The 64937-nt window shown below is 32.1% G+C and overlaps 5 protein-coding genes and 1 pseudogene across 8 annotated transcripts; 1 reads left to right on the top strand and 5 right to left on the bottom strand.

Annotated features, from left to right (window-relative positions):
• Positions 1–6891: 6891 nt before the first annotated feature.
• LOC149878030 (G protein-coupled receptor family C group 6 member A-like) lies at positions 6892–9822 on the bottom strand. The gene has a single exon (XM_090073097.1). The coding sequence runs from the start codon at positions 9788–9790 to the stop codon at positions 7040–7042; it is 2751 nt and encodes a 916-aa protein (XP_089929223.1). The 5' UTR covers positions 9791–9822; the 3' UTR covers positions 6892–7039.
• Positions 9823–21847: 12025 nt separating this feature from the next.
• LOC149878029 (uncharacterized) lies at positions 21848–22450 on the bottom strand. The gene has a single exon (XM_090073191.1). The coding sequence runs from the start codon at positions 22448–22450 to the stop codon at positions 21848–21850; it is 603 nt and encodes a 200-aa protein (XP_089929317.1).
• A 269-nt stretch (positions 22451–22719) lies between these two features.
• LOC149878028 (uncharacterized) lies at positions 22720–23700 on the bottom strand. The gene has a single exon (XM_090073190.1). It carries the CDS (start codon positions 23698–23700, stop codon positions 22720–22722), a length of 981 nt encoding a protein of 326 aa, XP_089929316.1.
• A 13345-nt stretch (positions 23701–37045) lies between these two features.
• Positions 37046–39480, top strand: LOC145188323 (E3 SUMO-protein ligase ZBED1-like; annotated as a pseudogene).
• A 6510-nt stretch (positions 39481–45990) lies between these two features.
• LOC149878027 (metabotropic glutamate receptor 1-like) lies at positions 45991–49182 on the bottom strand. 4 transcript variants are annotated; one of them, XM_090072862.1, is made up of 2 exons: positions 48581–49182; positions 45991–48420 (listed from the first exon to the last, which is right to left on the bottom strand). In XM_090072862.1, exon 2 carries the CDS (start codon positions 48299–48301, stop codon positions 46127–46129), a length of 2175 nt encoding a protein of 724 aa, XP_089928988.1. In that variant the 5' UTR covers positions 48302–48420; positions 48581–49182; the 3' UTR covers positions 45991–46126. The 4 variants fall into 4 exon arrangements, with proteins under 4 accessions (XP_089928988.1, XP_089928989.1, XP_089928990.1 ...); XM_090072863.1 differs by having other exon boundaries at positions 45991–48411; XM_090072864.1 differs by having other exon boundaries at positions 45991–48411; positions 48914–49182.
• Positions 49183–62915: 13733 nt separating this feature from the next.
• Positions 62916–64721, bottom strand: LOC149878026 (uncharacterized). Its single transcript, XM_090073188.1, has 2 exons — positions 64009–64721; positions 62916–63679 (listed from the first exon to the last, which is right to left on the bottom strand). Exons 1-2 carry the CDS (start codon positions 64685–64687, stop codon positions 62916–62918), a joined length of 1443 nt encoding a protein of 480 aa, XP_089929314.1. The 5' UTR covers positions 64688–64721.
• Positions 64722–64937: the final 216 nt, after the last annotated feature.

The following is a 64937-nucleotide window of genomic DNA, read 5'->3' as shown; positions in this document are numbered from 1 at the left end:
TTCACCCGTTTTTTCTGGAGTGTAGCCGAAGAGAGCCTGATGCAAAAAAGAAAAGTCAGCTCGAGGCTCTTGCATTCAGATCCTTTGGATCCGTGGAAAATCAACGATTTTTTAAGGAGGTGAGGTTCAAAGTTCCTGAAGTGTACAGCGATGAAAAAAGAGACGAGCTTTACGCAATGCTGTGGGAGAAAAAAGAGGATGATTTTTCGCAGATGGAGAAAAAAATCAAAGAGCGCAACAGAGAGTGGATCCATTTGAACAAGCAAGAAAAGCTGAGAGCGATCGACAAACGCGTTCTTGAAATGGACTGCGATTGGGAAGAAAAGAAAAAAATGTCAGCAAAAATGAAAATGGACACGATGCTCCAAAAATATGAATCTTTTCCTTTTGCTGAAAAAAAAATTGAATTCATGATGAACAATTTACGATGATTAAAAAAGATGGGTAATATAAATGGAAAATATGTGACAGGTCCCTCTGGTGAGCAACTTTGGGAGAGTCGATATGGATTTAGTCTTCCTTATGTTTTTGACTCTTTCGGAAAAAGGGTCTTGATTCAAACTGATGAGTATGGACATCAATATGTCGTTCGTGTTAATAACTTGGGTCATCAGTATGTGGAAATGCTCCATGACCATGTCAGCACTGTCACTTTTTTTGAAGAGTCTGGAGACGAGATTGAGTTTGACGAAAATGGTGAAAGGTACGTCTGCTTCAACGATGGACTTATTGAATATATGATGGATAAATATGGTCATCGCTATCATACATTTGAAACAAGACTTGTAGTTGAATACATACATGATATACCATATGCAATCGTCTTGAACGAATCAGGGGATCAAATTGTTATTAATGTTCACAGTTTAACTGGAGATTCAACACTTGGTGATGAGGAAATTAGTATTGAGTACAGAGATGGCAATCACTATCTAGCCAGTTTCACAGACCCAAATAGTCATGAACAGATTTTAAGCCAAAAACAGATGATGAAGTTTATGGAAGTGAAAAAAAAGACTTTGAAGACTAAGAGGTTGAAAAAAGGTCTCATTAAAGGCAAGCGCAAAGTGTGATCCATGAAAATTTGAAAAATTTTTAATTCTTTTTAAGAATTGAAAATTGAATTCGGGTTGATTTCTTAACATTTTTTTAAAAAAATGGAAGATTTGGTACCTCAAGACTTTGAGCAATGGGATTCAGATCGAGTGGTCGCTTTTTTAAACACTCAATTTCAACTTCTTCGATTCAATGGAACAATTGGTCAACAAATTGGTTACGCAAGACAACTCGGTCGTTGGTGTCGAATGCATCCCAATGTAAAAGCTCATAACGGTCATGTCATGTACTGCAATGAAAAATGCAAATGTCATTCTTTTTAGATCCATGGCGACAATTCCGCTGAAGAATCAAAAAATTGAATTCGAGATAAATAATTTACGACAAATAAAAAAGATGGAGGTTATTGACGAAACTATTGTATTTGATGAATTGGGTGACAAGTTAATCATGGAATATGTGGAAAATGGTGATACCAAAACGTCTAACAATAAAACACATGTGGAAATGTCGAGATTGCCTAAAATTAAAGGACATAAAAAAATCAGAAATACTCCTTCCACTTATAAAATAACCCATGTTGAAACTGGAAAAGTGACTGAATATTTTTCTCATTACCAATTAAGAAAAAGAACGGGTCACTACTGGAAATACTTTGACAATAAAAACGGTTATCAAATAAAAGTGATTGTACATCATATGTTCTTATAAATTTTAAAACCATTTTTTGATTCTTTTTGAAGAATTAAAAAAATGAATTAAGAAGAATAAAATCTTTCAGTAATAAAAATGCATTACACAAAAAAGGAATTGAGAGAGTTGCTGAGGGAAAATGGTGTTACCAAAACATCAAACAATTTGTTGGCTTTGACACTAATCGCGTATGAAAACAATTTGCTTGATAAAGACAAATTAATGGAAAAGGTGAAAGAAAGGAGACCTGTGGGAAGACCAAGAAAGCCTAAAAAAGAAAAAAAGCCTGTCGATCCTAAATGGGCAAAACTTGTTGAAATTAGAAAAAATCCTTTCGCTTACAAAATTATTCATGTAGAAACAGGTGAAGTGACTGAATACAAGGCTCATTACCAATTAAGAAAAGAAACGGGTCACTACTGGAAATACTTTGACAATAAACACGGTTATCAAATAATTAGGTCGTAAGAAATTTTAATTTGCTGAAAATTAAAATTCTTTTTGATCACGACAAAAATTGAAAGTGGGTTAAAGAATTTTTTCTCTCTATATAAAATGGAAATGTTTAACATGAAAAATCTGAGAGAGGTGGCCAAAGGCTTAGACCTCAAAGGCATCTCAAGGCTGAGAAAAGCTGAGCTCATTGCAGCTATAAAAATTCGAAGAATTTCCAATGATTCGAAGAATCTACAAAATCATAAATTTTCCAATGATTCAAAGCTCATTATTGGGTATGGTCCTGCTCGTAAACGCACGACTGAGGCGAGACCGCTTTCTGCTATGCGTCCTGCGATTGCACAAAGACCGGTTCCAGCTCCTAGATCGATCGCTCAAAGTCCGGTTCCTGCTCCTCGTCCTGTTTCCAATGACTTGATTTCGTTTGGTCCTTCTCGCTTGCAAAATCATGTAGCAAGAGCCAATATCGCATTCATCCTTGACACACCTGTTACCGATTCAACAAACGTCATTACACCCAAACCTGTTCCTGCTCCTAGACTTGGATGGCTTTCAAGAATTGCAACGACTGTCTCCAACGGTTTTAACCAAGTGCTCACTGCCATTGATCCCTACGTTCCCGAATCGGTGAAGAATGCAGTGAGCAATGTGGGGAACGAAGTGAAGAGAAAAGTGGACTCTCTCAAATCAATGGCTCTCAAAGCAATCGCGCGATCAGCAGTTTACAAGCCACAAATAAAGTTTGAGTTGATTAATCATGCGATAAAACACGTCACTGAACAATTTACTTACACCCCCTCAAAGTCAGGCTGCCATCAAAGTCATTAAAAAAAACACAAAAACGAACCTTGTTTTAATCTGCGAAATGACGCGTGTGAATATTGCTACTGGAGAAGAAAATCTTCGCACTGTGGTCTTCCCTTCTATATATGAAATTATTCTCGAATCAACAGACAAAGGAGAAAGCTTTAAAACATGGAAAGAAAGAATTCTTGAAAACATGTCCAACTACAACAAGGAAGGATCCAATTGGAGAGTCAATAAAATTTTAAGAGTAGAAGTTAACATGATTGATTGGATACCTTTCAGCGGTTCTTCCTACATAGAGCTGTCTTCTAGCTTAAAAAGTAAAAAGGCGATCATCAACATGGAAAACGATGATAATAAATGCTTTATGTGGAGTGTCACCAGGGCACTGAATCTGAAAAATAGAGACAACGAAAGAATTGACAATGATCTTATTAAAAAATCAGAAGAACTCAATTGGAATGGAATGGAATTTCCTGTTTCCCTTACTCAAGGTATCAACAAGTTTGAAGCTAACAATCCAGATATTAGCATCAACGTCTTTGGGTATGAAGAAAAAATAATCCATCCTTTACGAATATCCAAAATTTTAGATCGAAAGAATAATGTTGATTTGCTGCTCATTTCAAACAAAGACACTAACCATTATTGCCTCATTAAAAGCTTAGGAAAACTGGTTGGTTCTTCAGTAACTAAAGGAAAAAGAAACCAACACATTTGCAGAAATTGTATGCAAGCTTATGACCAAGAAGAAAAGCTTCAAAAACATCAAGAAGATTGCTATAAACACATCTCGGTTCGAATTGAACTTCCTAAAGAAGGAACAGCCGTTCAGTTTAAAAACTACAACATGTCCATTAGAGTTCCGTTTGTGGTCAATGCAGACTTTGAATGCTTCACCAAACCTGTCAACACTTGCACCCCTGACTCAAAACAGTCATACACCAAACAGTATCAAAAGCATGTTCCAAGCTCGTTCAGCTACTTCATCAAATGTTTCGATGAGACCATTTACAAGGGAAAGCCAGTCATATACACAGCAGAAAGCGAAGAGGATGACGTGGCTCAAAAGTTTATCACCAGGCTTCAAGCAGACCTTACAGAGATTTGGAATAAAAGCGATTTACTACAAAAACAATGGAAGGAAAAGAAACTCAAGACTGATGAGGATAAAAAGAAGTTTAAATATGCAACCGAATGTAACATTTGCAAAAAGGATCTTAACGGTGACAAAGTGTGGGTCCACTGTCATTTGACTGGAAAGTACCGTGGTGCTGCTCACAAACAATGCAACATTGAATATCAAATCCCAAGTTTCATACCCATTTTTTTACACAATTTATCCGGTTACGACAGTCATTTGTTTATCAAGAAATTAGCTGGCAAAGACGGAAAGCTAACTTGCATACCCAACAATGAAGAAAATTACATCAGCTTCTCGAAAAAAATCAAAGTGAGAGACTATATGGATGAGAAAGGTAAACCAAAAAAAGTATTGAAAGAAATGAGGTTTCTTGACAGCTACAGATTCTTACCCTTCGGTTTAGACAAACTAACTAAAAATCTAACCGATGAACAATGCATAAACGTTAGAGAATATTATCCTGAAGATAAACAGTTCAACTTGATAAGAAAAAAAGGCGTTTACCCTTATGATTGGGTAGACTCCATTGAAAAGTTTTCCGAAACGCAATTGCCACCCAAAGAAGCCTTTTATTCCAGACTAAACGATAAACACATCACTGATGAAGAATACGAGCATGCGCATAACGTTTGGAACGTATTTGGTTGCAAAACCTTTAAAGATTACCACGAGCTGTACAACATCTCAGACGTGCTCATTCAAACAGACGTTATTGAAAATTTTAGAAACGTGTGCATAGAAAGTTACGAACAAGATCCCGCCTGGTATTACACCTGCCCTGGACTCGGTATGCAAGCTTGTTACAAAAATACTAAAGCTAAAATTGAACTTTTAAGCGATCCTGATATGCTTCGCATGACTCAAAAAGGAATACGCGGCGGAATCAGCATGATCTCCAACCGTCTTGGAACTCCCAATAACAAATACATGCAAGACTATGATCCTTCACAACCATCGAAATTCCTCCAGTATTTAGACGCCAACAATCTTTATGGATGGGCCATGAGCAAACCTCTTCCCGTTGGAGGATTCAAATGGATAACTGATCTTGAAAATTGGCGCAGCATGCCGTGCATTCTCGAAGTCGATTTGAGCTATCCTGAAGAGCTTCACGATTTACACAATGACAACCCTTTGGCTCCTGAAAGATTAACCATTGGAAAAGTAGAAAAGCTGGTTCCCAATTTAAACAACAAAGTAAAATACGTCGTTCACCATGAAAACCTAAAACTCTATGAACGAATGGGATTAGTCATCACCAAAATTCATTGAGGTTTCACCTTTAGAGAAGAACCTTGGATGGAACCATACATCGGTTTCAATACCAAAAAAAGAACTGAAACATCCTTCGAATCTGATAAGGAATTTTTCAAACTCATGAACAACTCTGTCTTTGGAAAAACCATGGAAAACATCGAAAATCATGTTGACGTTAGACTTGTCACCACAAAAAAAGAAGCCTTAAAATTATCCAAAAAACCTCAATTCGAAAGCTTCACCATTTTTGATGAAAATTTAATTGCGGTTCACATGAAGAGAAAAAAGCTGGTTTACAACAAACCTGTTTACTTGGGAATGAGCATCCTAGACATCAGCAAAATTTTAATGTTTCAGCACCACTACGACTACATGAAACCTAAATACGGTGATTGCGCAAAATTACTCTTGACAGACACCGACTCGCTCTTTTATGAAATCGAAACGGATGATTTTTACAAAGATATTGCCGATGATGTACTTGAAAAATTTGACACGAGCGAATTTCCAAAAGACCATCCTGCCATTGAAAACGTTGGCTTCAAAGTGGGTGAAAATAAAAAGGTCATTGGCAAGTTCAAAGATGAGGCTGCTGGTAAACAAATTAAAGAGTTTGTTGGACTTCGACCCAAGCTCTACTCTTACTACATACCCAAAGAAAATGAAGAACACAAAAAATGCAAAGGCGTCAAAAAGAAAGTCGTCGAAAATCACATCAAACATCAACATTATAAAGACTGCTTAATGGATAAGAAAGATAAACTTGCAACCATGAATGTTATCCGCTCTCATCTTCATGAAAATTACACCGAAGAAATTAACAAAGTCGCACTCAGCGCTAACGACGACAAAAGGATCCTATTGAATGATGACACTCACAGAACCTTCGCCATTGGACACTACAAAACATGGTAAGAAAATTGAATTAACTTCTTAAAAAAAATTTAGGCATCTTAAAAGGTACACAAATAACATGATTATTTTTATACTTCTTTACACATCTTGGATAAAAAACACACACCATATATCAATGCGCTAGAACCAGATGGCTGTTTTGGTGATTTTGCTGTCATGCGCCAGAACCCGCATTTTACATCTACTTGAATTCATTGAAAAATCTAAACATTATCAAACCTACTAAAACTGCAACTTTGATGGTTGCGCTTTTAATGTCGTACAAAACTAGGAAAAAAACAAAAACAAAAAAAAAAATTATTTAAACATTTCAAATTTGCAATTTGAAGTACATGAAAAGATTAAAATAGACATCGCTAAGTCAACATGAGCGCCATCAAAAGTAAATAGCAACGCAACCAAAACATGCTTCTCATAAAAAAGGAAAAGATTTCTAAAGTTACTTAAGTTCTGAAATTTATTTCAAAAATTCGGAACATAGCAACTACAATCAAACTAAATATGTGTTTGAAATATAAAGACTGTAGAAAAATCTTTTCTACAGATTGCATGTGAGGGTGGTCGCTAATTTTTTAAATAATAAGTGATCTAAAACGCTTCCTAATTTATAAGAAGTCTTCATATATTTTAAAACATTTCTGTGAGAACACTTTATGACATTGTTTATATGCGGAATGAGGCTACCGATAAAAGTGCATTCAAAAAAACCTTTTAATAAAGCATATCCAGAGTGCTAAACCATAAAGGATGCTCATGATTTGTTTCCTTTGTTATTTTATCTGCATCAAGTCGAGATTCAATTGAAACAACATTTCTTAGATCAGATTTTGATATTTCATTACTGTTGTATTCATTTAAACTAAATGAAGAAACATCATTGCCAACGTTTGATTCGTTCATTTCTGAGTTGTTTTGAATTGGAAGAGTGGAACATTGAGAATCGTTTGAAAATATGCTTGTAAAACTTACTTTCCGAAACTCTGCGCGAGAGTTTTTTTTTGGGTTCAACCAAATGATCTTTATTTTGTTGATAAACAAAATGCTCATCAAAAGAAAGTTTGTTGCATTTATTAACATGCAAACAGCAAACTTCAAGTCGGACCAAGCTAAATTACTTTGGATGAGCCCAACCATTACACTCAAGGCTATGTTTGACAAAAACAAAGAGTACGCAATATAGCTTGTTTCGTTATATTTCCAAGGCAGGTTTCTTCCTTTGAATGTCTGAAAGCCGCATATAATTGACAAAATGAACGAGTAACATAAGTAAACCAATGAGAAACTGACTGAGTTGCAATGTTTGTGCACAGTGTACGATTCTATATTTTTCACATCTGTAGTCCACAATTTCTCATTTTTTACATCTATAGTCTGTACTTTGTACTTGCTATAATGCACAACAAAAATTATTGCTACATGAACACTGAGAAAGAATATCAGCAATATCACTACTCTGGACCTGATATACAGCATTTCTTTATTTGACAGCTTGCAAGTAATACCAAGATTAAAAATTGTGACGAGACGAGTAACTCTAACTAATACAATGGTAACTATAGTAATGTGCAAAAAGCTGCCGAAATATATCCTTACAAAACACTTCAAATCCGTCTCATCACCAAATGCTAGAAGTGGTAACATGAACCAAATAAGATGCATCGCCAATTGAGCTAAGGACAACTCGTAGTTTGAAGAGCGGACAATTGGGGTCATTTTTTTAATAATAAATGTAGCTATGAAAAGCACTGCAGTTAAACCACCAACACCAGAAGAAAATAAGACTAACACTTGGTACTTCAAATACTCGCTACTACCTAATTTCCAGTATGTGCGATTGAGCGTTATGCATTCACTCTGATCTATATTTGAATAACTATCAGCTTCAACAGCACACGCAGAACAATTCTCCGGCTTTAAAATGTCCGTTACTGAATTCCTTGGGCACTGCTCACATTCCCAGCAGCTTGAATTGTCTGTCCAATAGACTCTTTTTTGTCCTGGAGGGCAGGGTTTTGAACAACTCGAAATTATTTCGTAAAGTTTCATAGTTTCATTATTTTTAATTTCAAGTCTACTATTAGAAAGATTCGAGGAAGTCCACGACGCAGCCAATACAAAGTCAGATTTGTTAAGAGAATACAGTTCGAACGAGGCTGATGCCGCAAAATGATACTTGGAATGGAAGCTGAAGGTCTTTGTTTTATTTAGAAAAGAGAAACTAACTTCATTTATTTTCTTATTAAACCTGGTCCTGTTTTCAATGGTTTGGTAAGTATTTGGTGGTAATGTACTTGAATAACTATTCTGGTATTCGAAAAACGCTTTAACTAAAACTTCCACTGCGTTTTGAACAAATAGGACCCTGCTAAGGTCGAATGTTTTTGAAATATTTCCAACGTTAAAGTTTGGCGTACTTTCGTTTACTCCGTGTTTTTCAAATACTACTCTAAGCCACTGGCTTGAGTTTGTATAAGTGAGACTGTAAAAGTGTTGTTTGAAATCCTCGTCTATTCCCTCGGTCTGAACAACTAATAAAATTCTATTGTTAAACGTGATATTACTTTGAAGAAACTTGGAGTTTTTACCAACTGCTTCGCTCAGTATCCAAGTTCGATTGATTAACCTTTCTTTTGCTTTATCTAAAAGATTCTGCACCGGTAGAAACTGTGTCCAAACCACTGTTACGTTTGCTTTGCTGTTTTCTAAGCGCTCAACAATGTCAGAATACTGTTTCTCGTCATAAACCAGCGGGAGTATAATTTCTAAATCGATGCTATTGCTTGAGTTTTTTGTGAACTCTTCTTTGAACCGATCTATTCCTGCTCTTCCGTACGAGTTATCCAATGCTATTACAGAAATGTATGTCCAGTTGTATTTATTTAATAGATCTGCGATAAACTGCGCTTGAGATGCATCAGAAGGAACCGTTCGAAAGAAGTTTGGATATAAGTTTGTATCATTTAATTCCAAACTTGTTGCACCGTAACTTATGATTGGAATTTTTCCAAAAGACGATGCTAGTTCATGAACGTAAATAGAATTCGATGATTCTGTCGGACCTACAAAGCCTAAAAAGTTATTAGACGTATTGGAGCAAGAACACATCCTGTAGTTATTACTGGAAAGCAGGACTTTTGTAACAGCATCCGTTGTCATGTCAAAGTTAGAAGCGTCATGAGAATCGTATATCACGTAGCCAAATATATTCCTATTGTGCAATCTATTTACCTTATCAACTGTGTACTTCAAAGCTTCCATCCATCCAATGGTTCTGTTATCAATTCCACTGGCCTCAGTACAGTTCATCGGAAATATACCGGCTATTAAAAACTCGCCAGTAGTATTGCTCCGGACTTCTTTATCCATACATTTAATACATAGGGTGTCACTTAGACATAATAATATAACTGTAGTTGTAAATAGAGTTACATTTTGCATAATAAAGATTTTTTTGTTAAACATTTTTCTGAAAATTTAGACAAAATTCAGTTTTTTATTTTGCAAAAACGTGCAGTTTTAAAAAAGTGTGTTTTGTTTAAAACAATTCTGTTTTAAATAAATGGTTTCCTGCTTTAACAATGTGCCTTTATAAAAAAAATGTCTTTTTCTACAAAAAAAAACTCAATCCTTTTTAAATGTTTTTACCACTAAAGCATTTTGACTTTGATAAAAAAATTTATAGTACCAATACTAACAAATTAGGATTTTTTTTTTAATTCAATTATTTTTAATCCTTTGAAGCGCCTTTTTTATGTCATAATTAACACAATTAATCTTAACTTTAAGTTTAAATTGAATACTTCTCTGAGGGAGAGAATATTTTTGAAAATAACTTTAATAAACAATGAATGAAATTAAAATACGCACAAGGAATTCATTTAATAATTTAAACATCGACTTAATTTTGTCAATTGCATGTTGCTCTTTTGATGTCCTGCATGTAACATGTTTTGTAACATCTCTTGATGTCCTGCATAACAAACAAAACATGTAACGAGAAGAAACTAATTTTATCAACATTTGTTATTGCCAATTACTAATCAATGTAACAAGGCGCTCTATGAAATGAAATTTTTATTTTCCCTCAAAGTCAGTTTTACTCAAACATTTATTGGGTTTGCAGATAAATCAAGATCTTAATTTAACCAAGTATCCCCAAGAACTAGATTTGTTTGCCAAGACGCGTTCATTCAAAAAATGCGTCTAAGCACAAACTGCATCTAGTTCTTAACAGTTTTTTTAGTGATTTACAGTATTTGAAAACTGTTGAGCAGCGAAAGTAGCAGTAGGGCAAGGTAGCTTTGCATTTCAACTAGTTTCAGTAGGTTTAAAACCTCTTTAAGCTAAGTTTCCATCTAGTTGCGTTGTTGAGGAATTTGTTTAGTTTTCTACGTTATTTTTTTATCCTGGAAAATCGATTGTTCAATAACTTCCACTTATACTTTAATTATTTGAAATTCCAGATTTGTCGCTTTTAATTTGCGTTGATTGTTTTAAATTTAAGACGAAATTTTCACTGGGGACTTGGCTGCAAATACAAGCTCAGAAAAACTGTTTCTAATCTAGTAACTTAGCACCCGACTTTGTCAATGCCAATATAATCTGTTGAGTTTCTCTCTCATCTATGGTATAGTGAGGGCGGGGCATTTGTTGAATTTCTTTTATTTTATGTAATTAGCTAAGTGATGCAAGTAGCTAGACACAGATCAGTGTGATGGCTTGTAACAATGCATTAATACTCATAATAACGCATATTGAAAGTTACTCAAATGTTTCCTTACCAACTCTTCTCATAAGGTTCTCTTTAAATTCTCCATAGATTCTTTTCATTAAATTATCTTTAAATCTTCAAAAACCTTTTTCTCATAAAATCCTCTTTAATATATCTTAAAACTCTTTTCTCTTAAAATCCACTTTCAAAATCTCTTAAAACTCTTTTAAATTCTTTTCTCATATAGTCTCTTTAAAATCTCTTAAAACTTTATCTTTCTCTTAAAATCCTTTATAAAATCTCCTAAAACTTTTTTCTTTTGAACTTCTCTTTAAATCTCTTTAAAAATAAAAAACACTTCATCAAAATCTTTCCTAAAAAAAAATCTAAAAGATTTTCTCAACCGTTCCTTTTCTATCTTTTCGGCAGGTGTTATTTTGAATTATCGGCCAGACATTATATTTCTTTTTCTTCAAGTTCGTTCAGTACTTTTGTTTCAACTTTTGAATCATGGTGTTTTTTAAAACAAGTTTTACTAGTTTTCTTTTGATTAGTCTTTATATCAGAGTGGCTACAGAACTTTCTAGAACTTTACTAATTAAAATCATATAATTGTGTTTCAAGTCGTGTTTGGGAAAACAGTTTTAAACATTAATGGTGGGACTTATCCATTTTTCATGTCATTAGACATGTCCACCTGGTGTTTTTGGTTGACTCGCTCTTTTCTTCGTTCCAATGTTGTATGTTTGAGTCGGGTATAACCTAAAGATAATGTTTACAATTTTCTCATCTTCCCTCCTCACAGTATTGAAGCTTGTTTCATTTTCATTGAATATATCGTTCCAGTTTGCAAAGTGTTTAATTTCTTTTCTTTTGCATTGAACTTAGCTTTTGCATAGTTTCTTCTGTCTATTATGAGGGTAAAGATTTTTTTAAATGTTTTTAAGACAGTATTTATTTTGTTTATATTAGGGTGTTTAGGTGTTTATGTTGGCTTGTCCTCTGTGTTGTATGAGTATTTACGGTATTTGAATGGGTTCGAGTTCCTTGACTTTTAACATTTTAGACTTAACGTAAGGCTGAATAACAAAAATTAAATGATAACTAGATAACAATTCCTCAATAGAAGTATTTACAATACTTACTTGTCTTTTTTATTTTATCAAATATTCTCAAATAAGAATATTTGCAAATACAAATAATAAATGCAATCAAACGTCAATCATAAAATAATCTCTTATCACCTTTCGAAGACAAGGCCAAAGTGTCAACATGTTATTTCTATTCTCAACATAAAGTATCTTCCTCTTTCGTTTCGTTCTTTAAAACAGCATCAACAAGTTATCTCGTGATTAGCACTAAACCCTGATTAATTGCTTCTAAAGTTGACCAGCTGATGCATAAACACAAAGTCGTCTTGCCGAAGTATTTTCTGTGGTCAGCCGCGTAATAAACTTCTCAGTAGTATCTGCTTGTGTTTGGCTGATCTCAGTTCATACTTATTGCAATTGCTCAAGTGCTTTATTGAGCCGCATCACTTCTTCGGGGGACCCTCGATTACCGCCGAGGGCTTTTGCTGTAAGCTGAGATTTGCAATACTGAACTGAGAAATGCAATTTCTACTTAGCGTTCACGCTAGTCCAATAGCAAATGTATTACCAATTACATTTACAACTGCTGCTGCCATCTTGATAGAGTGCTAAAAACGTGTAACTATTTCAATTAATGGGTATTAAACAAGCAAGTATCCTGCTCATGTCAACCATGATATGCTGTATGCGCTCTCCAACAGCGAACACTAGTTGGATGAGTTATATCAACATGCGAATGTGTGTTAAGCATCACAATTATCAAACCATCCTGAAATGCAATGTGGTTTCGTGGAATCAACGTCTTATTATTTTTACCCATACTACGCTCCATGCGCGCTGTATAGTCAGCGAGCAAGGTATTGACTTCATAAAGAGTCAAACCCGACAACTCCAAATGTCCCAAAGCACGTCGAAGAAAACTTTTAGTGTTCCCAAATGAGAGCTTGATAATTGGTAAATGACAGCGGTTTTCGCAGTTCTAGTTATGACACTTTTGCGATCTTCAGCCTTATCTTCTAAATCTTCCTAAAAGAATTCATTAAGCCTTTTATTCAATATATACACAATTAGTTGGCGGTTTCAATTGATAGCAATTGATTAGTAGTCACCTGAATTAGACTATAACTTAAGCACACAAGAGTTTCGAACAACACTGCCATGGCATGGGTATCTTTTATATAGTTAAGTTTTTTCAATTTTGATATAATCTTTTACATAATTAAACTTTTTTAACAATCATTTGCCTCTGATTCTATCATCTGTCTCCACTTCTATCATTTGCCTTTGATTCCTATTGATTCTATTGTTTGGTGGAATAGTTGAAACGAACAACTTTTGATGTAAGATGCAGGATGCCAGGAGGGATGTTTCTTGGGCAGAAATATCAAACAATTTTCTTTTAACTAAATTCTGACCTTTTTCAAGTAAGGTTCTTCTCCTTCGTTTTATGGCTTGATTGATCTGCTTCGTTTATTAGGGTCAACATTTAACTTCGCAGCACGTGTCTCTGTAGAAGCGAAAGTCTGCTTAGTAGCGGGAGTTTTTTTAGTAGCAGGAGTTTTCTTAGTAGTGAGATTTTCTTAGTGATGTATCTTTATTTATCTCTAGGGCGGAAACTTTCTCCAGGTTTAATATTAAGCAGCTCCTTTCGTCCTTATTTGAGGCTTTTTCCTCTCTTGCTTAAGAAACATGATTAATGTATTGCTAACAGAGTTTTCTTGTTTCTTTACAATCTTGCCTAGTTACTTCTTAATAACTTCATTTCTGTTCAGAGAGTGAGTCTCAATGGCTCTGAAACCCACCATCAGATTCTGATTAGTCTTCTTCGGGCTTAAATTATCCATCGCATTCTCTACGAGCTCGAGGGGAAAAAAGATTTTGGATCAGCTCCACAGTGAGATTTTTTCAGCGTTTTCAAAACTGATCTCCATATTACCTTAAATGGGCGGAACTAAGCGACATTTTGCTGACGAAGGTGAGTCGAATTGGGAGGAAAAAGTAAAAATCTCCTATCAATACATTTGACTCGTGTGGTGGTAACGTTTTAAAATATCTCAAAGCAACTTTAAAAAAGCATATATCCACTACCAGAGCCACTTATCATCACGGCTGAGCTTGAATTGTATATTTCCATTAAACGGTCAGCATATTTATCACTTTTGGGTTCTAACTTTGTTGTTCCCTTAAATGAGAAGAATAAACTGAAAAGCTTGTTTCAGAGATTTTAAAAGAGATGATTATGACATATTGAAACTTACCTGGATCATCGGAACGTTGGTTCATCATAACTCACGTTGTTTGCAACCCGAATTCTTTCCATTGAGATTTCAATGTGATCGAGGTAGCTATCAACTGATTCAATCAAAGTTTTCCACGAGCACTTATAATATTATTGCTCATCCGCATTGAAAAATTACTTAAAAATCTCAGCATGAAGGATTTACTCCAATCTGGTCCGGGCAAGTTGTCTTGCAAAGTGGAAACTTGAATTTAAATTGATTTTTAAATAATGTTGGACAATAGACGAATTTAAAGGTTCTATGGGATAGCCCTAATTTCCAGCTAAATTGATTACTTCATAAACTTCCCTTTCTATCTCTTCTCTTAGAACTGTTTGGCCGCCAGGTATCGTCGTGTTTTGGTTGTTGGTATGATTTGCTTTTGCCTTAAATGGAATGTTACTTGACGCCAGCCTTTCAAATGCTTAGATTCTCGGCTTTTTTGTATTTTAAAGCTCCCTTAAGAGATGCTGATTTTGTAATTTTTTACCATTCTGACTAAACTACTGATGTTTTTCTGCATATGTAAAATGAAGTCAATGCTTGGATTAAATAATGAAATTAAATGAAAATATTTCTCGTTTAGCATTGATTATGCTTACTTTATGTCAAAAATCCTAAAAATAACCGATGCCTAAAATTTACCGACACTCAAAATTGACAGATAGAATAAAAATAAGATCAAGTGCTGCCTCCTGTTTCATAAAACTAAACTAGATTGTCTAGAATCACCCCGACTTTGTTAAACTTATAATTTATTGAATTTAATGTGTTTTAATTAGTTAATATATTATTATAGTATAATAATATATTATATTAACTTAGTTAATAGTGTGTAAATGAGTGTTAATACATTATGAGTATCGTGGTACAAAAATAATTAGTTTTGAAGTTTCGCTGCGATTAATTTAATGGAATTTTTAGCTAAACTTTTTCGGCAATACAAACCAAAGTTAAAAAGTGGCCATGGGCGCCGGCAGGCAAGGGCAAGGAGGGGCAGTTGCCCCCCCCCCCCCCCCTGGAAAAGCAAAGTAACAAATTTTGATACTCACAAAATTTCTTTTAACTGTTTATTTTGATATCTTATCAATTCAACTCATTTATAGTTTACTCACCGTAATGTAAATGACAACAGTTTAAATGAAATATTACTATCGAATGCAATGACTTCCACGATGGCGGAAGTTTTTTTATAAAGGCATATTTTATATTTAAAAAAAAAGATGTTTGAATAAAAGTTTAAAAAAAAATATGATAGAAATAGATCATAGAAAAATGAAAAAGGAATAAATAGAAAAAAGCAATAGATAAATTAGAAGTATAGAAAACAAAAAGAAAAGAGGAAGAAAAAAAACGAAAATAAAGGAAATAATAATAATAAAAAAGAAACCGAATTACAATAACAAAGTTCTTACGCAAACAAAATAAACTTCGAACTAACCAAGAAACAATTGGTTGCACTGATAAAATTTTTCAAATCATTTTTAAATGTGTCAGTTTCATTTACTTTTTTCTGCTGTTGTTTTTTTATTTGTTCGCAAAATGTTTCTTATTTGTATTTTATTGCTATTTATTTTTTTCCTATTGATTGTGTTATATTCATTTTAATAATACTATTACCTTGGTTTTTTGCTAGCTAAATGTTGATTATTACAATTATATATATTTAATTTGATTAACTTGAATTGACCTGCTGCATTTTAATTTTTTTTTTTTGTTTTTTGGAATATGTCTAATTTGTATTTAATAAATCAATGTTTTTTAACTAATCATTATATTATTACATAATTTAGCATTATTTGGTATAATTTAGCATTATTTGGTATAATTTAGCATTATTAGCATTATCAGCGTTTGTCTGGGCTTTGCATGCTGAGCGTGCATCGTGAAAAATACGCTCCAGAAAATCTGAGTTTGTGGAACTTATTGTAAATAAGTTTGGCAGTGAACGCAGACGACTACAATTTCTATTTACTGAATAACAATGATTTAATTCTTACGTTTTTTTTTTTTTAAATTTTCTTTAATTTTCTTTTGTCACTGGTTTAACAAAATGACTTGATTAATTAATGCATTTTTGTAGTTTTTGAAATATCACTTTTGAATTTTATTTTGTCCCCCCTTGAAAAAAATCCTGCCGGCGCCCAAGAAAGTGGCTTATATTAAATGTTTAGTAATATTTATTATACCTGTTTAAAACGTCTAATAATAAGAATAAATTATTTTTGGGAAACTTATTGATAAAGTTGAAAAAGAGAAAAAGTGTGTAAAGTTGCCCAGTTACACAGTAACACAATTCCTGAATTGTCATAAGCCTGTCTTTCTATATATCGCAAAATGTGCATTTAATTTATTTTTGTTTGTTTAACTATTACTGCTATCTCAAATCATTCATGAGCAGATATCTTGGCATTTGATTGATGAAAAAACTTCAGATGTCTTGAAATTGATTCTTTTTCGCATTTTAAAGTTATTTATTTTTTCAAATACTCTTTGAATGCAGTATGCGAACTAAATTGTTTTTGCATTACCTGCAAAAATATTTCATTAAAAAGTACAACAATAAGTAGCATAAGCCATTAACCAGATACCACGCTAGTCTCGGCGCGATATCGGCGCGACGTCCGCATTTAATCAGCTACAGATGTAATTTTGATGTATTTTTTATGGGCGGCTGCTCATCGGTAGGACGTAAACAACGTAAACAAACGTAAAAATGACATTGGCAATTTATCTTATTATGATCAATAAGCTGATGAATAGTCGATCAAGAGCATGCCCTGAAAAAATACAACTAAGCCATATATGACATGTATAAAATATATTCTATAGTAAGTTATACCAATTAAGGTATATTTGATATAGACTCAATCAAATAAGAAAACAAAAAGAGTATTATTATAACAAATAATTGTAACTATATCATAGGGGGGAGAGGGGCAGTTAAGGACAGGGGTAGTTTAGGACATTGCGAATAATCCAAAAAAAACTCCTCAACATGGTGCGCATTTATAAAAAAAAAATATGAAAGATTTATAAAGGAAAATTTAAAAACTGCAGTTAAACATGTTTTTGATAAAACAATAAAGTTAAGAGTAGCTGCAGGTGTATTTGGGTTCTCTAAAAGTACGTTAGCTTACGGAATAAAAATGCTCAGAAATAATAGAAAATCGAAAAGTGATAACTTTTCAACCAAATATTCTGTGAATCAAGTATTTACTAATGCAGAAGACGCTATGTTAGAAAATTATATGTTAAAACCATCAAAAATAAATTATGGTTGAGTCGTATTTTATGTACGTAAACTAAAACAGTAAAAAGCGCAACTTTTTCATTGCGTAATTAAAAGTAATTAAAAAGTTCTTTCGTTTTCGGATTATTTTTAAACAAAAGAGCTTGCATAATTAAGAATTTCAATAAATTTTAAGTTTTCTTTTAAAGAAAAGTTTTATATTGAAAATATTTGTAAAAGAGAAATAAGTGTTTTTTATTAAAAAACTGTAAAATGCCTAGACCTCAAGCATCTCGTTTTATTGTTCCAGATAATGAGTTAGGTTCATTTTCTTTATAAGATACAATCTTATCACATTAGATCGTCTTTTATCAGACCTAATGGCTAAGATCAAGTGTGGCTGGCCTAGACCGGTGTGCTTATATTAAACTAATGCTTTTCTTTTTTTTTCTCTCTCCCGCTATTCAAAAGGGAGGCAAACTTAGGGTCGACGTGCTTCTGGGTTTTCCCCTAGAGAGGAGTGAGCAGTTTGCAAGGCAGTTGCTGGAGGACTTAAAACACTACAATACCTCGTCTTTTGTTAAATGAAATTTCGGTCGCAAACAAGGCTTTAATTAATTAATGAAGTCCTTAAACTAGTCATATTAACTTATCTAGTTTGAATAAATTTAAAAAAAAAGAAAAAAAAAGAGATAAAATTTAAAAAAATGATTATAACGAACTTTTATCTTAGAAGTACTCAAAGAACGTGATTTAAAAGCATATTTTAGGTCTTTACAATTGTTGCATAATTATGCGCTTTTCCATTAAATACGCAAGTTTGCGCTTTTTACTTTTTTAGTTTACGTACATAAAATACGATTCAACCATAAATTATGGTTTAACTTATTGCCAAGCTAGAATTTTAGCATATGAATATAGTAATGCTTTCAAAAAATGTCCTGAGCTATGGAGCCAATATAAAATTGCTGGCATTGAATGGATGAAAGGATTTATGATAAGACACAAAAAGCTTTCTCTGTGCAAGCCAGAAAATACAATTCTATCAAGAGCAACAAGTTTTAACCAACAAAATGTGAATGGATTTCAACTCAACTTAGAAAGAGTACTCTGTAAGTCAAAATATTCTCCAGAACGCATATTTAACATAAACGAAACAAGTGTCATGGCTGTTGTGTAGGCACCAAATGTCATAGCTCAGCGTGGTCAAAAGCAAGTTGGTCAAAATGTCTCAGCTGAAAGAGGGCAGCTTGTAACTATGTGTGCTATTATTAATGCAGTTGGAAACTTTATACCACCAGTTTTTATTTATCCTAGAGCAAGATTTCCAGAGCATATGCTAACAGGAGGACCTAATAGTTGTGTTGGATTTGTTAAATCCCCCAGTAGTGGATGGATGACTTGAAAACTTTTTATGCGAGTGCTCAAACATTTAATGTTCCATTCAAAGTGCAGTAAAGAAAACAAGATTTTGTTATAACTAGATAACCAAAAAAGCCATTGTACTATTAATGCAATCAACTTTTGCAGAGGAAATGGAATTCCTTTACTTAAATTCCCACCACATTGTACACATAGACTTCAACCTCTTAATGTTTCAGTATTGGGTCCTTTTAAACAAAAACTTTCTGTTACTCAAAATGACTGGTTATTAAATCACCCAGGAAGAACTATAACAATTCATGATTTACCCAGTATAGTAAACCCTGCATATAATAGATCATTTATACCAAATAATATTACTGCAGGGTTCAAAAAATGTGGTATTTTTCTTTTTTCAAGAAACGCATTCACAGATGAAGATTTCGACTGTTTAGAGGTAACAAACCAAAGCCTTAACTGCATCTCTTATCAATCTAGTAATAATGATAATATTAAAAAAAGCTACATAGATTTTAAAATTTTAAATCTTAGAGATCATTCTATAGTAAAAACTTTTGAAGCTGCTGTGCCAAATAATGAGTCACTGAATGCATATAAAAACTCAACTGATGAGCCGTCACAGCCATCTGCTCCAGTTTTTTCTCCTGAAATGATTAAACAATACCCAAAAGCACCTAAAAGAAAGAAAACATCAAGAGGCAGAAAAAAAGGAAGATCAAGAATTTTAACAGACACACCAGAAAGACCACCAAAAACAGAATCTTTAACTTACACAAAACAGAAAATATTTAACAAGCATATCAACCCCCCAAAAAAATTAACTACTGCAACAGTCTCTAGCTCTACCTGTATGCACAATAAAAGTAATTCTTGTTTGCAAAATAAAATAAGTTTAAGTTTTAAAGACAAGCCTGTTGTATGCACAGAAAAATTGAAAACAGAAGCATTAAATCATGGAGATTTTTGTTTAGTCCAATGTGCTTCAATAGTTAGCAATTCAACGTTAGCTTTTGTTTGCAGAATTAAAGAAATAAATGGAATCATTTTGGTTGTTAATTTGTTGAATAAAAAAGTAGGATTTAATATATTTTACTTACCTGATATACAAAATAAGTGGTCGGTGCCAATTGCAGAAGTCTTCGCTTAACTTCCTATGCCAAACAATGCAGGAAGCATTTCAAGAGGTTCTGGTATAATATTCAAACTTGATTTTTCTACATTCAAACTTGGTTGAATGTTATGAATTCTCTTAATTCGAACAAAAAAAAAAAATTTTATGTTAATCTACAGTGTCCAACAAAAAAAAAGCTTAGGTAAACTCTCAAAAAATTACAACAAAAAAGATTGACAATCAAATATTCTTTACATTATGTATATTTTTTATACTATTTCAGGAAGAAATAATTCGTTTTAATAGTGTATCTTTAATATTCTAGAAATATCTTTGGGCAAACTACAACCACATGTTTACGTCATTTTATTACTTGTCAATAAGAGCTTGACGAATTCCGGACAATTTTTTGGCGAGTTGTGAAAAAAAAAATTTATTGTGAGCGAAAACGTAATCTGATCCGAAGGTGATCAAGATTAATACCGATTGCGTATTATATTATATTTTGAAGATCAACACCGCATTTGTTACTTTTTAATCAACATATAAAACATTATAATTTTACCCTATTCATACAATTTTAATCGGTTAAAAATAGATAAATTGGTTTTTTAATAATCATCATCAATGTGCTATATATGGCACACTCATGGTAATTTGTCACACAAAAGCACCCAGACACTACAACCACGCATAATTATAGGATCGGCATGTCCAAGTTACAAAAATAATTTTAACGTAAACTTTTTTTGATCATTCTCCCCCTCTTTCATAGACTCCAGTCTATCAAACCTTTTTAATTATCGAGCTCAAGAAGACACAAGCTTGTAATTGGTCGTATAAATTCTTTTCGCCAATTTTAACTTTTACAATTCTTACACGTTCATCTTTTACTTCAAATACTTCTGTAATTCTACCGAGTGGCCAATGTCCTCTAGCTGTATCCAGAGAAATGACTAATACAATAACATCCATTTTCATTTTTTGGCCTTCTTGATTCCATTTATACCGCTTTGATAAAGAGGGAAGCCATTCTCGCAACCATCTTTTTCAAAAGTGACGTAATAATTCTTACACTCAGCGCCAACGCGTTTTAGGATGATAACTTTTTGATTGACTTGAGTCAGGAGTGAATTGTCCTCCCACTTGTCCAGTTAAAAAATGATTAGGAGTCAATGGAACATCATCTTTTATATCCGCACTCTGATACGTTAATGGGCGGGAGTTCAGTAATCTCTTAGCACCTGTAAAGGCCGTATGGAGTTCTTCATCAGTAATATCGGCCTTTTCAAGTCTTCCAGATACTGCACGTTTTGCAGCCTAGATCATTATTTCGAACACACCACCAAGATGAGGTCCTAGTGGAGCGTTAAAGTACCACTTGATTCCTTTATCAGCTGTAGATTTGGTAATTTTATTCTTATCTAAGTAATTGACAAGTTCTTTTAGTTCACGAGATCCACCAACAAAATTTGTTCCATTGTCCGTCAAAACTTCCGGTGATAATCCTCTTCTATTCACCATTCGAAAAAAGGCATTAAGGAATGAATTAGTATCTAAATTATAAGCTATCTTGAGATGTACTGCTCGTGATAGCAAACAGGTAAATAAGCATAAGTATCTTTTTTGTCGTGTCCTCCCTCTACCTTGTATAGTTAGAAATGGCCCAGCAAAATCAATGCCAATTCTAATAAACGCACGTAGTGGTTCCTTTAAGCGAATTGCTGGCAGAGGGCCATCAGTTGTTGAGCATGTTTACATTTTCTTCTTCTACATTTGTTGCATTTTGCTTCTGCATCGCGGATTTCTTCTCGTCCTCGTATAATCCAATATCGTTCTGATAATTTTGTTAATAACTGATTTGTTCCCATAACATGATTTCCTTCTTCATGAAAATGTTTAACAATCAATTTTGTAACCGCATGACCTCTCGGCAAAATGATTGGATACTTAACATCGTAAGGCAAGTAGTAAGCATTTTGTAATCGACTACAAGAGCGTAATAAGCCATCTTCATCAATTTGTGGACTTAAAGATATAATTTTGCTTGATACTGATATTGTTTTTCTTTTTTTAAGGTTGTTGTATTCTTCTTTGAAGCTTTCCTGTTGAGCTTTAACAATATTTTCCTTTTCGCTTTCATGATATTTATCAGCCGTTATATCACGCAAATACGTACGCAAATCAATTTTACATCGACAGTTATTTATAAATCGATACATCCATCCGTTTACTCTGACAAGTCTTTTCCAACATGAGAATTGATTTATATCAAGCAATTGATTTACTACTTCGGAAGATAATGCAAAATTCATTAACACAGCGTTTTTCTTTACTTCAATTGAAGCTTCTTGTGTGATTTCAACGTGATTCTGAGGCCATTTTTCCTCTAAAGAATTCAGGAAACTTGGTCCATGCCACCATACATTATTGTTTTTTAACTCATTCACTGATGTTCCTCGAGATAATAAGTCGGCTATATTAGTTTTCGTACGTATGTACCTCCATTGTTTTAGCTCAGTCTTTGATTGAAAGAGTCCAATACGATTAGCAACAAATGGTTTCAACTTTCGACTGTGATTCCTTATCCAACATAAAACGTTTCTTTAATTTCAAGCTTCAAGGCCTTAACGATTTTCTCTGCAAGTCGTAAACCGAGAACAGCTTCAAGTAACTCAAATCTTGGTATACTGATAGATTGCAATGGACTTACTCGGGCCTTTGATATTATGACTACACAGGTCACTTCTCCTATGTCATACAAACATTGTTGATAAGCAACAGCACCGTATGCTTTACAAGACGCATCCGTAAAAACGTGTATGGATCGATTTATAACTGTTGAAGTCGCTTGTAAACATCTAGGAATGTTTATCATAGAAAGATCTTTTAGTTCTTGAAACAATTGATCAACATTTTTCAAAACCCTACCAAGAATTCGATCATACCACTCAATTGCGTCAATCCACAACTCTTGCATAATTATTTTTATTCGAATGATGTATGGTGATAAAAAACCGAATGGATCGAACAAAGTTGCCATTTTTTTTAACAAAAATCTTTTTGTATATACCGCATTTTCTTCGGTAGCGACGGAATGAAAAGTAAATAAATCAGGTTTTGCTTTCCAGACAACTCCAAGCGTTTTCATGGCAGGTAATTCTCCAGAATCTAAATTTATATGTTCTACACGATCATTTTCGGGTGTTACCTTAAGAACTTCAACCGAGTTTGAAAGCCATTTTCGTGCAAACATTCCTGCTGAGCTCCATACTAGCGTAAGTTCTTTGTATGATTGAATCCCTGTTTTTTCATCAACCACAGAAATTATTGTATCGTCCATGCAAGTTGCTTCAAGAACAGCTTCAGAAGCTAAAGGAAATGTTTGTACATACTTTCTTGCGTGTTCTTGTGTTACAAATTGAGCCATGAAAGGCGTTGAATTGAACCCAAAAACCAGTCGATTAAACTGAAACACATCAGGCTCAGCAGTTGGATCCAAATTTCTCCATAGAATTCGTTGGTACCTTCGATCATCTTTATGTATTCCAATTCTTAAATACATTTCTGCTATATCGCAAGCTAAAGCGACTGGATATTTTCGAAATCGAAGTAAAACTGTTACAAGATCTTGTTGAAGTTTTGGTCCTTGATAGATAAAGTCGTTAATGGATTTAACTTTTTTTTTTCAGATCCATCGAACACTATTCGAACTTTTGTGGTTGATTTCTCGGGACATAGAATTGGAAAATGTGGTAAGTACCAACCATCTCCTAGATTCCTTTTATTGATTCTCTCCAAGTATCCCTTTTCTAGATACTGCTTAATAATTTTGTTTTACTCATCTCCGAGACTTTGGTTTTTCATCAAACGTTTTTACGTGTTTTGCAGTCTGTTTAACGCCATTGTATAATTATCATCCAGCTGTCTATTTTCTTTCCATGGCAATTTTAGTTCATATCTTCCGTTTTCTGTTTTCAGCGAACTTTTTAAAATATTAAGGGCGGTAGTGTCTTCTGGGTTTGTTATTTTTTTAAGTTGCATCTCTTCCTCACCTTCAATTGCCCATAACTTTTTAATGGTGTTATTTGCATCTTCTATTTCCTTTGCACTAGGTATCATTTTCGTAAAGTGTATTTGAAGAGATCCTCCAGTACCCCCAATGCATGTCCATCCAAGCGGTGTTAGCCGGGCGACAGGTTCATTAAATTTTCCTCTCACTTCCTTAATTGCACAATGCAACTTAGCATAGTCCACACCAATTAGAATGTCAATTTTTGGTTTGGGCCCAATATTTGGGAATTCGATGTTTCTCAGATGTCTCTAATTGTTTGACATTTTTCTCCAATTAACTGCTTTTATGTTCCCAGTTACATTATTTACTGTAAAGGCTACCATTGTTAAATTGTTTGTCCATTCAATAATTCCAGCTGTAGTTCCATTGGTATTGTTTCGAATGAATTAACTTTTCCATTTATCATGTTTACAGTTACTTTTTCTGTTTTAGCCTGCAGTGACAACTCAGCCGCCACATAAGAATTCAGATACGTTTTCGTACATCCATCGTCAAGCAATACGTTAACTACAACTTTTTTATTTCCATTGCGAAGAATAACCGGCACCGTTCGAAGCGATATACAGTTCATCACGTGTTATGAATGTAGTTGGATGTTTGATGTATGAGAGTTTTCAATTAACATGTCTTTTTTCTTGGGTTCTTCAGAAATTCTCTCATTTGGACGTTTCTTTTTGTGAAGCAAACGATTGTGAGTATCTGTACAGCCGTCAATCCCACAAATTCTTGTATTCCTGCATTCCTTTGAAAAATGATTAGTGTTTAAGCATCTGAAGCAGATAACATTTCTTGGCTGTTTCCCATCTTTCTTCAACAACTTGATTTTTAAATGTTTGACACTCCCATATTTTATGATCGTTTTTGTAAGCAGCACATTTTTTTATCCAATTTGTTTTCTTTTTTCGTTCATTGTCAGTAAAGTAAGAATTTCCTTCATACGGTTTGCAACCAGTGCTTTTTTTTAAGCCATGAAAAGTCTCTGTTGCTGCCATTTGAAAATCCGCTTCTTCAACAATATACTTTTTTAGAGTTTCAACATTTTCGTTTAATCTGTATTTATGCACCCAACGTTAATATCTTATTAACATCATCTCTGGAACCTTTTTTGCAGTTGGTGGTATAAAGTTCCGTCACCAAGTTCTTCAGCTCTATCGGTTTCTTTTAAGTTTGTTACTGCCACATCCAACAAGTCGGCGAATTTTTCCACATCTCTTGGTTGGTTTTCCCTCATAGGTTTGAAGTTGTTTAATTCATCCAAATACATGAGGACCTTTCTCCTCGTTCCGCCATATTTTCTTTCAAGTCGTTCTTTCGCAGCTTCATAGGCAAACGATGAATGCCCAAGTCCTTCAATTGCTTTTAATGCGTCGCCACATAAATATTGACGTAACTGAAGCAATTTGCATTCAGCTGTCGCTTGAGCTTGGTCGATACATCCGTTGAATGAAGCTTTCCAATTTTCGTAGCTCCTTTTATCGCCATTAAATATTGGTATAGAAACGCGTTTTAGTTGTTTCGATAAATCCTGTCCAAATTTTGCTGTCTTTTCATCTAAATTATTTGTTGTACGCAGGCTATGTGTCGATTTGATTGATTCATAATCGCTATTCTCTTTTTCTTTGTCCTTTAATTTTCGAATATTCAACCATTGATCACGTTGTTGCTTTTCCGTTGTCAGCGTAGGTTTACGATCCATCCTTTGGTCAAAATTAGATCTTTCACTTCCATTGCACAATATCTATCTATTTACATGTTCCATCGCTTCCGTGAATTCACCAATTATTCTTTCAATTTCTTGATTGAGTTTTTCTAAATTTTCTTTTGATTCCAGAGCCTCGTATTTGTTTGATTAATCAACCATCACCTCGAGAACTTCGTTTTGTGTCTTTGCTAATTGATGAGTCGAATCGCGTAACTCGTTTTTACATGTGAGATTAATACCGATTGCGTATTATATTATATTTTGAAGATCAACACTGCATTTGTTACTTTATAATCAACATATAAAACATAATATTTTTACCCTATTTATACAACTTTAATCGGTTAAAAATAGATAAATTGGTTTTTTAATAGTCATCATAAATGTGCTATATATGGCACACTCATGGTAATTTGTCACACAAAAACACCCAGACACCACAACCACGCATAATTACAGGATCGGCATGTCCATGTTACAAAAATAATTTTAACGTAAATTTCTTCAGATCATAATCCTAAATTATTTTTCTTGATTCAATTGTCGCTTTTTTTATCAAAGCACCCAAATTGAAAAATGCGCCAGACAACTCGAAAAAAGATAAGAAAACAAATCACTGAGTTTGAAAAGGGCCAAATTGTGGCATGGCATGAAAGTGGATACACTGACCATGAAATTGGAAAAAAATTGAATCGATTGTGCACTACAATTCGAAGACTTTTGTTCAAGTATTATTTGATGGGAAGCTTTAAACGCAGAGAAGGGAGCGGAAGAAGGCATAGAACAACTGCCAGAGAGGACAGATTAATTATAAGAGAGGTTCGAAAGAATAGAGAGATAACAGCGGTTGAAATAAAGAGAAATTTTAAACTGGATGTTGACGAACGGACGGTTCTTCGAAGGATCCATTCTATTGAGAAATTTAAATCTTACTGGAGCGTTAAAAAACCATTTATTTCTGAAAGTAACCGGAAAAAAAGACTTCAATGGGCAAAGCAATATCAGAATTGGACAATCGAACAATGGAAAAATGTGTTATGGAGTGATGAGTCACCATTTTGTTTGCGCTTCAGTGGACGGTCGCGTGCTTGGTGGTTACATAACGAACGTTACGATCCATTAGTAACACAGCCAACAGTAAAGCACGATAAAAAAGTGAATGTATGGGGATGTTTTACTTCATCGGGTGTTGGTCGTTTGTATAAAACTCCTGGTATTATGGACAGTAAAAGGTACAAACAAATCTTAATTCATCAACTGACACCTAGTGCAAATGAGCCCTTTAAAGATAAAAGTTGGGTCTTTCAGCAAGATAATGACCCAAAACATACGGCAAACAATGTGAAAAATTATTTGAAGAACAAAAAATTAGTTGTTCTTTCTTGGCCAGCTCAAAGTCCTGATCTGAACCCTATCGAGAATCTCTGGAGTATATTGGATCATGGAATCAAGACAAGAGCTCCAAAAAATGAAGAAGAGTTGTTTCAAATTCTTCAAAACCAATGGAAGAACATTTCTGGGGAACTCTTACAATCACTTGTTGAGAGTATGCCTCGTCGGTGCAAGGCAGTGATCAAAAGCCGTGGCTTCACCACAAAGTATTAGTTTGGTCTATTTCGTTATTTCAATAAAAATTCTCAAATTTTCGTCATTTTTTTCTTGTTTTTTTTTTCTATCTAAGAATCAATGGATCAAATAAAAATTTTTTGTTTATTTTTTTCTATATCAGTTGTAAAAATTTAGTTGAGCTCTCTTGCATGTCTATCTAAGCTTTTTTTTTGTCGGACACTGTATTAAAATGGAGAAATCAAGAGATATTGTGTTGATAACTTAAGTGGTACATATGACCAACCGTTGGGTGCCTACAGCTTAGGATTTGGAACTGAAAATGCGAAGATGAATTTGTTTTTATAATGAAAAATTTTCTTTTTTTACCAAGTTATTGACTTTTTATTTAATTGTATATTACACAAATGACATTACTTGTTTTGTTTCAGCAAAAGGCTTTTCCTATTAAAAAAAAAAAATGCGTTGCCGCTATTAGTTGCTAAGCGCATTTTCCGATAGACGCCCTGAATTCAACGCCTTGAATATTTTTTAAGTTTGACTTGCTCAAGCATTCGCTGGAGTCAGTTTTTCAAGTCTGACTTGACTAAGTCGAACTTGAAATTTCAAGTCAAACTTGACTTAAGTTCGGTTCTTGCATTCCACCCATGTTTGTCAACAACTTAATGTTTTTTAAAAAATAACAAATAATGGCTCAATACCACAATCGCTCTACCAACTTGGACGGTAGCAAAACCTGGCCGATCGTCAAAAGAATTTTGTGAATCGAGTTCACCAACGAGAAGGCGAAAAACAAGGGTTTTAAGGGATCTTATCTTTTCACATATACCTTGTGAGCAGTTGATGTATGCTGCTCAAATGAGTCAACGTGCTGCAGGGAATAGTGACGCGTCTAACGTTATAAAGGAAATTTTATTTACACCAACAAAAGCCAAACAAAATAGGAAAAGTTACACATCTACTGAAGATATCATTAAAAAGCACACACCATCAAAAGCGTTGTCAATTTTTGTGGAAGCTGATATGACTAAAAAACAATATGAAATTATTCATGCAGCCAACAAGAATATCTATCCATGTTATTCACTTATAAAAAAAGCCAAAGTGGAATGTTATCCACCAGAAGAATCGAAAGCAGTTACAGAATTTTGTTCAGAAATTAAATTACAAGATCTTCTGGATCACACGTCTAGGCGATTATGTTGTTATTTGAACGAATTTATTAAAACTTTAAATGAAAAAGAAAGAAACAATTTAGAATTGATTTCGAAATGGGATTGTGATGGCTCGCAACAAAAAACGTATAAACAAAAATTTCAAAATAGAGATGATAGCGACGCTAACATTTTTCAAAGTTCTTTTGTGCCCCTACGGCTCATGTGCCATAATGGTAACCAAAAGAAGGTGCTTTGGCAAAACCCAGCGCCATCATCTACGAGGTATTGCCGAACAATAAGAGTACGTTTTATTCGGGAGAGCAAAGACGTAGCGAATGATGAAATCGAATGCGTAGAGAACCAAATAAAAAGCTTTAGAAAAAGTGAAATAATAAACGCTTTTGGTGTTAATTTGAAAACAGAGCATGTATTTCTTTTTACTATGATTGATTAAAAAGTTTGTGATGCTGCTACAAATACGATATCAGCAATGAGATGCTATATATGTGGGCAAACTTCAAAAGATTTTAATGACTTGAATAAAAAAACGACAGAAAGCTGTGAAACACTGAAATTTGGGCTATCAATACTGCACGCAAGAATCAGATTTTTTGAATCCTTGCTGCATGTGTCGTATAAAATACCAATAAAAAAAATGGCTAGCAAGAACAGAAGAAGATAATAAAATAGTAGCGGAAACAAAACAAAAAATTCAAAATGCATTTAAAGATGAATTAAGGCTGTTGGTTGATATGCCTAAGGCTGGATTTGGGAATAGTAATGATGGGAATACATCAAAAAGGTTTTTCGCCGATCCCTTAACCGCTTCCTGCATCACAGGGGTTGATATAACTCTTAAAAAAATGACGCCGACTATGTATAAAGTTTTAAGACATGGCATCACAATGATTGAACAGGCTATACTGCCTATTGGCCAGCTATTAGAAGAAGCAGCCGAAGCCAGAAACAAACATTTCTGTCTTTATCGGCAGAATTATGCGAGGAAGTCTTCGCGAGAAATTTGTAATAGAGATATTTCAAACAGACCTCTGCTAACTTTGGATCATTTGCTAAGCAGTATGAGAAAAAGACCCTAGAAAAAAAGAAAACCGTTCTCCAGTGAGACAATAGGACTCTTTATGCTGGAAAAATTAGAAGACTGGCTAGCGATGACGATTGACGACATATCAGATATTGATTCTGATTGAAAATGATTTTATTGACATGTACAAAAATATTTCATTTTATTTTGAATTAAATTCAGGGCTCTAATAATAAATTTAAATTGTTAATTTCAAGTTGTTTGGTTGTCAAATTATGAGCCCCTTGTAGCGGATTAACCATAGGATTTAATCCTTAAACGAAAAATAATTCATGACAACAGGTATAACCTAAGGATTAAGTTCAGTGATTAAGAAATCCAGTAAAGGTTTGGATGAATCTTTCAAGTGTGATTATCCTTTTTAGTATTATAAATTTAGTTAGTTGTCATTATGTTAAATAGTTGTAAAGTTGTTGATATTTGTAAAGTATGTAAGATGCATAAAAATATGTGTTTTTTTATTTTAATATACAAATCTTTTACATTTTATGTGTGACCAATCGTTTTTAATAAAATATAATGACCCTAAACTTCTTTTTACTACATATCACATCGATAATAAACATAAAATAATTTTGTTCAACTTTTCAAGTGAAATACTTCACTTTGCGTTCTATTATTCGAAGTCTTCATTATGATATAGTAAAAACCAGGTTGTGAATAATTTGAAAAGATAACTTTTAGACAAAAAAAAAAAATCATTATTCAAGATGGCGAGTATCAGGGATTTGTTGTATAATTTTGTACTTTCAACTTCAGTTTAGAGCACTTTCCAAAAGATTCTATATGTCGTTGAATTTGTGTTACCAAGTACACATCAGCGTTCACTAAATAGTTTAAGTAATATGCTTTTGTCATCCTAGGACAAAAAGTTCTATAGATTTTTTACAAAATTATTTCATTTCTATAGGAGTTCTATAAAAATAATTGAGCTCTATAAAATTTCTATAGACAAAGTTTTTTGAAGTCTATAGAAATTCAAAATATTAAATTTCTATAGACTTCTAGAAATTTCGTTTATAGAATTGATCAAATATTAGATCATAGAGATATTCTGCAAAAGAACACGTGTCTTGAGAAAGCAACGTCTATTGAGTTATTGCTGAAGAAAGGCTAAAATTATATATAGTGACAATATGAAGATTATTTTATATTGTGGATTTTTATATAAAAAGCTATTGTTACATATAATGGTTGATTTAAAGTTTGATATAGCTGCACTATTATTTATTTAAAAAGGTAAAATTAGCCATATTTATATATATCATATATATATCATATATATATTATATATATATATATATATATATATATATATATATATATATATATATATATATATATATATATATATATATATATATATATATATATATATATATAATATATATATAGGTGATTCTCCAGAAAGGTAGCAATATAGAGTCACCACTAATTTTTTCTTTCAAGTTAATACTATTTTTATTTTTAACGGGTACAAACAATAAATTTACAGCTCATACAATGTTAAACTAATCTAACCCAATCCAAAATAGTATTTTCAGTGAATAAATTATGTTCCACAGACTGTGACAAGTCACGTCCGTGGAATGTCACCACCCAGACCTTTTGCTAATCCCAAGTAGTTTAATCCTTGATAGAAGTACTTTACTTTTTTTTAATGCATAATAAATAATTAAAAATACATTAAAATTAGAGTTTACATACTATTTTCCTCAAAACATATTTTTAAAGTAACTATTATGTGATTGAAGCTCGTGTCACCAGCTCAAGTGTCACGTCTGTAGATAAAGTTGTTAACATCAAAAAAAAGCTGTATGATGAAGCAGTAGTGTTCTCTGTTGCTGCCCTAGCTGAAATACCAGACATTTTTATTAATGAGTAAAATTGAAGGAAGGTTTGGTGGAGTTATTTTGTGTTAATAAGCGTTGAAGCTTTAAAAGTTGAATTCGTAAGTGTGAGTGTGTCACATCTGTGGTAAACATTTATAGGGTATATAAATTTATGTTTTTATAAGCAATAATTTTAATTACTAGCTATAACCTGGACATGTTTACTCCAAGGGGAACAGAGTCCTAGCCTCAAAACATAGCACATCTTTTAGGCTATTTCCTTTTATCTGTCACGTCTGTGGATGTCACATCTGTGGAATACAGGAAGCAACAGACGTGACACCAGTGGAACGGACGTGACAACAAATAACAATTTTACTTGAATATGGATTTTTTAATTTCTATTTATACTATTTTTAATATTTTAAAACTTTGCTCATTTAGCCAATTAATTATTAGAGAAAAGATAAATGTTTCTAGCCTGATAGATTACAAAGATGGGAAAGATAGAAAAAACTAGAGAATAGAAAAAACTAAGTATGAGAAAGGCGAGGGAGAAGATGAAAGCTGAAAACCCAGAAAAGTATGAAGAACAAAAACAAAAAGACAGAGAAAGAAAAAAAGCAACACAGATGATTATTCATGAACTTTCAGAAAGGGATAAAAGATCAGTAAGAATAGGTTGGAAGGAAAGAACCGAAAGAAGTCGAGAAATGAAAAAGAAAAGACAACAACTAATTGAATATTTGTCAACACCACCTTAAAGTCCAATTGTAAATATTTCTATCGACAATGAACTAGACTTCAATGTACTTCCTGGTCCCAGTCAAGAATCTAGTTCCAGAAATAGCAGCGGGCTAAAAATTCGTAGAAAGTATAGAGAAGGGTTAAAGAAAAAAATCCAAAAATTGGAAGAAAAAAAAAATTGTTAAAGCAAAGAGGTGATAAATACAAACAAAAATTCTACAGACTGCAGTCTGCAAAGGATAATCCTCCTCGAAAGGTGGTTAAAAAAATGACTAGTGGTACAAAATGCTCAAAGGAAGTAAAGAAAAGATTGCTTTTTAGCGAAGTGTTAAAGACACAAATACAATCAAATTTTTCTACTGAGAGATGTATTAACAAAAAAAAGGCTTTTGCCAGGGTATTAAGCGGAAAGATAATAAAGAAGTACAGACTTCAAAGAAGCCTTAACAATCTTACTTCTAAATATATCTTACCACGCAATCCATGCCATACACATTAACTCTTAAATATACTGAAACAACGAAAACTTAAGATGAAAGTACAAAACTTTTTAGAAAAAGAGTTCTAGTAGGCTTACGGCTGGGAAAAAAGAAACAATAACAAGAAACAAACTGAAAAAACAGAAAAGACTATTGAATGATGCAATGTTAAACTTGTATAATGACTTTAAACAAACAACACATTTTGTAAATTGAGACCCTTTTGGGTAGTTCAACCAGACTTCCGTAAACGAGATACTTGTCTTTGTATTGACCATGAGAATTTTGCTTTGGTTCTTGAAAAGTTGTATACTTTAAAAATGTTGGCATATAAATATCCCACTGACTTGCTAAAAAGTATAACATGTGATGGCGAGCTGAGAGAATTGAGTCTAGAAAGAAAATGTGGAGTATGATGTTTAAACAAAAAAATAGTTTGTAAAGAATTTGAGAATGAACCAGCAACTTTTCCCCAATGGTCTAAAAAAAGAGTTGAAGCTTTGGTAAAAGGTAAAATGAAGATATGTTTCAAAACTGTAAAAGAAGAGTTAACATTAACTAAAAAACAGCTGTTTTTACATTTTATTAATAACATGTTGGAAAAGTTCATGAGGCATGTATGCAATATAAAACACCAGTACAAAGCTACATTAGAAATAAAAAATAACTTAGGGCCTAGGGATATTTTCATTCATCGTGATTTTTCAGAAAATTACAATTGCAAATACTCGAAAGAAATTCAATCGCTCCATTTTGGTGGATCAAGAAACCAAGTGTCAATCCATAAAGTTGTGGCGTACTATTACAGTATTTCTGAAAACAAAATAAAGGCCAAATCTTACATTACATTTTCAGATAACAGGCAACACGACTTTATTTAGATCTGTCCACATTTAAAGCCTGTTATTAATGACTTGAAAGAAAAGCTGCCTATAATTAAAACAGTTCATTTTCTTAGCGATAGTACTTCTCAACAGTACCGAAACAAGTCCATGTTCTATTTGCTAGGTACTTTTTTTTCGAAAAGAGTTTGGAGCTGAAACAATGAGATGGCATTTCACAGAAAAGGGGCACGGAAAAGGTGCCCCTGATGGAATAGGGGGATGTATCAAAAGAACGGTAGACAGAATAATAGGACAAGGGAAAGAAATTCCTGATATTAATTGTTTGGTTGAAGAAATAAAAAAAAGTGTCCAAGTATAACTTTCTATACTATTAAAAAAACAGATTTCAATCTCTATGAGAAGTGTGTACCCAAAAACCTAACAACTTTCCCGGGGACATTACAAGTTCATGAGGTGTTTTGGAGTTCCACTAAAAAAGAAACGCTGTATATGAGAAGGCTGACATGCACTGAATGTGACAATAGTACAAAATGCAATCACTAAAATATTGGAGAAGTGCTAATCCCTACTGAATCTTTGACAGATCTTCATCCTCGTATCCTTTTAATGTATAAATTTAAATTGGCTCATATTGAATATTGCAAACTTTTGGATTGCTTTAATGTTCTTTGTATTTAGCCATCAAGAATGTTTGAATATTAATATTTAGTTTTTCAGCGAGCCTTGTATTTTCATTAAATATTGAAATAAGTTGAGCATCAAAAAACTTATTTAACTGTTATTTGATTTTGTAATTTTTTTTTTTTTAAATAATTTTATTTGCTTCTGTTTTAAGAAATTCCTTAACGTACTTTACCAGGTCAACGATCCTTGAAAAGGAAGAAAGCACTTGCTGAAGGAACAATATCCAAAGGTTCGGCACAAGAAAACCAAGGCCCAAGTAAATGTAAAAAGAAAAAGACAAGACTAAGTTATCACAGTGTTTACGGCGGTAGTGAGGAGGACAGCTTGTCTATCAAAATCAATGATTTTGTGATTGTGAAGTTTCAAACTTCCAAAAAAGTTGTCAAATACTATGTTGGGTTAATTCAAGCCTTAGTTGCAGATGGAAATGAGTTTGTCATAAATTTTTTGAGAAGATCTGGCCAGGAAGTTTTCACGTTTCCAGACAAAGATGACATCTCTGTCATCGATAAAGGCGATGTAGTGTTTATATTGTGTCAGCCAAACCTCAACAACAGGGAGCAATATAGTTTTCCACCAGACTTACCATTCAAAAACATTTGCTAATTTACGTAATAATTACACTTAAAAAATTTTAAAAATTGTACCATATACTATTTTATGTTAGCTAATAAAAACTATTGATTACAGATGATTATTATTTTTGAAAACTACTTGAACAACACTCATAGCTGTTACAGCATAAGCGATATTACTCTTAACGTCACGTCTGTGGTAAAGTTGTCACGTCTGTGGATTACGCTGTAAGTTTTTAATTTTTTTTTAGTAAACTGACATTTAACGAGTTGTGTGGATACTTTTAAATGATTACATATACTCAAAGCTATAACCACAAAAAATTTGGTTTAAAAAATTTAATATTTAATTTTTATAAAATTAACTATTGAAAATGTTACTTTTCAGGAGAATGACCCATATATATATATATATATATATATATATATATATATATATATATATATATATATATATATATATATATATATATATATATATATATATATATATATATATATATATATATATATATATAAATAGATAGATAGATATATTGATAGATAGATAGATAGATAGATAGATAGATAGATAGATCAGATTTATTAAATGATTCTGTTGAATTAGAAAATACATGTGACTTCAGCGTAACTCAAAGTTTTCATTCATCTTTATAGAAGTGGGAGGAACCAGCAATATATATGGGCCTAGTAGAGTAACCCTCACACTCTCAACTCTTCTGATATGTTTTATCAACTTAATGATTCATATAGTATAACAAATAGTAATGCCTTTAATGAAAGTCTTGCTTCTAAACTAAATCTTACTTAAAAGTCTGTTTGTTTATTCATTCCAATCTGGAAAGAACCTGACTACCTAGACGGATCTAGTAGAGTATGATACTTTTATGTTGCAAAATTTATCTATTTTTATTTGTATATTTAATTATATGAATTATATTCATAGTAATTCAGAAACAAATAGTGCCAGATCACAAAATATACATTGGCAATGTAAAATTCAGCAAATGTAATAAATCGCATGGTAGAAATAGGTTTGTAAATGATCTTTTGGTGTCATTGGTGGGAAAGACAAACTAACTAAGAAGTGTTTTCTGGCAAGCAAAGTAATGCCCCAGGACAAAAAAATCTATAAAGCTTCTATAAACTTTTAAAACCTATGGCCTATAGAAATTCTATAGAAATTCTGTAGAACTTCTATAGTATGTCTATTAATTTCTATAGAACTTGCAATAAAACTTTTTTTTTGTATTAATATATGTAAAAAAAAAAGTTCCATAGGAATTTCTATAGAAATTAGCAGAGATTTAATAGAAATAAGCCATATCTTTCAAAAGTTTATAGAAGTTCTATCGAACTTTTTTTCCTGGAGCTCTCTCTGACATAGTAGCAAACTATAAAATTTGTTAAGACCTTGTTGATGGTGTTGTTGGTAAATAGTTTTAGCATTTGAACTTCTTTATTAAACAAAAGAAATCAATAAACAATTGAACTCTTTTGTATTTTTAGCTTGTGCCTGTCAGATACTGGAAGTGTCATCAAAGGATCTGTGAACAGTAATCAAAATAAAACTAAAAATTGCGTCGAAAGTTCAGAAGAGTTAAAATATGAAATATGTTTCAAGAATGTACTTATTGTATTTCTGTCTTTATTGATTATTTAATATATAGTCCAGTGATATTTTCATTAACGTGAAGTAAAATTCGAAGTAAAAATAATTACTTTCGTTAATGTGAATAAAAATTTAAAATTAGGATATATCTGAAGAACGAAAACTGAAATAGAATTGAATATAAGCATCAAAAAACGAAAATAGGAATAGAATTAGGAATTATTACCAAACGAAAATTATTGAATATTAAAAAAATTTTGATACACTAATTAGTTTTTTTTGACAATTAATTTACAAATTTTGCATACTTGCTTTAAAATTGGCGCACATGTTTGATCATAACGATGATATTTGGAATGATTATAGAATGTATCAATGGACTACAAAACGTGCTTGTCATTAAGTTAAGTATAAATTCAATGCGTTAAGTATAAATTCAATGCGTTAAGTATAAATTCAATGCGTTCAATCTTTTGTTGTTAAATAAAATAAACATCTAAAGATTCTTAAGAGTTGCAAATTAATAACAGAATAATGAGTTTATCAAGGTTGTTGGCTGGTAGGAAGCGTGACAGTCCTGTATGGAAATTCTTCGTTTACGATGAAAAAAATGGCAAATCCACGTGTCTAGTACAGGACATAAATAATGAGAGCGGATGTGGCGCATCTCTTGCCGGAAAAAATTCCAGTAACTTGGTGGCGCACATTCAGAGAATACATAAAGACACGCACAAATGTTACGCGGATGAAAAGAAAAAACGAAATGCAGAAAAAATACTTTTGAAACGTAAATTTGATGACAGCAATTCTATATCTTCCCGAAATAGTGGAAAGACAAAAACTCAGACAATAAGAGAGTGCTTTGAACACCGAATCACCGCGTGGCCAACGGAATCAAGTGAATATCAATTGCGTCAGGATAGCGTGATTGAAATGATTGTTAATACCAGCTATCCAACGGTATTGCTAGATCAGCCGTCGTTTTGAAAGATGATAAAAACGCTTGACCCAAAATTTAAATTGCCAGGTTATAATTAACACAACTAAATTTTTAAATTATTGTTTTAAATTCATTCAATGCTGAACAATTTTTAAATGTTTGCCTGTAATTATAGTATCATTAATGTAACACTATAGTAACTAAAAACACAAACTGATGTGCATTAAATTTTAACTGATTTAAATTTTATATTGCAGGGTCTGCAACACTGAACAAGCGGATAAACGAGCGTTTTCTTCTACAATCTGCACAACTGAAAGACTTGATGAATCCTACACGTAAAGTAACAATTTGTCTTGATGGTTGGACGAAGAAGCGTCTCACAGCATCGTTCCTTGGAATATCTGCTTGTTTCTATGACACCACCATTGATAAAGCACGACATGCTTTCCTAAATTTGATGGAACTCCAACATCCCCACACGGGTGAGATGCTTGCCGAATGTTTAAAGAAATGTCTTGACCGGTGGGGTATTAGAGAAAATCAAGTTATGTTGATTGTTTCAGACAACGGGTCTAATATGATTAAAGCCATCAGGCTCTTACAGGAAGTGCATGCAGCTAAAAAATCTGACGAATCTGAATCTTATGAGTTTGAATCTGACGAGTCTGAACATGAAACTGATGAGGAAGAGATCCAGTCTCAGTCAGAACAAACTGATTTATTTCTGCCAGATCATATTCCATATCGTCGAATGCCCTGTATGGCTCACACACTCCAGCTTCTCATAAAACCAGTTTATGAACATTATAGTGCAACCATCTTAGAAACGAGACAAGTTGTATCAAGAATTAGGAAACCAAGTGTGGCAATTGAGAAACTTATTGACAAGTGTGGGAAGTCTGTGAAAACTGACTGCACCTCAAGATGGAACAGTACATATCAGATGATTGACCGGCTGTTTAAAATAAAGACATCGGTGAATGAAGTTCTTACAGAAATTGGTACATATTATTTTATTATTTATGTTATTAGTGTGTATAAATTATTTTCGGAATTTTATTTAGTCTACAAAATTGTGTCTTACCTTATTTAAACTAAAAAAACGAAAATGGTAATAAATTCTAAGAAGTTCATAAGTCATTATCATTAAAAAACAAGACAGGGTATATAGTCTTTAAATTAGGTTTACTAATAACACGGAAATACTTTACCCTGTCTTTTAAATCACATTACAACAGTATGGAAAAAAGAGACGTATATCAATGATAATTATTAGTTATTACAATTGTTATTAGTAAACTTTAATTTCAGACGGTTTACTTAAATTTAGGAATCGACACATTCAAAGCAAGTGAATGGGTTCGTCTTCAAAACATTTCTTCACTTTTGGAACCCTTTGCAGTACAAACAGATATACTTCAGACCGATGCCCAGTCTCTTTCACAGGTTCTACCATCTATACTCAATTTGGAATGCCATTTACAAGAATATCCTACCAACAAGTCTTTGACAGCGAATCTTCTTGGAGATCTACGTCAACGGTTTCAATCAATTCTGCAGCCGGACTCAGATACGTTTAATCCTCTTCCGTCTGTTGCATGTTTGTTAGATCCAACCGTTGCTGTCTTTATCCTCACACCGGAAATGGGCACCTTGCTCCATGCAGCAAAGATGTATATAATAAAAGTTTGTGGAGTAGAACAAGAATTACAAGCTGCTGCTGAGTCAAATGGATCTGAATGTGAATTTGCTGCCATAAAGCGCTTTAAGTTCTTGTCAAATAAAATCTTTACAAAAGAAAGAAAAATTTATAACCAAGACAACCTCACTGTTGCAAGTCAGCTGTCAAGGTATTTGGTAGACATAAGCGGTGATGAAGCGCTGCCAAGTAACGGCCTGCTCTTTTGGAAACAAAACAAAAGCAAGTATAGCAAGATTGCAATTTTGGCTGAAGATTTACTGTCCGCCCCAGCATCACAGGCGTTTGTAGAAAGGATATTTTCACTTTGTGGAATTTTAACTGTTGGTCGCCGCAATCAATTGAAAAAATCATTAGAGATGAGAACTTTTATGAAACTGAACAAAAACTTGTAATTATAGTTCAACTAAATATTTTCTTTCAATTTCGAAAAAAATAATCTTATTATAACTCAATTGAATCATTGAATGACTATTTTATGACTATTTGTATCCTTATTTAGATGTTACTAAGGTGGTTACTATGGTTACTAAGTTAAAAAATTGTTTAAATATTTTTCTTGAAATTTATGTATTACATTATTTCTTGAAATAATGATAGGGGAGACCGGGACTAGTTGTCAGCAGGAGTAAGTTGACGAATTGCGTTTATTTGCAGAGTTTTTTCATCAAAAAGTATCAGAAATCTCAGGGAACTTTCCTAATTGATCATTTCATCTTGGGTCCTATGAATAAAACTGCTATAAACATTCCAGTCACAATTGATTTACTATTATCAGTCAGGTTGTTTTAGTAGCTATCGTTTTTCAGGATCTTTAGGCAGTTTATTGAAAAGCTTTTGGGGTTTATTGGCAAAATTTTCACAGGGGATGCTGGAAAACAAAAAATATCTTTATAAAATTAATTTTTTTTTTAAATTTAATTTCTAACAATATTGTAGAAACTTATTTTTACAAAAAAAATATTTTTGAATTTTTTTACAAAAAAAGGTGGGGTGTTGTTTTGTTACCAGGAATAAAGGTGGGGTGTTGTTTTGTTACCAGGAACAAAGGTGGGGTGTTGTTTTGGCTTCATATTCAAACTACTAACTGCTACTAGCTCATAGAAATAATAAATAATTTTTATACATTTTTACTCACTAATACGTTAATAATCTTTTTTAAAGTTTGCGCCAACTTACCCCGGGGTGGGGCAAGTTTTTCTTTTTTTAAGGCCCAGGAAGGAGCCATAAGATTTTTTTTTTAAATGAATGTAACTAGTAAAAGTTACCCAAATTTGTAGACTTCAAGACTACACTTTAATTTTTTCAAAAAAATATGTCGTTAGGACTACTAATTGCTGTAAAATTTGATAGAAGTAAAATATGAACTGATTTATTAACTGAAATACGAACTAAAATGATTAAAATCATAAGAACTGAACTGAAATTAATTTCATCAGAACTGATTCAAAAGAAGTAAAATTAAAATTAGAAATTAAATCAATGCTACAAGAACGAAGTAAAAATGGAAATTGAAATTATATTTAGAACTTAAATATCACTGATATAGTCATTACTTTTAAAAGTTTATAAATGCACTTTTTCTAATTTTGTCTCCCAATAGCAAATATTCCTTACGTGTAAAATACAGATGGTCTGTAAAATATCATAAAAAGTCAATGAAATTGCTGTAGATAGCAATTTTATAGACTTTTTATTGTCTATATTTTATTTTATGTAATACAATATATAATATAATATAGACTATAACCGATCGAATATATTCCATTGATTTCATTGACCATCTGAAATGATGATAGAAAATAGTTTCTATACACTTTCGAAAAGCATGATCTATAGAAACTTCTTTTGACTTTCTGTTTTTAAATTTCTATAGGCCATGTTTCAAAAGCCTATAGAAAATAGTATTGATTTTTTGGCGCTTGTCAGGTTTCGCACCCCCACCCTGCACCCCCATCCCCCTTATTTTTTTTTTTTTGCAGATTCTGAAAGATCTTTGTCTGAAACGGGAAAAAATGGTTTTCATTTTTATTTTTGACAAGAAAAAGTACTCTAATTCACATTTGAATGTTCCATTTTTCCTTTAAAAACGACGCTGCTCTTAACTCCATTTTTAAACTTTTTAATGATAGTTATAAAACCATTAATTCAAACCGCTGAAAATATTTACCTGGTTTTTACAAGCGTTAAGAAATACAAAGAACAAAAAAACAATGATATATATACTAGATGTCTAACTTCGATCCGAAAAGTGAAGCCGTGGAAGCCATTTCTAATTCGGGCTAAAACTTTATCTTCCTATATGACATTTTAAAAGTTAACATTAAAATAGTGAATTCATGAACTGCGTATGGTTGTTCTAATAGACACATGAAAGGAACTGACATTTTTTCAATGATTTCCAGTTCTTAACAAAGAATTTTGCAAAAAAAGGACAATCGCATTAAAACGTGAGAAGTTTACTACATAAATTAGAAATTTACTACATAATTCAGTTCTTCGCAGCAATTACTTTTTACTTATTTAAGTCACTATTAAAACGAGTTTTTGAAGCATCTTTAATTTTTTGAAAAATTTAGATGCTCTCAACATTCATTTTTACTTTTATTTCGCACGTCGGATATAGCTTTTGCCCTTATTACAAATGGTGGATTACATTTGTAAACAAAAAAAGCGGCTTCACTTTTCGTCCAATAAAATCCCCCAAGTTAGACATCAAGTATATATTATATATCGTTGTTTTTTTCGTTCTTTGTATTTCTTAACGCTTGTAAAAACCAGATAAATATTTTCAGCGGTTTGAATTAATGGTTTTAAAACTATCATTAAAAAGTTTCAAAATGGAGTTAAGAGCAGCGTCGTTTTTAACGGAAAAATGGAATATTCAAATGTGAATCAGAGTACTTTTTCTTTGTCAAAAATAAAAATGAAAACCATTTTTTCCCGTTTCAGACAAAGATCTTCCAGAATCTGCCAAAAAAAAGGGGGGGTGCAAACCAGACAAGCGCCAAAATGTTTTGTTTTTAGAAAAACAAAAAACAATATTAAATGCACAATATCATGAAAATGTCTTTATAAACTGTGCTATCATCAAATATGAACCTTTCACAACAATTAATAAGTATGCAAAACGCAAACTAGAAACAAACGAGCTGATACGAATTGGTTCAGATCACTAAATAAAGAAAATAAATACGTTAGATATCTAAATACAACAAACCATTTAAAATTTTGATGAGTATTGCTTTTGCTTATTAAAATAGTGTTTAGCATTGTTTGAAATTGGACATTGTTTTATGTAAAAAATAGTGTTTAGCATTGTTTGAAATAAGATATTGTTTTATATAAAAAATACTAAGAAGCTATTCTTCAAAATATTTCAAAAAACATGACATTTATATATTAGGGGTTTTGAAAACGAAGTACATACCCAGCTAAATTGGAGCAAATATGCTAAAACTTAGTCAAAATTTTTTTTAGTTCAATCGGGTGTTTTTTAAGTCCCCCTCAAGACTAAAGTTGTTAAGAAATTGTACTTCAAAAAAGGAAAAATAGGATATGTTCAGAGTGTTGAAATTATTTCAGTTTTTTTTTTTTGTTGTTGTTGTTATTTGTTATCTTTATTTTCTTTTAAAAGGATACGTCATCATGTTTTTTACATATTCTTGGTTAAAACGATATTTACGAAAGGAAAAAATGAAAGTTTTATGTTACGCAAGAGGTTATGAAATCAGCAAATTACGTATTTTCATTCTTAATGTTCATTCAGATGGACAGCCGGAAAAATTCCCGCTTTAATCAACCAAAAAAACAAACTATTTTGAACTAAACAAGTACTTTACCGTTTAATAAAAATCTTTACAAATACTATTAAGACAAAAATTATGAATTAATTGAAATAACTTTTTTAAAATGAACAACAACTTCCTAAGTCTACAATTTCCTTTTCTTCAGTTTAGAGAGCGACATCAGGCTTTCTAATTTTTTTTTTTGTAATATTACTTTTTCCCACACCAAAAACCCTGAAAGTTGACCTTATTTTGTCGACAGTTAAAAGTCTGTTCTGCTTGTCATCTTCATTTTCTTTTCTTTGCACAAACTGCTGCATCATTCCGATTGCTCGTTCAGAATGATCGTTGACAACAACTAACATTTTGGCAAAGTTTTCAAAATTCTTAAACAAGGAATGGGTGTGCCAATATTGGGGTAGAAGTGACAACAGTCTCTCACTCTCTGATTATCCAACCCTATCGTTAAAAAAATTAGATATGAAAACTCATTAACCAAAAGAGAGTTGGGGTTGGTACCTTCATATTATTTATAATATTAACCTTGCCAATTCGATCTTTGCTTCTATGTTTAAAAAAATCTGGATACGCGTGTTAGCAAGAATAAGTCAGAGTGCTACCATTACACAGAACCAAGAAGCTTCCTATACACCTTTAACCCAAACCTCCTAACCTATACGAAACACTAAAGTCCTTAAATATACAGGCAGGACACGCAGAAAAGACCCGCCTCACAACATCATTACGTCAAAACTGAGCTTGCTCAACAAACAAAACGATCTAACATTAAATTGCCGCCATGAAAATAAATTTTTAACAGGAAACTTTAATGCCTTTTTGGCAGACACTCCACAGCACTTTTTTCGTATTTTTTGTCGTTACTTTTTTTAACGGTTTATAACATCTGATGATCGCTATTGCATGTTAAATTAAATTAAAGTGTTGCTTTGAGCTCAATATCTAAATTTCCGGAGAGTAAATCCCCTTTGTCATGAACTGAGCATAAGAAACATAACTTGGATGTTAAGTTCAAGTAATATAGAGAAACAAACTTTATATGGATGAGTGTGGGGCTGATTTTAATCAAATTATTGGAGAACCATTTTCTTTTTCAAAACGATAATCCAAATCATTCCTAAAAACCATGCAAATATCTTTTACGTTTTCTAGAAAATGGCAGACATATTGCAAGAATGATATGCCTTCCCAATCACCTAATCTTTTCCTTATTTAACTTTAATGGAATGAATGAGAAACGTAAAAAGCAAATGCGCATAAGTAAAATGGGCGTGGCAAAAACTTAAAAGTGTGTGTGTAAGATTCGAATATTTATTAAGGAGAATGCCACTATATGTAAAGCAGGTATCGCCGCTAAAAGTGGCTACTTAGATGAAGACAAGTCAATAAAAAATCAATAAACTAAATCAATTTCTGTTTTTTTCTTTTTTTTTTTCAATTAACTTTAAGAACTGAAAATTAAAGAGCTGGTCAATTAAAAAAATATATCCGTATTTAAAAAGGCCATCAGAGTTTATATTTCAAAGATAAAAAAAAAAACGAAATAAAGAAGAATTTAGAAATATAACTCTACCCACTACTTTATTTTACAAATGAAGTACTGGGCAGAATAATGGTTCTAATTTCTATCCACTCAATCATTCTAGGGGAGAACCTTAATGAATGGGACGATTATTGAATGGGACAAACTCAGATTCTTACACAAGCATCGATGTAAGGATATTCAAATTCCTGTAGCAAAGAGTGATAGAAACAAGAACTCAACTGACCAACTCACCCATCCTATTGCTCTATGACCGTAATGACAATGGATGTTATTGTGTTTTCGAATGTAAAAAGTAATTTTTAAAAATGTTTTTTTTTTCTGATTTTGCAGCAATTTTTGAAGTTGTGGAAAATAAAATTCCATGCTTAAATAGATAGCAGCCTCTAGTACTACAGTGAGTAAAACATTCAAGCTTAATTAATGGTGTTTTTGGTGTGACTAATCATTTTTGGATAAAGTGATGCGCATATTGAATGGGACAAAGTACTACCTATTGAATGAATTTAATAAAGTATTATTTACAGCTCAGCAGAGGGATGCTGCAGTCCCTTACTTTTATCCCCATGGGTAGTGGGTATTATTTACACACTTTTATACTGCAATATTTTACTTAAATAAAAGTAGCTAAATATAATATTCTAAAATGAGAAAGTTCTACTTTGATTGAAATTTAATTAGAGTTAAAATGTTTAAAGTTAAAAATACTTTTTGTGTGGTCTTTATGTATGTATCTATATATTTAGCTACATTTACAATTAATTAACTAATTTGAAAAATGATTGAATTAAATACGTTTATTTTTAATTCTTTTATGTTTGTCCCATTCAATGAGACATACTTAATGAATGGGACAAATGCCATGCTCCAATAAAACTCTCTTTTTACCAATAGCCAAATGCAAATCCAATATTTTTGTTTTACTATATCATTGAGCAAGAGTCGGTGATTATCAAACATTTAAATATATATGTTAAACAATTTTATCTACGTTTAAAAAGCATTTTGCAAAAACTGTCCCATTTATTGAGATTTTCCCCTACTTACTACTTAATTTCTAAAATAAGTAGTGGGTAGAATGACTTGTTTTCTCTAAGCGTTATCTGTTCTGTTTAAGCGTTTACAAATTCAATACTTTTGCATGATCTTAATCTAGGGTTAACTCGATAAAAAAGGGTCTTCCTTGGAAGATTAATTTTATGGTACTGATATGTGCACCTGACTGACTGTTCTAAAGTTATCTTTTTCTTGGAATCCAAAATGATGCGAATCCAAAAGATTACTTAACAACTTCAGAACAAAAATATACTGTCTAACGATCAAAACTCGAGAAATTTTCTCAGAATAATGTTTGTTATAGGACAACCCATGTGGGAGAAAAAGAAGAGAACTGCATTATAATTGAGCCCACGCCGGTGTAAACTGACTGTAAATGCCCTGTTAGTTTATTAAGCGTCTTATTTTTTTTAAAGTTACCAACAAATATTATCTCTCATATTTTGGATTAGTATCACATAATTATTTACATTTTTGTTATAACAGCTTTATATTAGATAAGGAACTAAACTATCGCTAAAAGCATATTTTTAAAAATCAATTAGAAAAGTATATCCAGAGTATTGAATCATAAAGAATGTTCAAGATCCCGTTTGTTTGTTGTGTCTGCTGCATCAGCTCTAGATTCAGTCCAAATGACGCTTATTGGATTAGATTTTGATATTTCATTACTGCTGACTTCATTTAAACTAAATGAAGTAGCATTATTGCTAACGTTTGTTTCGTTTATTTCTGGGTTGTTTTGAACTGGTAGAGTAGAACACTGAGAATCGTTTGAAAAGATGCTCGTAAAACTTACTCTCCGAAACTCTGCGCGAGAGTTTTTGTTTGGGGTAAACCAAATGATTTTTATTTTGTTTATAAACAAAATGCTTATCAATAGAAAGTTCGTTGCATTTACTAATATGCAAACAGCAAACTTCAAGTCGGACCAAGCTAAATTACTTTGGATGAGCCCAACCATTACACTCAAGGCTATGTTTGACAAAAACAAAGAGTATGCAATATAGCTTGTTTCGTTATATTTCCAAGGCAGATTTCTTCCTTTGAATGTCTGAAAGCCGCATATAATTGACAAAATGAACGAGTAACATAAGTACACCAATGAGAAACTGGATGAGTTGCATAGTTTGTACATACTTTTCTCATCTTTCACATCAACAGTTTTCAACTTGTATTTGCTATAATGCACAACAAAAATTATTGCTACATAAACACTGGGAAAGAATATCAGCAATATCACTACTCTGGATCTGATATACAGCATTTCTTTATTTGACAGCTTGCAATTAGTACCAAGTTTGAAAATTGTGACAAGACGAGTAACTCTGGCTAATACAATCGTAATTATAGTTATGTGTAAAAAACTACCAAAATACATCCTTACATAACACTTCAAATCCGTCTCTTCTTCAAAATCTAGAAGAGGTAAGATAAACCAAATCAAATGCATCATCATTTGAGCTAAGGACAATTCGTAGTTTGAAGAACGGACAATCGGCGTTAATTTTTTTATAATAAATGTAGCTATGAAAAGCACTGCAGTTAAACTACCGATACAGGAAGCCACTAAGACTATCACTTGGTACTTCAAATATTCGTTGTTACCTAATTTCCAGTATGCGCGATTGAGCAGTTCGCAACCACTTTTATTTTGATTTGGGTAATAGCCTTTTTCAAATTCACACGCAGAGCAAGATTTTGGGTCTGAAATGTTTGTTATTGAATCATCTGGGCACGGTTTACAAGTCCAGCAGCAAGAACTGGCTGTCCAATAAACTCTTTTTTGTCCTGGAGGACAATCTTCGGAACAAAAAGATCTTATTTCATAAAGTTTCACAGTTTCATTATTTTTAATTTCAAGTCTACTATTAGAAAGATTTGAGGAAGTCCACGAAGCAGCCAATTCAAAGTCAGATTCGTTAAAAGAATAGAGTTCGAACGAGGCTGATGCCGCAAAATGATACTTGGAATGGAAGCTGAAGGTCTTTGTGTTATTTAGAAAAGAGAATGTAACTTCATTTATTTTCTCATTAAACCTGGTCCTGTTTTCAATGCTTTGGTAAGTATTTGGTGGTAATGTACTTGAATAACTATTCTGGTATTCGAAAAATGCTTTAACTAAAACTTCCACTGCGTTTTGAACAAACAGGACCTTGCTAAGATCGAATTTATAGGGAATGTTTCCGACGTTAAAGTTTGGCGTACTTTCGTTTACTCCGTGTTTTTCAAATACTACTTTCAGCCACTGGCTTGAGTTTGTATAAGTGAGACTGTAAAAGTGTTGTTTGAAATCCTCGTCTATTCCCTCGGTCTGAACAACTAATAAAATTCTATTGTTAAACGTGATATTACTTTGAAGAAACTTGGAGTTTTTACCAACTGCTTCGCTCAGTATCCAAGTTCGATTGATTAACCTTCCATTTGCTTTATCTAAAAGTTTCTGCACCGGTAGAAACTGTGTCCAAACCACTGTTACGTTTGCTTTGCTGTTTTCTAAGCGCTCAACAATGTCAGAATACTGTTTCTCGTCATAAACCAGCGGGAGTATAATTTCTAAATCGATGCTATTGCTTGAGTTTTTTGTGAACTCTTCTTTGAACCGATCTATTCCTGCTCTTCCGTACGAGTTATCCAATGCTATTACAGAAATGTATGTCCAGTTGTATTTATTTAATAGATCTGCGATAAACTGCGCTTGAGATGCATCAGAAGGAACCGTTCGAAAGAAGTTTGGATACATAACTGTATCATTTAATTCCAAACTTGTTGCAGCGTAACTTATGATTGGAATTTTACCAAAATACGATGCTAGTTCGTGAACGTAAATAGAATTCGATGATTCTGTCGGACCTACAAAACCTAAAAAGTTGTTAGACGTATCGGAACAAGAACACGAACTGTAACTATTACTGGAAAGCAGGACTTTTGTAACAGCATCCGTTGTCATGTCAAAGTTAGAAGCGTCATGAGAGTCGTATATCACGTAGCCAAATATATTCCTGTTATGCAATCTATTTACCTTATCAACTGTGTACTTCAAAGCTTCCATCCATCCTATGGTTCTGTTATCAATCCCACTGGCCTCAGTACAGTTCATCGGAAATATACCGGCTATTAAAAACTCGCCACTAATATCGCTGCGGACTTCTTTATCCATACATTTAATACATAAGGTGTCACTTAGACACAATAATATAACTGTGGTTGTAAATAGAGTTACATAATTTTGCATAATAAAGATTTTTTTGTTAAACATTTTTCGGCAATTTAGACAAAGTATACTGATTTCTTTACTTCTACAAAAAGTGTATAATTTACAAAATAAACTTGTTTTAATATAAGAAACAAATACCTTTTTTAAAATGTTGTTAACGGAATGCTTTTGCCACAAAAAAAAACTAAACTTTTTTCAATGTTTTTAATTATTTCTCTCTTTCTATAAAATGTAGTTTTGAAGAAATGTTTGCAGTAAAGAATCAAGTACTTTTTTAAAAAGTTGATTCTTTTTTTTTTTTTTAACAATTTGTGTTTATAAAAAATGCCTTTCGCCACGAAAAAGCACCGAAATACGCAATCATCTTTCAATACGTTTTACCACAAATAGATTTTTTACTTCAACAAATAAATTATTGTAACGATATTTACAACTGAAGTTTTTTACTAATTCAATTACTTTTAATCCCTCAGGCGCTTTTTTTTTAAGTCGTCATCTCTTTTTTCAGCTTAAAAATGAAAAGTTTCTAGAAGTAATTAAGAGACGATTAATTTTAACAAAAAATCTTCTAATAAAACAAAGAATCAAATTAAAACATGCACAAGGAATGAATTCAAATTAAAAAAATGAAAAAAAACACAAGGAACACATCGGACATCTAAATATTATCAATTCCACTTAAACCGCATTTTTTATTATAGCTCTTTAAATGTCCTTCAAAACAAAGAAAACGTAAAAAAAAAACAACTAAGTTTTTCAACATTTGTTATTGATAGGAGAAAGCTGTAATTGTTCGTTTTAATTATGTTATTTATTTCTAAATTTCATCGTAATTATGATAATATATACAAGCAATACCAACTGTATTAGTATACGAAATATTTTTAACATCAGTTTTTATCAACAAAAAGACGAATGTGACTGCTAAACAACAACAATAATCCGATATTTCTGAATAAATTGTAAAAGTATAGTCAATGATGCACTTTTTTTTTTTTTTGAGTTACTTCGAGACAGACGACCTTACATTAAATACACATTTTGTGGGTAAAACTGATTTGTCTTCCTCCTAATCTTGTATTACATCATTCAAAGCTTTTAAAAAGAGTAGTATGACTACAAATAAAAACAAAATAAAAGAAAGCCCCCGTTTCGATTGCTTTTAGACAAACTTTGAGTTGCTCTTTTTGATGGGTTAAAAAAAAAACTTTTTTATCTACACGCATTATAACTAATAATTTTTAATCTGATTTAGTTTAAATCCCAAACTGGAATTTAATGGACCAATCGAAAGTAAAAAAATCTCTTAGGAATTTAATGGACCAATCGAAAGTAAAAAAATCTCTTAGGAATTTAATGGACCAATCGAAAGTAAAAAAATCTCTTGGGAAAATTAAATTTTTCTTGAAGTTTCGATTGTTTATTTGACAAACTTTGAACTGCTAAGTTTTGAATTTTTGAATTTTCCAAATTTCTTGTTATTCAAGCCTCTGTAATTTTTTTACTTCATTTAAATTTCATTTTTTTAATTTTTTTATAGCAAAAATCCAAAACTACAATTTAAACGCTTAGAGAAATTTATTAATCAGTCATTTTTTTAAAAGATAACGAAATATTGATTTAAATAAGAATAATATCGCGCCAAAAAACGTAAAATGGTGACTGCTACGACGACGTAGCCGCCACTTTACAGACCCTGACGACGTCGTGTTTATCAAACTATTTAAGACTATATTGAAATTATATCGGGCAATTACTCAGTTGCTGTAAAAACTATAAGGAATAGAACTAACCAGGGATATTTCATTGAGGTAGAAGAATAAAAAAAAAAAAGGTTGGATAAGCAAGTTAATTCTAAATGAACGAGATGCTGTTTATAACAATATAATCACCAAAAAATATTATTCAATATTTTACACAGTAATAAATAAAAAAGAAAAGACGCCAACGCCCAAAGCAATATAGCCAATATAAAAAGCGAGAAACAACAAAAAAGAAGACTTAAGGGACACCGGGCAGACAGAGGTGGATAGGTAACAGAGTAAGGTTAAGAGTTGAGATTTGAATTACGAAAAGAAGAGGCGATAACAGAGTTTAATTTACAGCTCACAAACATACTTAACTCAAAAGATGCGCATGTTTTGTATTAGATTTCCTTCCTTGTATAGGAGAATAAAAAGGAAGTCTTCCAAATAACTTTTTGATGGTGAAAGAGTTGGTTGGGTGAGGGAATCAATTAATAAAATCGTGGACAGATTTTTTGGATCGTATTGTATTTGCTATAAGTCCATCTACATTGCTGATAACCCACACAAAAGTTTGTGTCTGAAAGGTTTGAAAAAGAGCAATACACCTTTAATAAGGCTTTTCCTACTTAACAACTGTCAAAGCTTACTTATTGCCACATGTTTATTTTCATATTTAATTGGGAAGTTGAAATCAGAAACAAAATGCACAGTTTGTTGCTGTTACATATTTCTAATATTTAAAAAGCAACAACAATGGTAGCGTAATTGGTAAGAAAGTTACAGCTTGGATGATGATTTTGCTGAGCATTTAAAAATTTACATAAAACTGTTAAAAAGTTTAAAGGAGACATTTTGAGTAGTAATTTATATTCGACAGAAGAAAAACTGTTCAAACTTTCACTTTTGTTTTTGTAGGTGCGTTGCAGGGTTTGTCATAATATTTATTAGACATTCTCTGGTGTAAAGTGTTGTTATTTTTATTGGTCAATCTATAAAAATGAAATGTTGATGAGATTCAAAGTTTTTAATACGAATGGGTAAATAAAAGAATGTTTTAGATGTAATTAACTGATTCTCACACTAACACTCTTTCCCTACCCTCACCCTCCCCTACCGCTCCCCCCACCCCCGCGTTTCCACTTCGCCATCATGATTTAGATTTAAAAGTTTCTGTTGAAAATATTTATACTTTATGAAATATTTAAACTTAGTTGAAAAATAATTTCTCTTAAAACACCATTTTTACCATGCTATTCTCTTGTAATAAACCATTTTAATACTTGATTTAACGTTTGATTAAACTTGATTATATAAGTTTAATGAAACAAGAACCATGATATATACTTGATTATACACGTGCAAGTTTTAATGTAATAAGAACCATGTCAAATTTTCATTTTTTACCATTTACACCAAACCCAAGAGATCTGGTTTTTTAAGAGATCTAGTCGAAAGTTGGATTGTTATATTTTTGTATATATATATATATATATATATATATATATATATATATATATATATATATATATATATATATATATATATATATATATATATTTTTTTAAACTTTTTTTTAAATTTTTTTTTGAAAAAGTTCTTGCCCTTATTTCGTATGAAAGTTTTTATTTTTTCGGCAGGTATGCTGCAACCCCTTTTATATCTGCCATTAGAAAACTACCTTGTGTCTGTAACATTGGTCAGTAAGCTTGTTTTACGCGATTGAATGCATAAAAATTTTATCAACTTAAAACATAACTTAATTAAAAAAAAAAAACCTTTAAATCAATCTTATCTCAAAATAATTACTTTCGACTCAAAGATTTTTTCTCTACAGCCGACAGTTTTAATTTCAGTTGTTTATTGATCTTGCTTCTCTTACGAAGAATGAATCGCAATTTAAAATTCAAAACACGTTTCTCATAATTACAAGCAAATAAAACAAAGAGATAGAAACTATATCTCAAATAAGTTGAAAGGAACGTTTAATCTCTTTATATTGAGTTTTTGAGACTAAAAATTCTCTTTTGTGTTTCACAAAAAACGATCATTTATGAAAAGCACAATAAAAAGCGTTAAAATAATCAAAGCACTTTTCTGATTAACAGAGATCAAAAACGGTTTTTTAATTGTGTCATTCCGTCAACACTAGCATCGCGAATGAAATGGTTTAATGAGGCATTAGAATTTCTTAAGGTTGATAACTACAAAAAAAATAATTTTTTTTACGAAAAAATCAATTTTTTGATATTTAAGTGATATAATGCTTCGATGATCCATTTTAATTATGATAAACTTAGTTTTATCTAACTCATTCTAAAAATTATTGTATTTTGGATAGTTTGTTGGTAAGTGTAAAAAAGCGTCATTAGCAACGTCCATAGCAACCGCATTTTTTTATGTTAAGTTATTTTCAACAACCCTAAAAATGCTTCTCTTTTTGATCAACTGCCTAAAAATTTAAACACTATATGGTTTATTATGCCAGCTTGGTTTGCAATTGATTACTATAAGTCCTCATACTAAAATATTTATAGTTTAACAGTTAGTACAAGGAGCTTTATTTGCATTTATAGCGATTCGGACAACAAATTTTCTTTACATTTCAACCAAAGATAGTATTTATATATATATACATTTTTAGTAATGGGTAATAAAAAAGTAATGAATGAAAAAGAAAAAGAAGATTTAATGGGTTTTCAACAAATTTTACTGAAAACAAGAGTCAAATACCATTTCAATCAACTTGTGTCAGTTCTAAAAAGCTCAGGTTTAACAATAATACGGACACTGAAAACAACTACTACATTCTTTTCAACTTTCAAATTCTTAAAGATATTATTGAGAAATTTTGTATATGTCCAAATTGTGAAAGTAACATGGTAATTAATGATGATTCAGCACTTAGAATGGGGTTTTCACACAAATTAGTTATAAGTTGCAATAAATGTAAGTATGAGTTCAATAGATACACTTCAAATCAAATTTATAAAAGTAATTCAAAGCAAGGAAGAAATTTATTTGACGTGAATTTAAAAACAATAATAGCTTTTCGTGAAATAGGTAAAGGGCATGAAGCTATAAAAGATTTCTCTCGTATAATGAGTATGTCATGTATGCAAAAAAATGCGTTTAATAATTCAATGAAAACGTTATCAAAGGCTTACCATTCAGCTGCATTACAGCCTATGAAAAATGATGCTAATAAAATAAAAAATATTTTACCAAATAAAACAACTACTGGAGAAGCTTTGATTAAAGTTTCTATTGATGGGGAGTGGCAAAAACGAGGTCACAGTTCTTTAAATGGAGTAGTAAGAGCTATAAGTGAAGGGAGTTGCATTGACTTTGCAGTACTTAGTAAATATTGCAGGGGATGTCAAATATAGAAAAACAAAGTAAATCATCCAATGTATAACTCTTGGAAAGCTAATCACAAATGTCACCTAAATCATTCCAAATCTTCAGGAGCTATGGAAGGTACTGGTGCAGTAGAAATATTTTCTAGATCCGTAAATAACTAAGGGGTAATTTATAAGTACTATTTGGGTGATGGCGATTCTTCATCATTCAATGATGTTGTTAATAGCAAACCATATAGTAAATATGGAGTTGAAGTGCAAAAATTTGAATGTGTTGGGCATATACAAAAGCGTGTGGGAAATCATTTAAGAGAGCGAAGAAAGCAAAGTATTTGTGGGAAAAAATTAACAGGTGTTGGAAACCTCATTAATAATTCTATAAACACTATTCAAAACTATTTTGGTATGGTGATAAGAGAATTTGCAAACAATAAAAATTTAAACGATGATGAAAAAGTATACCAAACGAAAAAAGGTATAAGAGCTGTTCTAAATCATTATACTAACTTTCCAGACAAATTGCGACGATATATACTATGCCCTAAAGGATTAAATAGTTGGTGTAGGTGGAAGAACTGTGAAAAAGGAGTTGACATTTACAAGCCTAAAGTAAATATTCCTGTGTGGATTTATGATGTAATAAAAGAAGATTTTGATGGCTTATCTGATGATTTTCTTCTCAAAAAATGCACTCATGGAGAGACACAAAATTGCAATGAAGGACTTAATAACATAATATGGTCTCGATGTCCAAAAAATATTTTTGTTACAAGATTTTTGCTTGAAGTGGGTGTATGTTCTGCAGTTCTTTACTTCAATGATGGTGCATATGGTCTTAACAGAGTTTTTAAGTTCCTTAACGTAAAATTTGACTTAAAAAGTTCATTGAAGTTTCATCAAAAAGATATGAAGCGTTTAAAAAACATGTTTAAAAAAATGATGTCAAAGTTAAAAAAAGAAGAGAAAAGTTAAAAGCATTAAAAAAAGGTTGGATTGATAACAAAGAAGGAACTTCATTAAAAAAATCTTATTTATCTGGTGGATTTTAATAGTTTTTTGCGTTTGTATTTTGTTTTTCTTTGTTTCTCAGAATTGCATTTTAACGATACTTAACTTGACTTGCAACATGATATCTTAAGATTGGGTCAAGCAATTTACTTCAAATTTTCAGGAGTGGTTTAAAATACCTAGATGAAGGGAATGAATATTAAAATTTTTGAAATATACATTTATTTTTTGCTTTTTTAGTGTTTTAACATAGCTCTACCCCTTGAAAATATTACAAAAACCACAAAATATCAAATAAAAATGCTAAAAATAGTTTGTTTTCATGGATTTTAATTCATTCCCTTTATTTCATGGGTTGACAGAAAATTGCAAAGTTTCAAAGCTCAAAAATTACTATAACTTGAAAAATCGTGCTGCAAGTGTAGGTATTAAATGCTTCATTTTTACGTGATTTTGACTATTTTCTGTCTTTTTATGAAAGATCTACGTATTTAGCAATATTTACGTTGCAAAAAATATATACATTAATTTGAATCAAATAGTGGTTTTCAAAATTTAATTACAGTTATGAAATTTGGTTTTTTTGTGGTTATCCACCAAAAATGCAGTTTTTTCAAAAAACAAGATATCTTTAGAAAAATTAAAAACAAAAACAAAAAACTTTGAAGAATCAAAAATTTCTCTCAAATCCTTTTTCAAGTTCTCACTTTCTCTTACAAGCTCTCTCGCATTCTTTCCTGGAAACGTAGTTATTTTCGTTACCGCCACACCCTCCGTAGATGAACATCAAACAATTGCTACTGCCAGCATCAAAATACCATCGAACCATACGAGCTCTACATGGTCCTTGCTCAGGCAGAAGTCTGCAACTGTGATTTGGTAAATTCTTCTCTTTTTTCTCTTTGGGAAAGAAAATTGGGTACATAGAGCAATTAACTGCAGCATCAATTAATTTTGACTACATTTTGTAGTTTTTTTGCAGTTTTTTTGCAATAACTTTTATTCTTCAAAACGAAAAGCGGTAAATATATCGCAAGATTTTTCATTTTTATTAAAACGCATTTTTAATAATAATCTTTAATTTGATTTAATTTCAATTCAAAATTTATTTATATATGAAAATGGACCAATAATAAATAAATAAATGAGGAGAAAAGAAACCTGCTGAAATCAGTTTAAGAGAAAGTAAATTATTTGATTTTTACCTTGATAACTTTGACGATATCGCTGATAAGAATTGCATGTTGCAGAGCAAAAGCATTTGCTGGCAACACATATTTCATTTCCCTTACAGCGTTTGATTAGTGGGTGACAAGGATCAATGTAACAATGAGGTCTCGGACAACGAAAATTGTATTCTTTATGACAGCCAGCTTCACATAAACATTTATTGGTTTTGCAGATAAATCCAGGCCTACATTCTACAGAAGAGCACGGATCAATATTGCACGAAACACATCTTAGCACCTCTTCTTGAGGGTTTTCCGAATCAGTAATAATATTTTCAAACCGCGGAGCAGCGAAAGTAGCGACAGTGCAAGGTAGCTTTACATTCCAACTATTTTCAATTAGATTAATTTCTTGGGTTGTTGAAGGTTTAAAAGTTTTTGGAGTTTGTTCAGTTTGCACGATTAGTTCTTTATCAGGGAAAATCAATTGTTCAACCTGTTCTACTTCTAGTTCAATTATCTGAATTTCCAGATTAGTCGTTACTGATTCACTTTGATTGCTTTGCGTTTGAGAAGAAATTTCAACCGGTGGTTTGGCCGTGAATACTGGCTCAGAAAAATCTGTTCTAGTAAATATAGAACTTGTTTGAGTCAGTCCCGATAGAGTCGATTGAGTTTTTCTCTCTTCATCTGTGGTATTCTTGCTCGTTTGATTTAGATTATATTCTGTAGAAGTTAATTTTTTTTCTGATTTGGAAGTTTTATCAGTTTCACTAGAGTTCCTTTCTATAACGGTTACGTTCAACTCCGACACTGCACCGTTTTTATCCGTTCCTTTTGGTTCATGTTCTGTTGCAAGCATAGTTTTAGTATATATTTCTGCTGTATAGGCTTCTAAGCCTTTTTGAGTTTCGAAGAGAGTTTTTCTCTTTGTGTTGCCAGCCGTTGGTTCTTGTGAAAAAGTTGTTTCGTTCTCTATTAAATTACTGGGTATATTAGTGGTGATTGAGTTGACTTCAAGAGCGGAAAAGTTTTTACTTAGCTTGGAAGACCAGACTGCAGAATCAATTCCCCTAACTCCCGATAACGTCTTGTTGACTTCAGAGCCATTATTTTTAATACCCATATTTCTTAAGGAGTTAAACTCGGTGCCGTTTATTTGTGCTGTTTTTTCGGTGGAAAAACTTTGGTCGGAAAAATTCGTGAATTGTTCTGTGTAAGTTGTTGGTCGTATTGAACCGGTGAGAACGTTTTTGAAAGCGAACTTTTGACATTTATTTAAGCAAGAGGTTTTATCGTTGAAATTATTTAGGTTGCCATCGCAACCACCATAAAAAAATACTCTGCAGGTATTGTATTTTGGGTCATAAAACCATCTCTTAAATAACCCATAGCAGGTACCAATATCAGGACCTTGAACACATGCTCTCGAATCTCCTGATTCTCTATTGTCAGCTGCGTCAAGTAATTTATAAAATAAAAATAAAAATAATAAAAAATAGCAGGTTTTTTTTCAAAACATTTATAAAGAAAATTGATAACTGAATTATAAATGCAAAAATATTCAAGTTATAAGAATTTAAGCATCAAAATTTGAAAAAAAATTTTTTTTAAGTTGGCAAAACTAAAAATTAAAAAAAAAATTTTGCAAAAATCTGATTTAATATACTTGTTGCGTTCTCAGATGTTATTTTAATTTTCTTCTCCGTTTGGTGATCTGGTGGTGTAAATTGTTGAGTGGGAGCTTGAGTGATAAAGGATGGCACAAGTTCTTTAGTTGCGGTTGTTAAAATATCTGGGATGGGGTATTTTTTACATAACCTTAAGCATAAAGATTTCTCTTGGAAATTATTAGTGTTACCTCCACAACCACCATAAAAAAATACTCTACAAGTATTGGATTTTTGGTCATAAAACCACCTCTTCAATAATCCGTTGCAATTTCCCACATCAGGCTCTTGAAAACATGCTCCGGATTCAACAAGCGACTCTAAAAAAAAGTAAACTGTACAGAAAAAAAAGCAAACTATATATATATATATATATATATATATATATATATATATATATATATATATATATATATATATATATATATATAAAAAAACATCATCGGAACAATTTTCAGGCTTTAAACGAGTCTGTAAATGATCGCATTTTCAGTGATTCATGCAACATATATATAAGCTTTGCATGACTTCAACAAATCGCTTTAAAGGCTCAATGCCAATCTCATTATTATGATAGCCTCTTTAAGACCCTTAATTTAATCAACGATCGTGGATAAAAATCTGGAATTGATAGCTGTAAAATTTTAATTGATATCAACAAGCGGACCCAAAGAAACCATTTGTCGAACATATTCAAAGCCAAGTCGGCATTTGTTTAAAGCGACCTCGAAAGCTGTATAAGTGTATATGTCGATAAATTTATTCCCCTGAATAAAAAAGCATAATGGCTGATTTTGAACTGGCTACAAAAGCCTGCTTTACAGTCAGTTCAAAATCAGTCATTACACTTGTGGGATTAAAGCAGGGCTTTTTTTTACCTTTTACACATCAAACAGTTTTGTGTATGAATCGTTTGATTTATTTGCTTAAACAAGGGCAACGATTATGTTCTATTTGTGTGCGTGAATAACGTTTTAAATATCATTAATCGCATCTGTAGAACTAGCAAAAAAAAAAAAAATGTTTGTTTCAAAGAGTACTTTGATATTCTGTTGAATATCAGAGTGATAGTCTTTGATACAACATTTCTAAACTTCATAAATTCCAAAAACTCTGTAAATTGAAATGTCTGTAACAACAAAAACATAACAAGAGAACAAGAAATATTTGACTTTCTAAGCTTCTTAACACACTTTACAACCTATAGAAACAAATATAGAAATGTCTGCTTTTAACAATTTGTATTAAAGTCAATCAACTATACTTAAGACAAGAAAGTTTAAATAACATTAACTTTTTCAAAAATAGTCCCGCTATCCTCCTATATCTTCCTCAAGAGACGTACTTTAAACTGAAAATATTGCTCACAAAAAATTAAATAACTAAGAATATAAAGCAAAAGAAAGAATATGAAATCAAAAACCTTGCAAAAGTTTCAAAATAAATTTTCTACGTTAAAAGATTTCCTTGAATTTTCTTCAGTTCATTTTTTTACGAACTTAGTATTATAAAAAAAACGAATGCCTTTTCCTGATTCTTCTGCTGCCCTTTCAGACGCGTTTTTTGCTTCAGTACCTTAATCGGAGGCTAACGCTTGCAGAAAAGACGTGAGAAGATGCTTTTCTAATTTCTGAAAGATTTTATAAACTCATTATCATCTCAATATAAGAAACCTTTAAAAGTAAAAATGTTTCTAAAAGTAATCCTGAATATCCTCGAGGATAAAAAGGGGGGGGGGGGGGGAGAAGGGAAATTATTACTAAGAAATATGCGGATCTTAAAAGAATTTTTAAAGTTTTTTCGAGCAATCTTATTGTAACTCTAATTCAGTTGTGTTCACTGATGTCTCTTGATATCCATTAGTATTATGGGAGCTCGTCCTATTGTGCTTATTTAAGGACACAGGTGTTTGATGCAGTTGTGGGAGAATGAATTTGGTATATGGGCTTTTTTACTTCTTTGATAATGATGCATCAGCTAGCATTTCTTCAGTGTCACTATCGGTTGTTAAATTGTTAAAAGCTCGGAAGAAGCAAATTGACTTGCAGATAAAAAAAAAAAAAAAAAAAAAAAAGCCTAGGTAATTGCTTTGCTGACACTTTTCTTATTTTCAGTTTTTTTTTTTTTTTTTTTTTTTTGTAAAATCTGCTTAACAACTTTATTCTTAATGGACACAGTGTTTAATGTTTCAACAAAATGGTAGTTGTATTTGCCATCTCTCCTGCTTGTTTTTGTAAGAATAGGACAAGTGACAGCGTGCGTCATTGTCGTGATTGACTAGTGACGTCTGATTTCATATTTTTTTCCTTCAACGACTTTCAAAAAATATTAAAATTCAAATAAAGTAATGTGAATATTAAGAAATAATTTTTAATTCATTTTACAAAAACATAAGAAATCCTCATCCGATTTCCAATTTAAGGAAGTAAGCAAAATACAGCAGAGTATTTTTATATGGTAAAAGATTTTTTTTCGGGAGCGAGAGATCATCAAGCTTACAAACAATTTTGTGGAAGCAAGAAATCGTCCATTTTTCCAACAGCCTTGAATAATAGCGCATCTAAGTACCTAAAACTTTTTTTTTGCTCTGATGTATATGATGATCTTTCGCTCTGATGAATCTTCTAGTTCCAAGCTCTCTTTGTTCTCTCATTATAAGAAGATTTTGTTCAGTGACCTCCTCCGTTTCTTTTGGTATTTAAAGCTTGAACCTTAGTTATTCCTCCCAATTTAATCGATAAACAAGAGTTCAACCTGTTAATGCACTAAATGAATGGTTTACCTTTTCGAAAGATTTTCCATCCGTTAATCGCATAAACAAATCCGAAGAAGAAAAGTAAAATTGTGAACTTCATGACACTGACGGTTGCTTGAGGCGGTTGTTTGTGACGGTTGTTTGTCGTACTTGAAGCTACAAACTTTACAAACTTTTTTTTAATAAAAAAACTTTTATATTTTTACGATATTTCTAATAAAAACGCGTAAAAACTTTGCTGAAATTGTTTTCTGATTGTTGTTAGGGCAATTACGGTTTGAAAATAATTCGGTTATTTGGAAACTTGGTCATAAAATTTAATTACTTTTAAGAATTATCGCTGTTATTTTGTCTGACGCAACAAAACTCTGAGGGGGGGTGGAAAAGGTTTTAACTTTCTTATTACAAAAAAAAAACTTTACTACTTTTGATTTAACTCCGAGAAGAACCGAAAAACTTTATCGAACTTTAATAGAAAAGTTCTCAAATTTTTCTTCTGTTTTTTCGTTAAAGTTTTGACAATGTGGGCCGGAAAATGTAAATTTAGAAGGTCGTAGCTGTAGTTCGACGTAGCTTAGAAGTAGAAAGTATTTGCTCCAAATCAGTTGCTTAAGAAATGGAAGTATGTGAAGCACAATCAGTATCTTTAAGATTGTATGATTTATGTAGAAGAAAACGAGTATCTTGTTCCGCTTAGTTAGCCCGCGAATCAAATTTTAAACAGCTTACTTCAATCGGTGTCCGAACCCGATAAGAAACTGATGATCCAGCACTGAAAAGGTTTGGATACTTGGATTGGATTGATCCTGTTTAAATTCCGATATCGGAATTGTCAAAGAATTGGAAATTTCCTACCAAAAAACTTTTCAGATTTTGAGTCAACTTGGTGAAGTTGGTTAATCTTTTAACTTTGGCTTTAAAACTTCAAGTTTCCATGTTTAAAGAATTCAAAAAATTTAAAAATTTTTTTTAATTGTTGGCTCTTCAGAAATTAACTGGTATAACCACATAATGTGCACTAGAGCCACATTAAACCTCAACCAACAATAGATTAAAAATAATTGCATAATCATCAGGTTCAAATATAGAAATAGTTTATATTTTACTTAAAAGTGTTAGTTAAACTAAATTTTACATAAATTTTACATTTTGAGTTTAGAAATTAAACGTGATTTTAAAAGTTCCCCCTCCCCGGCTTTTGAGTTATCAACTATCATCACTATTATTTTTATCGGGAACCGATTGGTCATGATGTCATGTTCCGAATTGTAGGTGGGTTTAAAGCAGTGATATTTAAGTTCTAAATATAATTTCAATTTCCATTTTTACTTCGTTCTTGTAGCATTGATTTAATTTCTAATTTTAATTTTACTTCTTTTGAATCAGTTCTGATGAAATTAATTTCAGTTCAGTTCTTATGATTTTAATCATTTTAGTTCGTATTTCAGTTAATAAATCAGTTCATATTTTACTTCTATCAAATTTTACAGCAATTAGTAGTCCTAACGACATATTTTTTTGAAAAAATTAAAGTGTAGTCTTGAAGTCTACAAATTTGGGTAACTTTTACTAGTTACATTCATTTAAAAAAAAAATCTTATGGCTCCTTCCTGGGCCTTAAAAAAAGAAAAACTTGCCCCACCCCGGGGTAAGTTGGCGCAAACTTTAAAAAAGATTATTAACGTATTAGTGAGTAAAAATGTATAAAAATTATTTATTATTTCTATGAGCTAGTAGCAGTTAGTAGTTTGAATATGAAGCCAAAACAACACCCCACCTTTGTTCCTGGTAACAAAACAACACCCCACCTTTATTCCTGGTAACAAAACAACACCCCACCTTTTTTTGTAAAAAAATTCAAAAATATTTTTTTTGTAAAAATAAGTTTCTACAATATTGTTAGAAATTAAATATAAAAAAAAAATTAATTTTATAAAGATATTTTTTGTTTTCCAGCATCCCCTGTGAAAATTTTGCCAATAAACCCCAAAAGCTTTTCAATAAACTGCCTAAAGATCCTGAAAAACGATAGCTACTAAAACAACCTGACTGATAATAGTAAATCAATTGTGACTGGAATGTTTATAGCAGTTTTATTCATAGGACCCAAGATGAAATGATCAATTAGGAAAGTTCCCTGAGATTTCTGATACTTTTTGATGAAAAAACTCTGCAAATAAACGCAATTCGTCAACTTACTCCTGCTGACAACTAGTCCCGGTCTCCCCTATCGTTATTTCAAGAAATAATGTAATACATAAATTTCAAGAAAAATATTTAAACAATTTTTTAACTTGTAACCATAGTAACCACCTTAGTAACATCTAAATAAGGATACAAATAGTCATAAAATAGTCATTCAATGATTCAATTGAGTTATAATAAGATTATTTTTTTCGAAATTGAAAGAAAATATTTAGTTGAACTATAATTACAAGTTTTTGTTCAGTTTCATAAAAGTTCTCATCTCTAATAATTTTTTCAATCGATTGCGGCGACCAACAGTTAAAATTCCACAAAGTGAAAATATCCTTTCTACAAACGCCTGTGATGCTGGGGCGGACAGTAAATCTTCAGCCAAAATTGCAATCTTGCTATACTTGCTTTTGTTTTGTTTCCAAAAGAGCAGGCCGTTACTTGGCAGCGCTTCATCACCGCTTATGTCTACCAAATACCTTGACAGCTGACTTGCAACAGTGAGGTTGTCTTGGTTATAAATTTTTCTTTCTTTTGTAAAGATTTTATTTGACAAGAACTTAAAGCGCTTTATGGCAGCAAATTCACATTCAGATCCATTTGACTCAGCAGCAGCTTGTAATTCTTGTTCTACTCCACAAACTTTTATTATATACATCTTTGCTGCATGGAGCAAGGTGCCCATTTCCGGTGTGAGGATAAAGACAGCAACGGTTGGATCTAACAAACATGCAACAGACGGAAGAGGATTAAACGTATCTGAGTCCGGCTGCAGAATTGATTGAAACCGTTGACGTAGATCTCCAAGAAGATTCGCTGTCAAAGACTTGTTGGTAGGATATTCTTGTAAATGGCATTCCAAATTGAGTATAGATGGTAGAACCTGTGAAAGAGACTGGGCATCGGTCTGAAGTATATCTGTTTGTACTGCAAAGGGTTCCAAAAGTGAAGAAATGTTTTGAAGACGAACCCATTCACTTGCTTTGAATGTGTCGATTCCTAAATTTAAGTAAACCGTCTGAAATTAAAGTTTACTAATAACAATTGTAATAACTAATAATTATCATTGATATACGTCTCTTTTTTCCATACTGTTGTAATGTGATTTAAAAGACAGGGTAAAGTATTTCCGTGTTATTAGTAAACCTAATTTAAAGACTATATACCCTGTCTTGTTTTTTAATGATAATGACTTATGAACTTCTTAGAATTTATTACCATTTTCGTTTTTTTAGTTTAAATAAGGTAAGACACAATTTTGTAGACTAAATAAAATTCCGAAAATAATTTATACACACTAATAACATAAATAATAAAATAATATGTACCAATTTCTGTAAGAACTTCATTCACCGATGTCTTTATTTTAAACAGCCGGTCAATCATCTGATATGTACTGTTCCATCTTGAGGTGCAGTCAGTTTTCACAGACTTCCCACACTTGTCAATAAGTTTCTCAATTGCCACACTTGGTTTCCTAATTCTTGATACAACTTGTCTCGTTTCTAAGATGGTTGCACTATAATGTTCATAAACTGGTTTTATGAGAAGCTGGAGTGTGTGAGCCATACAGGGCATTCGACGATATGGAATATGATCTGGCAGAAATAAATCAGTTTGTTCTGACTGAGACTGGATCTCTTCCTCATCAGTTTCATGTTCAGACTCGTCAGATTCAAACTCATAAGATTCAGATTCGTCAGATTTTTTAGCTGCATGCACTTCCTGTAAGAGCCTGATGGCTTTAATCATATTAGACCCGTTGTCTGAAACAATCAACATAACTTGATTTTCTCTAATACCCCACCGGTCAAGACATTTCTTTAAACATTCGGCAAGCATCTCACCCGTGTGGGGATGTTGGAGTTCCATCAAATTTAGGAAAGCATGTCGTGCTTTATCAATGGTGGTGTCATAGAAACAAGCAGATATTCCAAGGAACGATGCTGTGAGACGCTTCTTCGTCCAACCATCAAGACAAATTGTTACTTTGCGTGTACGATTCATCAAGTCTTTCAGTTGTGCCGATTGTAGAAGAAAACGCTCGTTTGTCCGCTTGTTCAGTGTTGCAGACCCTGCAATATAAAATTTAAATCAGTTAAAATTTAATGCACATCAGTTTGTGTTTTTAGTTACTATAGTGTTACATTAATGATACTATAATTACAGGCAAACATTTAAAAATTGTTCAGCATTGAATGAATTTAAAACAATAATTTAAAAATTTAGTTGTGTTAATTATAACCTGGCAATTTAA

This window comes from Hydra viridissima, unplaced genomic scaffold (genome assembly GCF_058129835.1).
Source record: "Hydra viridissima isolate aposymbiotic clone 2 unplaced genomic scaffold, HvirCarnegie_v1 scaffold_15, whole genome shotgun sequence".
Classification (NCBI taxonomy): domain Eukaryota; kingdom Metazoa; phylum Cnidaria; class Hydrozoa; order Anthoathecata; family Hydridae; genus Hydra; species Hydra viridissima.
The sequence above is the reverse complement of the archived record's forward strand: the minus strand, read 5'-3'. Positions and strand labels throughout refer to the sequence as shown.

Excerpts from the sequence above, each read along its gene's own strand:
- LOC149878028 (XM_090073190.1), bottom strand. The coding sequence starts at position 23,700 with ATGTATTTAAGAATTGGAATACATAAAGATGATCGAAGGTACCAACGA.
- LOC149878027 (XM_090072861.1), bottom strand. The coding sequence starts at position 48,817 with ATGTTTAACAAAAAAATCTTTATTATGCAAAATTATGTAACTCTATTT.
- LOC149878030 (XM_090073097.1), bottom strand. The coding sequence starts at position 9,790 with ATGTTTAACAAAAAAATCTTTATTATGCAAAATGTAACTCTATTTACA.
- LOC149878029 (XM_090073191.1), bottom strand. The coding sequence starts at position 22,450 with ATGAATTTTGCATTATCTTCCGAAGTAGTAAATCAATTGCTTGATATA.
- LOC149878026 (XM_090073188.1), bottom strand. The coding sequence starts at position 64,687 with ATGAATCGTACACGCAAAGTAACAATTTGTCTTGATGGTTGGACGAAG. Across the intron at positions 63,680-64,008 it reads TGAAGTTCTTACAGAAATTG|GAATCGACACATTCAAAGCA; the intron begins GTACATATTATT and ends ACTTAAATTTAG.